Genomic DNA, 72,089 nt, shown 5'->3' on the forward strand with positions numbered 1-72,089 from the left:
CATGGACAATGGAGGGCACTTGACTCCCATCATTTTGCTCCCAATACACCTGTAAAATGCCTCAAGGTTCTCCTGTTGCTGCCATTGTTTAGGGCATTGAGTATAAAGATTGGGAAATCATGTTGCAGCTGTATTAACCTTTGCTTTGGCCACATTTGGAATATTGTGTAAAGTTCTGGTTTCCACCTTATAGGAAGGATGTGGAGGCTTTGGAGAGGGCACAGAACAGGTTCACCAGCATGATGCCTGGATTGGAGTGTATTACCTGTAAGGAGAGAATGGACCAACAAGTGTAGCAGTTGGCGTGACACTATTACAGCTTCAGGTGTTAGACTTTGGAGTTCAATTTCAGCACCATCTGTTCTCCCTGTGATTGCCTTGGTTTCCTCCAGATGCTCCAGATTTCCAACACAGTCCAACGACATAGCAGACAGTAGGTTAATTGGTCATTTAACACTATCCTGGGATTAGGCTTGTGTTAAAAAAGTGGGCTGCTGGGTGGTGTGACTCATTGATCTGGATGGGCCTGTATCATGCTGTAACTCTGAAAGTATACAAAATCAATAAATAAAGTGGAATTGTTTTCACTGGTATATCACAGAAGAGATGGGTGTGTAGTCAGAGACTTTACCCCAGGTGAAAAAGATCGGTGCAGACAACGTGGGCCAAGAGGCCTGTGTCTGTGTTCTACTGGTCTATCTTCGAGGAATGCTACTTTTTGGGTGCATATGAATTATCTTGCTGCAGTTTGATCACTATTTGTAGGGTTAATCAAGGGTCAGAAGTAATGATGTCACAAAACAGTATTTCATGCCAACTGATGTGGCATAGTTCTACAAGTAGGTACACTGGAATATCACCTCCTTCAGATTCTCCCCACCCCCATGTCAGAGGCCACCTTGACATGGGAACCCACTGCCATTGTCCATCATCACTGTGAGAACCTGCTGTGGAGGTCTGGGAGGGAATCTTCACCAGAGGATTGTAGCAGCTCAGAGAGCTGCCTGACCACCGCCTCTCAAGGCAAATTATGGGTGGGCAAAGTTGCTGGTCTTTTCAATCGGATAATTCAATAAAGTTAACAAAGAATTCAGCTTTTGACTCTCTGCCTGGATATGGGCGTTAACGAGAATTAATGCTGGAGATCTGTAGATGATTGTAAAACAATCAGCTCCCGGCATTTCCGTCTATTATCGCCTGACCGAACTTCCTCGGAGCGTTGGAGCTTCGTGAACTCACTGAGACACAGAGACGCTCTCAGTCAGTCGTGACAAACAGATTTCTCTTCGGGAGCTTTCTGACGTTTATCAAAGTCTGAGGGTTTTGACAAAACAACATATCCCGCCGGTGATTTCAGAAGCTATGAATTTCAGGCCGATTTCACTGAGCGAATCAATTTTCGTTTTCACTTTACTTTTTATCGTAACAGGTAGGTAAAATGTTTTTAAAATATTCAATATACATGTATTTACGCGGACTCACACAATATTAGATGGTAACTGTACTTAGTAACTGTGTATTTTTGCGTCGTGTGCTTTATTCTGCGGACCGTTACTCGTTTCTCGTTTTTATTCGTCGTCTCTGGCTTGGCAGAACAAAAGAAAACTTTCACATTGGCTTGTACTTCAACTGCGGATCGGCTGGAGAGAGAAAATGGGGGGAAATTGGCACCGAGTAAATATTTGCACAATTCACGGAACTGCTTTCAAATAATGTCACATTTAGAGAATTTTACACGTCATTTTGTCCGTGATGTCGGAAGCGTGACATTTTGTTTCACGGTTACTGCTCTCTCCTCCCATGTTCAGTATTGAGGACCGGACACGGGCTGATATGTTACAGACCAAGTGCCTCTTGATGATCCATTCCGACTCCCTGTTCGAGCGTAAGCCGCCAAGATCCAAATGATCCCAGAGGATCGGCAGTTTCTGAGATACTCAAACCATCCCAAATGGCACCAACAATATTTCCATAGTCAAAGTCACTTACACCACATCTCTTTCCCATTCTGTTGGCTGGTCTGAACAACCACTGAACTTCTTGCAACTCACACAAAATGCTGGAGGAACTCAACAGGCCAGGACGCATCTATATAAGCTAGTAAGCGTCAATGTTTCAGATTGAGACCCTTCATCAGGTCTGGGGAGGAAGGGGAGAAGTCAGAAGTACAAGGTGGTAGCTGATAGGTGAAACTGGGAGAGGGGGAAGGGGTGAAGTAAGGAGTTGGGAATTTGGCTGGGGAAGAGATAAAGGGCTGGGGAAGGGGGAATAGAACATAGAAATCTACAGCAGGTTACAGGCCCTTCGTTTTGCCTATCATGTAACCTCCTCTAGAAACTGCCTAGAGTTTCCCTACCGTATAGCCCTCTATTTTTCTCAGCTCCATGTACCTATTGAAGAGTCTCTTTAAAAACCCTATTGTATCCATCTCCACCACCACTGCTGGCAGTGCATTCCACACACCCACCACTCTCTGAGCAAAACTTAACCTTGGCATCCCCTCTGTACCTAATCCCAAGCACTTTGAAACTATGCTCCCTCATGTTAGACTTTTCAGCCCTGGGAAAAAGCCTCTGGCTATCCTCATGATCAATGCCCCTCATTGTCTTATACAACTCTATCAGGTTATCTCACATCCGCTGGCACTCCAAGGAGAAAAAGCCAAGGTCACTCAATCTATTCTCATAAGGCTTGCTCTGCAATCCAGGCAACATCCTTGTAAATCTCCTCTGGACTCTCTCTATAGTATCCACATCCTTCCTGTAGTGATGTGACTAGAACCAAACTCCGTACTCCGAGTGGGGTCTGACCAAGGTCTTGTATAGCTGTAACATTACCTTGCAGCTCCTGAACTCAGTCGCATGGTTGATGAATACCAACACACCATACGCCTTGTTAACAACACTGTCAACCTGTGCAGCAGCTTTAAGTGTCCCATGGACACGATCCCAAGATTCCTCTGATCCTCCACACTACCATTGAGACTATATTCTGTCTTCAAATTTGACCTACCAAAATGAACCACCTCACAGTTATCTGGGTTGAACTTCATCAGCCACTTCTCAGCCCAGTTCTGCATCCTATCAATGACCTGCTGTAATCTCTGACAACCCTCCAGACTAACCACAGCACCCCCAACTTTTGTGTCATCAGCAAACATGTTAACCCACCCTTCTACTTCTTCATCCAGGTCATTTATAAAAAATCACAAACAGAAGAGATCCTAGAAAAGATCCCTGCAGAACACCACTGGTCACTGAACTCCTTGCAGAATATGAACCATCTACAACCACTCCTTGACTTATATGGACAAGCCAATTCTGGATCCACAAAGCAAGGTCTCCTTGGATCCTGTGCCTCCATCCTTTCTGAATAAGCCTCACATGGGGAACCTTATCAAAAGCCTTACTGAAATCAATATACACTATATCTGCTGCTCTACCTTCATCAATGTGTTTTGTTACAACATCAAAAAATTCAATCATGCTCGTTAGGCAAATTCATTGGAATACTGAAGCAAAGTATTCATTAAGTACCTCTGCTACGTCCTTCAACTCCATGCACACATTTCCACTATCACACCTGATTGGTCCTATTCTCACACGTCTCATCCTCTTGCTCTTCACGTAATTGTAGAATGCCTTGAGGTTTTCATAATCCTGCTCACCAAAGCCTTCTCATGGCCCCTTCTAGCTCTCCTAATTTCATTCTTAAGCTCCTTCCTAGCAGCCATGTAATTTTCTAGAGTTCTAACCATAGCAAGTTTCTTGAACCTTTCGTAAGCTTTTTTCTCCTTAACAAGATTTTCCACACCCTTTGTACAGCATGGTTCTTTTATCCTACCATCCTTTCCTTGCCTCAATAGAACATATCTATGCAGAACACCATGCAAATGCTCCCTGAACATTTGCCACATTGCTGCCATGCATTCCCCTGAGAACATCTGCTCCCAACTTATGTTCCCAAGTTTCTGACTAATAGCTTCATATTTCCCACTACCCAAATTAAATGCTTTCCCAAATTGTCTGCTCCTATCCCTCTCCAGCACTATGGTAAAGGAAATAGAGTTGTGATCACTACCTCCAAAATGCTCTCCCACCAAGAGATCTGGAACCTCTCTATCTTCATTTCCCAATACCAGATCAAGTACAGCCTCTCCTCTTGTTGGCTTATCTCCATATTGCATCAAGAAATGTTCTTGAACACACCTAACAAACTCTACCCCATCTAAACCCCTTGCTCTTAGCAGATGCCAGTCAATATCAGGAAAGTTAAAATCTCCCATTAGGACAACCCTGTTATTATTGCACTATTCCAGAATCTGCCTCACTATCTGCTCCTTGCTATTCATGTTACAGTTGGGGGTCTGTAAAAAAACACCCAGTAGAGCTATTGCTCCTTCCAGATTCTGATCATGAAAAGGGAAAGAGGTGTCAGGCATGGACAAAGTAAATCTGAGGGCAGGGTGGAAATTGGAGGCAAAGTTGATGAAATTGACAAGCACAGCATGGGTGCAGGAAGCAGCAGCAATGCAGTCATCAATGTAGTGTCAGAAGAGTTGGGGAGCAATGCAGTGCAGGCTTGGAACATGGACTGTCCCACGTAGCCAACTAAATGGCAGGCATAGCTGGGACTCATGTGGCTGCCCACGGCTACACCTTGGGTTTGAAGGAATGGGGAGGAACCAAAGGGCAAATTGTTGAGGGTGATGACAAGTTCCACCAAATGGAGGAGATTGGTGGTGGAGGGAACTGATTAGGCCTGGTGCTCAGAAAGAAATGGAGAGCTTTAAGGCCCTCCTGATGGGGGATAGAGATGGCTTCATGGCCATGTCTGCATATTTTTATGCATTGAGTTTCTGCCACATGATTGATTAATTAGATAATTGCATTAACAAACAGGTGTCCAGGTGTGTCGAATAAAGTGGCCACTGAGTGTACGAGGGGTGATTGATAAGTTTGTGGCCTAAGGTAGAAGGAGTCAATTTCAGAAAACCTAGCACATTTGTTTTTCAACATAGTCTCCTCCTACATTTATACACTTAGTCCAGCGGTCGTGGAGCATACGGATCTTGGACCTCCAGAAAGTGTCCACAGCAGGGGTGATTGATAAGTTCGTGGCCTAAGTTAGAAAGAGATTAGTTATACAGCTCTCGTTACATGCATGTGCAGGTCAACTCTTTGAGAGATAATGCAGAAAGTTTGAAGTTAGTAACTCATCTCCTTCTACCTTAGGCCACGAACATATCTAGCACCCCAATGAGTTATCAACTGCTGAGTTATTATCTTCAAACTTTCTGCATAATCACTCAAAGAGTTGACCTGCATGTGCATGTAACGAGAGCTGTATAACTCATCTCCTTCTACCTTAGGCCACCAAACTATCAGTCACCCCTCGTATATGACCACTAACCACAATGTGTGAACAATCTCCTCTGGTACAGTAACACTCACACACTCACTTCAAAAAGACTAAATTACTGTGATGTACGTTTTACTGGCCTTCCAAAGCAATCTTTTGACAAACTTCAACTCAGTCAGAGCACCACTGTTCACAAAAACCAGGATAAGGGAGTATATCACTCCCATACTAGCAACTCTGCATTAGTTTCCTGTACAATTTAGAATTGATTCTTAAAGTCTCTTACTCATTTTTAAATGGTCTGGGAGCAGAGAACATCACAGAATCTCTTTTGTTTTATAATTTTGCCAGTCTCTTAAATTTTAACAATCTCCCTCAAAAGATAATTGGCAGATCAGCTTAAAAAAATACACTCGTAAAATGCGGAATTCAGTCCCTATATGTATAAGGGGTACAGATGCAGCTGACACTTTTAAACACCAACTCAAAACCCATTTAATGAAGCTTGCCTTTAACCAACATCTTTTTGTCTTTTATTTACATGCTTATTTTTATTTTATTTTCGTATTTGTACTTTTATCACATTGTAAAACACTTTGAACTACATAAATTGTTCTATAAGTAAATGATTTTTATTATTAACCATGTACCTAATCTGTCACTTGCTGTACCAGAACCCTGAGTGGTGTGCAGTCCTGATGAGTCTGTTGTTTCTGAAGATCGCTAGTTTTCTGATGCTGAGATACATCTGAGGATGTGTTCGGACATGTCGGGTGTTTCTCATCTTCAACATCACACACACTCACCCAGGCAACCTCGCCAGGGTGCTCAGGCCCTGGTTTGTGTCCAGCAGCATTGGTCCCCGGGTCTCACCTCTTGATCAATGGCCATCCAGAGGCCTCCATGATACCCCCGATGAATCTTTTCTTTACAACCAAACACCCCACTACCCTCCCCTGTGTAATGCCAAGGAGATGGATTTTCAACAATGTTGCTAACTGCAGAGTCTGTGGCTGCAGATTCCAGCTCTTTAGTTTTAAAGAAGAATACTTGATGATTGACATGGGAACTGCACACAAAATGTCTCTGCTCTACGTTCTGCGCTCCTGCTCTCCCTCGACCCAGGCTCTGTGTTCTCGTCTTGTCGATGTGCCTCGCCCAGCCCAGGATTACCATGCCCAGCCTGGTGCTGGGATTCCCTTGTCCTGCCCATGAGTCTCACGTCCAGTCCTGTGCTTCACCTCGTCCTGTAGCCACATCTAGTCCTTGCCTGGTTCTGGAGTCCGAGCCCAAGTAAGACCCAGGTTCTGGGTCTTTGTCCAGTCTCTGGCTGGGAGTCCAAGCCCGGGCTCCTAGTTCCTAGTTCCATGTCCTGGTTCCGCTATCCTTGTCAAGTCCTAGCCCAGGCCCGGAATCCTTCTCTCATCTGGGGCTTTTGTCATGTCTAGCATCCTTTCTTCCTCACTTCCCTTGCTTCCTTCTCATGCCTAGTCCTGTTCCTGGTAGTTCAGTGTCTGTGTCTTGTTTTCAGGTCTGCTCCCAAAGCCTCCCATATGACATGATCTTATCCTTAACAATCGATTCCAACAACTTCCGAACCACTGATGTCAGGCTAACAGTCTATACTTTCTTTTCTGCTGCCTCCCACCCTTCTTAAATAGCGGAGTAACATTTGCTATTTTCCAGTCACCCAGTACAATGCCAGAATCTATCGTTTCTTGAAAGATCATCGTTAACGCCTCTGCAATCTCTCCAACTGCTTTCTTCAGAACCCGAGGGTGCATTCCGTCAGGTCCAGGAGATTTATCCACCCTCAGACCACTAAGCTTCCTGTGCACCTTCTCAGTCGCAATTTTCACTACACAAACCTCACGTCCCTGACACTCTTGAATGTCTGGTATACTGCAGACATCTTCCACTATAAAGACTGATGCAAAATACACATTCCATTCCTCTGCCATCTCTCATTACAATATCTCTAGTATCATGTTGTATTGGTCCTATATCTATCCTCGACTCTCTTTTACCCTTTAATACTTAAAAAAAAAGCTTTTAGTATCTCCTTTGATATTAATCGCCAGCTTCCTCTCATAATTCATCTTTTCCTTCTGAATGACCACCTTAGTTTCTTTCTGCAAGTTTTAAAAAGCTCCTCAATCCTTTATCTTCCCACTAGCTCTAGCTTCCTTGTATGCCTCTCTTTTGCTTTTACTTTGGCTCTTGACTTCACTTGTCAGCCACGGTAGTATCCTTCTTTCCTTTGAAAATTTCTTCTTATTTGGAATATATCTGCCCTAATTTTTCACAGAAACTCCAGCCATTGCTGCTCTGGTGTCCTTCCTACAATTGATCCTTTCCAGTCAACTTCGGCCAGTTCCCCTCTCATGCCATTGTAATTTCCTTTATTCCACTGAAATACCAACACATTAGATTTTATTTTTTCTCTCTCAAATTTCAATGTGAACTGGATCATATTGTGATCACTGTTCCCTAAGGGCTCCTTAACCTTAAGCTCTCTTATCACCTCTGGATCATTGCACAACACCCAATCCAGCACAGTTGATCCCCTAGTGGGCTCAACAACAAGCTGTTCTAAAAAGCCATACCTCAGACATTCTACAAATTCTCTCTTGAGGTCCAGTACTGGCCTGGTTTTCCCAATCCACTTTCAAATTAAAAATCCCCAACAATGATCATGACATTGCCTTTCTGACATGCCCTTTCGATCTCCTGCTGTAATTTGTAATTCACATCCGAGCTGCTGTTTGGAGGCCTGTGTACAACTGCCATTAGGGTCCTGTTACCCTCGCCATTTCTTAACCCAACACATAGAGACTCTACACCTTCCGATCCTATGTCATCTCTTTCCAATGATTTAATATTATTTCTTATACACAGAGCCACACCACCCCCTCTGCCTACTAACCTGTCTTTCTGATTCACCGTATATCCTTGGATGTTGATTGAAGCATCGAGGAAGATTGAAACATCAAGGAAAATCTGGAGGAGAGTGAGCGGGTCTGCTTGTTTGAGTTGCTGCCATCAGAGGGGCTGTTGGTTCGTGTCACTGCCCTGGGAGGGGCCACTGGTTCGTGTCACTGCCCTGGGAGGGGCCAAAGGTTCATGTCACATGTGTTCCAGACACATTCCCCAAGAAGTGAGGCTGATCACCACTTCCACCCACTAACTCCATTAGTGCTTTATCATTTCTTGTAAGTCTCCTTTGTTTAGCCTAACATCGCTTTATGGACATACAATCAATCTGTGTATACCAGCCATCTTATGAAGTTATATTTATTGTGTTTTTAATTATTATTGTGTAGTTTTATCTGCATTGGATCCGGACTAACAATTACGTTTTTCCCCTTTACACTTGTGTACAGGAAATGATATTAAACAATCTTCAATCTAGAGTGTTGAACAACAGGTGTCCTGTGTTCTCCAAATAACTCCATGTGTCACTGATGTCTCAATTTCTACCTTGCCCTTTTTAAATATATTCAGTGACTTGACCTTTCTCTACATCTGTCTGAAGATTTTTCTCCACAGCTTGATCCCTCCATCCTGAAACTGCAATTTGGCACGTCTCTGCAAATCAGATCTTAGGGAGGAGTCAAATCAGATCCACCAATGTTAGAACAGAGTGATGTTTAATGTCTTTATTCAAAGATTCAAATTACATTTATTATCAAATGATGTACACACTATACAACCTTGAGATTCATCTCCTAACAGGCAGCCACAAAACAAGGAAACCCAAAAGAATCTGTATAAAAAGACTGTCCAGCACCCAAAGTGACATGAGAAAAAACACATTCCCATAAAAAAAGAAAATGACTGAAATTATTCCTTCTGTTTGAACACACAAAGGCCAAAATTATGCTGATAAACATTTATATTATGTGGAAATAGACAGGAAACTAACTGCATAGAATAGGTGCCCTCCACCACGGCTGTGTGAAGATTATTCTCCACACATCCCTCTGCCTCCCAAAACTGTGACCCCCTTGTTTACACTCTTCAGCCAGGGAAAGTATATCTCCTGCATCCAACCTCTCGAGATCTGTCAAAACGACATACATCTGATTCAATCTTCACCAATTCTTCCAAACCTCAATGTACGTGGACATAGTTGACACAAACTCCCTTCATATGCCAGTCCTGCCATCCCAGGAATCAGTCTGGTGAACTGTCCCCTCACTGTCTGAACAGTAAGTATATCCATTCTTAGCTGAGACTGAACTGCACACAACACTTCACTGAACAGATTCTATTTCCCTGTGTGTCTCTGGCAGATAAACTGAATGGATTTGAGGTTTCGGTCAAAACAAACCTCCCAGCGGTGGAATTTGGACACTTCCTGGAGGTGACCTGCAATACAACATGTAACAACCCAACGATGATTATAGAATATAAACCAGGGATAAATGCCAGCAGCACTTGTTGTGTTAAGTGGATTACAGTCCGATTTCCGAGTGTCCAGAAATGGGATACTACAGCACCCTGTATTGTAAAATGTCGATCTGATAACAATACAATGAAGGAGGTCAAATGGGCAGTCCCAGTGTACAGTAAGTGAAATCGCTTGTTCTGAACACATCCCATAGCAGAGTATAACATGATGAAAGGCAGCAAAATACAATTATGTATCACTTGAAAACATTACACAGAAAGATGCTGTCGTGTATCAGGTGAGGTGAGCTGGGAAATGGATTTACCCTTCACTCCCCCACAATGAGTTCACAGTCTGAAAGGGGGTTTGATATTGACATTGAACAGAGACAATTCTACAGAAATGGAGAAAGGAAGTTCAGAGAGTCTCAAATCAGGGAACGTGTGTTGATATTTCACAGTCCAAAGTGTTGGGCCAGTGAAGGAGCTGGACTTGCTTCACCTGAAGTATGGAATGTAGCAGATGATTAACCTCGTTTATATCTGACTATCTGGCAGCTCAGTGGGTAGTCCATTTTCCCAAGATGTTTATGGGTGGCACGGGAGCGTAGTGGTTAGCACAATGTGTTACATGTACATGTGACCCAGGTTCCATTCCCGTCACTGCCTGTAAGGAGTTTGTACATTCTCCCTGTGACCATGGGGATTGCCTCCGTGTGCTCTGGTTTACTCCAACAGTGCAAAGACGTACTGGTTGGTAGGTAAATTGTCCTCTGATTAAATCAGGGGACTGCTGGGCAGCCTGGCTCGAAGCAAGGCCTATTCCATGCTGGATCTGAATAAGGAAGTAAGTAAGCAAATAGTTAAATAAATATATAAATAGATATTGATTACATACTTGGTTATTATAAGCTCGCCTGACACTTGAGTCTACTGAGGAAGCATTCTCAGAGGTAAGAGTGATCAGAAGAGAAGAGTACTTCTGTTATAAAGTGTTTACCCGGGACTGTCAATGACCTGTACTATTGATTTTGTGATTGGTATTATCGATCAATCTGGATCTCCAGCTTGGATATATGTGGTAACTATCGTTGCATGTTCGTTTGTTATTGTTCTAATCTACTACTTTTAGAAGAAAAGAACCCAACTAACAGCAGAAACCAAGCCCAACAATAATGCAAAACTCTCACTGGACATCCCCAAGCACCTTCTTTAAAGAAATTTAAATCTGGAAGATAACGTACTGTCAACTACAACAATTGAGACAAAATTTAAATTGAAAATGGTAAAACAGATAAATTCCAGACCGATATTCCAATGATATTATTGAGCTGCTGAATACAGTGCTGCAACTTAATCACACTCTACCATCTCATTCCTTGAATGCTCTGCATCCGGGCCATTACACCGATTCTCACAAACATCGTGTAGCCGCTGGGCTGCTGGTATCAACACTGAAAATCTCCGAGATCCCAACTTCCCCATCCACCAACTGAACTGAACGAAGATCAAACTGAACGAAGAACAATCGACCAGAATTCATACCAGTTTTCTGTTCCACAGATACAAAGTGCTGGAGGAACACAGCTGGTCAGGAAATTAATAATTAGTAAATTAATGGAAACAGATATGAAAGGGGAGTCAATAAAGGTTGATTACCACTTATCCAAAATTACAAAATCTGAAAACATCAGAAATATGATTATTTATTTATGTGTTTGTTTTTGAATGCTGACATGACATTATAAATGGAAAACTCCACAAGACGCTGTGAATGTTCCCAAGCATCGCACAAGAGACTGCGTTTCACCAAATTCTGAGAAGTGACCTTGAATGTAATGAACAGAGTTAACAAATGTTAAAACACTGCATAAAGTGAAAAATGAAGCTCTCAAATCACCTTGAATGAGTGGATTCATCAGTGTCAGTGAACACGTGCTGCTTGACGGTATGCTGATCATGAAGCAAGCAAAGATGTATCATGTCAAACTGAAAATTGAAGGGATTTCTGAATATACAGCGATGTAATTACAGAGATTTAAGAAAAAACACAACATTATATTTTTAAAGAGTTAAAAATTTTAAGGATAAAGCATCTGCTGATCACAGAACGGCAGAAAAACTCAATTGTTAAGTTTGCCAAGGTGGTCACTAATGAAAATCTAACACCAGAACAAGTTTGCAATGGTGATTTTTTATATATCTTACATAAAACCTAAAACGAGCACAATACAAATACAGTGTACTGTAAACTTTTCATCAAACCACGGCACCATGGGTGGAGACTGAAAGCCTGTCATTGATTGTTGTTGTTCAACAGCTGATTCAGGTATTCTCCCAATGCTGCTGTGTTACCCTGCACACATTATATTAATAGTATGGAATAATTCTTAGTGTTAAGTACATATGTGTGATGAACATTTTTAAGACAAAGACTGCTCTCATAAATTCAGAGTTGGAAATGTTGCCGTTCCCAAGCTATCTCATTATATATTCCAAAATCCAAATTCCAAACTCTGAAACACTTGTGACCCCAAGCATTTCGGATAAGGGGTGGTCAACCAGTACTTCGTATTGTTGAGCAATTTTCCAGAGAGAAGGATATTCTGCTCACCAACATTCCTGCCTGTGCAGCAGATGAGAGAACATCAATGACAGGGAAATTGCCTGGAATTATTACTTTTACAAAAAATTCCTGTTCCTAACATATTTACCATTCATTGTATAATTCACAGACAACATCTTGTCACAAAACACCTAAGTGATTGGCTGCACAAATCATGAAATGCTGTCACAGGTATCACAGTCGTAAATAACATCAAGTCTCATTCACTCAATTCTCGACTAGTTTAAGAGCTTTGTATTGAGAATGATGAGCAGTTTGAACGCTTGCTGTTACACACAGAAGTCTCATGGCTCTCAAAAGGAGCCTCCTGAGATGCTTTTATGCATTTACTGAAACCATGATAAAATGCTTTGAAGCCTTGACTGCTTCATTTAGTAATCAACTCAAGAATATTCAGCATCACATTGTTTATTTGTCAGAATGACAGTATTTGCAAAGTTTTGTGAAATCGGTCTTCAATGACAAGGAAATGATATGAATCTTATCAAAGTCAAATCAGTCGTCTCCACATTTCTGTCCAAGAGTCGACCTTTCCAATTTCCGAGCCTCTCTGAGTTGGAAGAGAAAGGAAGAGTAAGAGATGATGATCTTCAAGCAAACAGTACCCACCTGGGTGAGCTGTAAAAAGAATTGTCAGAGATTTCAGGATTTTCTGTCAATCCAAATTCCAGATTGGGAAATTAATCCGTTCCTGAACACCTGAAATGAGCAATTAACTGGAAAGATGGAGGAAGAACTGATGACACTACAAAATGACTTTGAGGTGAAGCATCATATTTAGTGGACATTGTTTCAGTACAGTTGCCTATCTTCTTTCAAAGCAATGAAGCAGATTGCAAATGACTGAACGCAGAGATCTGAGGCTCCTTCTGAGTGACATTCTGCCTGATGTTGAGAAGCTGATGTCACTGCACATTAATGGATCCCTCATGGATAGAGTTGGCAGCACCGAGTTTCTGGGAGTGCACATAATGGACTGTTTCACCTGGTCCCTCAACACCACTTCTTTGGATGGGAAAGTACAGCAGCATCTCCATTTCTTGAGGAGATTGAGGCAAGCAAGGCTTTCCATTTCCCACCACCCCACCCTGTCTCTGTTGTAAATGCATTTTGTTAATTGTGGTAATATTGCTTTGTGTTGTGTGTGAGTTTACTGTGTGTGTGCTGTGTTGTGCACCTTGCTCTGGAGGGATGTTGGTTTGTTTGGTGGTATATATGTGTATGGTAAAATAACTACTGTATATGCAAGAGGTGATTGATAAGTTTGTGGCCTAAGGTAGAAGGAGTCAATTTTAGAAAACCTAGCACATTCATTTTTCAACATAGTCCCCTCCTACATTTACACACTTAGTCCAGCAGTCGTGGAGCATACATAGCAAAAGGATTTGAGTACAGGAGCAGGGGGGTTCTACTGCAGTTGTACAAGGTCTTGGTGAGACCGCACCTAGAGTATTGTGTGCAGTTTTGGTCCCCTAATCTGAGCAAAGACATTCTTGCCATAGAGGGAGTACAAAGAAGGTTCACCAGATTGATTCCTGGGATGGCAGGACTTTCATATGAAGAAAGACTGGATTGACTAGGCTTATACTCACTAGAATTTAGAAGATTGAGGGGGGATCTTATTGAAACGTATAAAATTCTAAAGGGATTGGACAGGCTAGATGCAGGAAGATTGTTTCCGATGTTGGGGAAGTCCAGAACGAGGGGTCACAGTTTAAGGATAAAGGGGAAGCCTTTTAGGACCAAGATGAGGAAAAACTTCTTCACACAGAGAGTGGTGAATCTGTGGAATTCTCTGCTACAGAAAACAGTTGAGGCCAGTTCATTGGCTATATTTAAGAGGAAGTTAGATATGGCCCTTGTGGCTAAAGGGATCGGGGGTATGGAGAGAAAGCAGGTACAGGGTTCTGAGTTGGATGATCAGCCATGATCATACTGAATGGCGGTGCAGGCTCGAAGGGCCGAATGGCCTACTCCTGCACCTATTTTCTATGTTTCTATACGGATCCCTTCTTTGTAGAAGTCAACGTCTTGGACCTCCAGAAATGGTCTACAGCAGGGGTGATTGATAAGTTTGTGTCCTAATGTAGAAGGAGATGAGTTATTAACTTCAAACTTTCTGCATAATTACTCAAAGGATTGAACTGTACGTGCATGTAACAGAAGCTGTATAACTCAACTCCTTCTACCCCAGGCCACGAACTTGTCAATCACCCCCTGCTGTGGACATTTCCTGGAGGTCCAAGATCCGCATGCTCCACGACAGCTGGACTAAGTGTGTAAATGTAGGAGGGAACTATGTTGAAAAATAAATGTACTAGGTTTTCTAAAATCGACTCCTTCTACCTTAGGGCATGAACTTATCAATCACCCCTCGTACTTGAGCGCCACTTGTTAGGGACATTCATGAAAGTTTGAGACACTTTTAAAGATGGTAGACTTAATATAAGGAGTATTTCAAAGTTCTGAAGTCACCTGAAATGATAGTGAATGGAAAGAAAGGTGGGCAAGTACAAAATGCTGGAGGAACTCAGCAGGACAGGCAGCATCTGTGGAAAAGAGTAAACATTCAACATTTTGGGCTGAGACCCTTCTTCAGGACAGAGGGAAGGAGAGAAGTCAGAATGAGAAGTTGGGTGAGGGAAGAAGGAAGTACAAGGTGGCAGATGATGGGTGAAACTGGGCAGGCAAGGAGATCAGATGAAACAAATATTGTCTGGGTAACCTTCAACGTGATGGCATAACAGTGAATTGCCCCCTCCTCATCTTCACCATTTCCCCTTTCCTGTTTCTCTCTCTCTCTCTCTCACCTCATCTCCCTACCTGCCCATCACCTCCCTGTGGTGCTCCTCCCCCTCCCCTTTCTTCCCTCATCTTCAGTCCTCTCCTGTCAGATTCCACCTTCCCCAGCCCTTTACTATATCCCTTTCTCCAATCAACTTCCTTGCTCTTAACTTCACCCCTCCCCCCCTCCCGGTTTCCCCTATCACTCACTATCTTGTACACCTTTCTCCCCTCCTCCTACCTTCTTGTTCAGACTTCACTCCTTCTTTTACCAAACGTGATGAAGGGTCTCGACTCGAAGCATCGACTGTTTACTCTTTTCCATAGATGCTGCCTGGCCTGCTGAGTTCCTCCAGCATTTTCTGTGTGTTGCTGCAGATTTCCAGCCTCTGCAGATTTTCTTGTGTTTGACACAAGTACAATCTAGATTTGTAATCTGAATGAATTTTGTTAACATGATTCTCCTTTGACAGATCGAAACTTAAGCATTGTTCCACTTCCTGAAGTGCTGGGAGTTAACAAACCATATCAGCTGGAGTGCACTGGCCCGAAGGTCTATCCAAAGAACAGACTCGTACTCACCTGGCTCAGAGGGAGTGAGGTTGTTCAACGTAATTCCACAGAAGACCCAGGTTTTCCGGAAGATGGTCCATTGAAGAATGTCCTGAATTTCATTGCAAGTATTTCTGACGATGGAATGGTGTACACCTGCTTGGCAGAGTTGATCTTGGACTCTTACGCGACCAGACAGATCGCAAATGCCTCTGTGACTCTGCAAATGTATTGTGAGTTCCATTTTGAAATCGATCTGCCCCCCTCACTCCCCACATTTAATTCTTGGAATACATGCATTTCTTAAGTGTTTTATATGCATGGAAAGGTAAAATATATACTATATACTGAGACAAACGTTTGGCTAACTGATGCTAAATAATACCGGATGTACTTGTTCCGACTTACATACAAATCTGACTTAAAGACGGACTCAGGAATGGAACTCGTACATAACCTGGGGACTGCCTGTATCCTAACTTCTCTTAAGTGTTGAAATCAAGCTCAATGCACCACTTGACTGGCAGCTCATTCCACATTCTCACAACCATTTGAATGAAGTAGATTCCCCTCGTGTTCCCCTTAAACTTTTCACCTTTCACCCTTAACCCATCACCTCTGGTTGTAGTCCCACCCAACCTCAGTGCAAAAAGCCTGCTAGCATTTACCCTATCTATACCCCTCATAATTTTGTATCACTCTATGAAATTTCCTCTCAATCTTCTACATTCCAAGAAATAAAGTCCAAACCTATTCATTCTTTCCTCATACCGCAGGTCATGCAGTCCAGGGCAAAATCCTTGTAAATTTTATCTGCACTTTTCCAACCTTATTTACATCTTTCCAATAGGTAGGTGACCAGAACTGCACACAATACTCCAAATTAGGGCTCACCAATGCCTTACGAAACTTCAACATAACATCCCATCTCCTGTATGCAATACTTTGATTTCCAAAAGCTTTCTTTATGACCCTTCTTTAGGGATCAGCCCTTCTCTTGGGCCAGTATGGGTGGAACAAAATAGATTGAAAGACTACAACACGGAATAGGCCCTCCTGGCCCTTTGAATCACGCTCCCCCCCCCCCCCCCCCCCACAATCCACCATTTTAACCCGAGCCTAATCGCTGGACAATTTACAATGACCAGTTAACGCACCAACCAGTACATCTTTGGACTGTGGGAGGAAACCCACAAGGTCACAGGGAAAACGTATAAACTCCTTACAGGTAGCATCGGGAATTGAACATGGATCGCCTGCACTGTAAAGCGTTGTGCTAACCACTACACCACCGTGCCGCCCCAAACTAGCCGCTCGTTGAGATCACACTCTTGATAAGTCAGTGAGAGTTTGCTCCTGTATCACTGCCCACAGGAGGAGCAAAGAGTTAGATCTTTGGGATGCCTGAAGAGCTGGAAGAGTTCAGAGAAAGGGCAAAGTGTGGAAACTGCTGATACTGATGTGGGTTTGATGAACTCCCAGTTGTGTACAGAGGCTTGTAAAGGTTTAGTCAGTTTTGCATCATTCCATCAGTATCTGAAACATGCCAAGGCAAACCAATGTGCAGTGAATTTCTTGTGTGTATTGTAGCTTTTCCAGAGCCTCCAAGGATCCTCAACAGAGACCCTGTAGAAGTAAATCAGGAGACCACATTGACATGTGAGGTCTCAGACATCTATCCTGCCGAGAAGGTGAGATTAAGGTGGTTTCAGGATGGTAAGGAATGGAATTCAGTTGCCAGTAGATCAAATTCCACCACAGTCCAGGCAACAGCTACATGGACACCACGAGAGATCGGTGTGACTGAACTCAACTGCATGGCAGATTTAGAGGACTATCCATCAGTTTCATCAAAGAATGATAGAATCACCATTGACATGTACGGTAAGTATGCTGGATAATCGAGCACTTTGACTTGACAGTTATCTTTCAGAGTTTCCCCCCTGCTCCTAAACAGTTAACAGGCAGCAACACAGAGCAGATTTCTTTTTTGTGTGGGGAGGGGTGGGTGGGTGGGAGGTGGTCAATGTCTTTTCTTTCAACAATATCCACAGTTTTTCTGAATGTCATGGCTATCTGGAGAAGATGAATATGAGAGTTATATTCTGCAAGTACACTTCAACTATAAAATGAACCTTTGAAACCTTGAAGCATATGTAGTTATTTAGCCGTGGGTTTATTAATGGAGCGGGTTCAATGGAGCATGTGACTAAGCCTGGCCATTAATCAGAATCCTGTTCAATACCATTGGCATATGTCATGAAATTTATTGTTTTGCAACAGCAGTACAATGTCATGTAGAATAATGAGAACAAATTATAAATTACAAAAAGATATACATATCTGTATAGTATTGCAAAAGAGAGCAGAAACTCAAATACTGAGGTAGTGTTCATCCATTCAGAAATCTGTGTACCAGGATAAGATCCTGTTGCAGAAGCAGCGACCGGCAATTGAATTTGTCAGAGATAGAAACTGAACGTGGGGTCAAAGTCTGCCAGCAAACGGATCCTTAGATAGAAAGGAGACAGAAGTTTGCAGCAAAGTTAAATCAGAATCAGGTTTATTATTATTGACATGTGTTGTGAAATTTGTTGATTTGTGGCAGCAATTAGATGTGTGTGCGTGTGCGTGTGCGTGTGCGTGTGTGTGTGTGTGTGTGTGTGTGTGTGTGTGTGTGTGTGTGTGTGTGTGGGCGTGCGTGTGTGTGTGTGTGTGTGTGTGTGTGGGCGTGCGTGTGTGTGTGTGTGTGTGTACCAAACTACTTCAGACCCAAGGAATTAATTCTGTGGATTATTTACCATTGCTTTGAAGCAAAGTGCCATCTGAAATGACTGAGAAACCACTGACTGGTTACTAGCCAAGCCAACCCTCTTGTGGTGGTGAATGACAGCTTTACCAGGATTGCTCAGACTTAAAGACATTGTAGATAAATCTGTGTGTATGTGTGTGTGTTTACATCTGTGTATGTGTGTATGTTTACGTGTGTCTATATGTGTGTGTTTACGTCTGTGTATGTGTGTATGTTTACGTGTGTGTATATGTGTGTATGTTTACGTGTGTATATGTGTGTGTATGTTTACGTGTGTATATGAGTGTGTGCTGCAAAGTTCCACTCAGCAGGATGCACTGAAGCAATGTGTCATTTGCTTTGATGAGATTGGGTCAGGAGTGAATGACGCTGGGGACTGTGGGAGGGGATTTTGATAATTCCGGCAGCACCTTCTTTAGCCACTGGACACACAGTGAGGTAGGTGGGTGCTGTACCACAGACAGACTTCAACAGAGTCGCATTTGCTACCTCAGTCTAGTGGCGCAGAAGGGCTGCAGAACTCACTTTGAGAAAGTTTCTAACGATGTTTTCTGTTGTTACAGTTTTCTCCAACCCTGAATTCCACATCCCGAACACCACTGAGGGTATTCCAGTGAATATTACCTGCAGTGTGTTTAACATCTCAGGGGAACTTCAACTCAGACTGAAGAAGGGAAGTGAGATATTAGTGAGCAGGTCAGCCAGTACTGGGCTGACTATCTACCACACTGAGAATCCACAAGCAGAGCTGAATGGACAGCAGTTCACCTGCGAGGCCGAGCTGACATTTGACCATCACTCTAGCACCATTGTTAAAGGACAGTCCACCGCTCTCACTGTCCAGAGTAAGTGATCTGATTATTGACACTAAAGGCTGTTGAGTTATTTATTTCAAATGCAGATGAATGAACAACCAGCTCTCCTCTCACTCCATGCAGAACTCCTCAAACTATGGGAGAGTCCTGCAGTCTTCCCCCTTCCTTTCCGGTGCTGAAGAAGGGTCTCGGCCTGAAATGTCATTTCCATAGATGCTGCCTGACCTGCTGAGTCCCTCCAGCATTGTGTGTGTGTTGCTTTGGGAGTGTTTGACTGGATCAATCATCTCCCCTATTTTGATGTATCAGTACTGTGGAGACTCATGGAGCCATTGTACGTTAGTGTCCTGTTGTACAATCAGGAACAGTATTCTCTGTCCACACACAGCACGGTCCCAATGCTGACATGACTGTTTGTGGGATGGAGGATAGGGTGAATGGCAGAGTGAAGACTTTAAGGTGTGCAAGGTCACTTTTTGTTACATAGAGAGTGGTAGCTTCCTGGAATGTGCTCACAGAAGCAGATATGATTTAACTTTTAATAATATTTAGACAGGCAGTGAATAGAGGGACACAGACCTTGTGCAGGCTGTCAGTATGGTATCATGGTCAGTGTGCACAAGATGGGCTGAAGGGCTGTACTGAGTTATATTTCATTTTTATTTTGTACTGTGTTATATTTATTTTTATCTATTGAGATATAGCACAGAATAGGCCGTTCTGGCCCTTTGAGCCGCTCGGCTGCATCATCTCCTGATTTAACCCTAGCCTAATCATGAGACAGTTTACAACGACCAATTAACCTCCCAACCGGTACGTCTTTGGACTGTGGGAGGAAACCAGGGCACCCAGAGGAAACCCATGCGGTGACAGGGAGAATGTACAGACTCCTTACAGACTGTAGCAGGAATTGATCCCTGTTCGCCTGTACTGTAGAGCGTTGTGCTAACCGTTCTGTCCTGTGTTAAATTAGCTCAGGGTCATTAGAAGGAAATATTAAAGGAATTTATACAATTTGGGTTAATATGACAAATAATAAGGGAACACATCCGACATCAGTGTTGGGATGGGAATCTGGGGTTTGGATGGACAAGGTATGATTTCGGAGAATCAGTAGGGCTCTGAGTAGCAAATCTTGTCTGACAAATCGGTTAGAGTTTTTTGAAGAGGGGACCATGAGGATGATGGTCAGGAGGGACAGGGCAGAGATGGTTAACTGGATTCACAAATGGTTTGCCAGTGGGAGGCAGAGGGGAATGGTGGAAACCTGTTTCTTGGGCTGAAGGCCTGTGATTAATGATATCCCGCAGAGACTGCTACTGGCAGCTTTGTTGTTCGTTATTTTCAAGTCAAGTCAAGTCAACTTTTATTGTCATTTCGACCATAACTGCTGGTACAGTGCATAGTAAAAATGTGATAACGTTTTTCAGCACCATGGTTTACATGACACAGTACAAAAACTAGACTGAACTACGTGATAATAAAAAAAACCAGAAAGCTATACTAGACTACAGACCTACACTAGACTGCATAAAGTGCACAAAACAGTGCAGGTATTACAATAAATAATAAACAGGACAGTAGGGCAAGGTGTCAGTCCAGGCTTTGGGTATTGAGGAGTATGATAGCTTGGGGGAAGAAACTATTACATAGTCTGGTCGTGAGAGCCCGAATGCTTTGGAGCCTTTTCCCAGACGGCAGGAGGGAGAAGAGTTTGTATGAGGAGTGCGTGGGGTCCTTCATAATGCTGTTTCCTTTTCCGATGCAGCGTGTAGTGTAAACATCCGTGATGGCGGGAAGAGAGACCCCGATGATCTTCTCAGCTGACCTCACTATTTATGCAAGTAGAAACTATTTGGGTGTGAATGTACCAGGCCTGAGTTTGCAGATGGTACCAATGATATTGTAGGCAGTAAATACAGTTATCAGTAACTACAGTGGCATCCTGGTTATCGAAGTGCGGGCCGAGGGCTGGTCAATGGTGTTCAATCCTGATCCGTTTGAGGGTGGGACTCACACAGTGAATGGAACCACCCTGGTGAGTGTAGTGGAACAAGTATTGAACAGGCAGGGACTGCCAAAGAGTCACCTTCATAGACACAGATACGTAGTCATATGTGTGTAATTGGGTGGTGCTAGTTCATAGACCCCAAATGGCCTGTAACCGTACTATATCTCTAAATAAAATAAAAATTATATCCTTGAATCGTTACAATGAGGCCACTCAGCCCATCAAGACCTTCCCTGCTCTTTTCAAATTAATCCATTTAGCCCCATTGCCATTGCACCCTACGTTCCCTCGAGCCCATCCTTCAGCCCGATTGATTCCATTCCCCTCACCCTTCAGGAAGAGAGTTCCACATCAGAAACACTCCACATGAACGAGTTCCGCTCAGCTCCCCACGGTTGCCTGGGACTCTGACTCGAAGGACTTTGAACCATCCACTGACAGGGTCACCTGATCACTATTTGTTCCGTCTAAACCCAAACCAAGTGAAATCTTCTTCAGTTCAATTCAAGTTTAATTGTCATTCGACCATAGATGAATACAGGCAAAGGAGAGAGCGTTAATAATGGGGTCAAGGTGCTAAAACATATTACAGACAGTCACACACAAGAACACATTCACGGAATAAGAGAGTCCAGGTTTGCTTCCTGCACCCCCACCCGGAAACACCACGACTTGATGCCCAGTTCTTGCACGTTCAAATCAATAAACCCATATAGATCATCAGTAAGTTACAACGACACAGATTATGCACGTATATAGTCCAGACCCCCAGTCACTGTGATCATCTCTCGACTGGCCCCGATGCCCAATGTCTGCTAGGCGATACCGTAGCTTAGAGGCCCAGTCCTCACAAATACAGGAATATAATGAATAGTAATAAAGACACAAGCAGACAAATCTAAATGCATATAGTCCAGACCCCTCGGTTCAAATGGATTCTTCAATCAACCACTACAGCGCTATGCTGCCCCCGGTAGAGCACGACGGCTCAGACGCCTCACCCCCAGTGGCTGAAAAGCAAGTGAACCCGCGGCTTGAGTCCCAAGTCTATTCAGTGCCCCCTCTGCCTCCTAGTGCCCTCTCTGAACCCCCTCCCATGCCCCCGTCTGACCCTTCCTCATGGGACCCCTCTCTGCCCCCCTCCTGTGCTCCTCTCTGCCTCCCAATGCCCTCTCTGTCCCTTCCTGAGATCCCAGTTTAAACCCCCAGACTCCCTTCTGCGCCCCTCTCTGCCTCCCCGTACACTTTATGACACCCCTCTTGCGACCTCTGTCCAAAACCCCTCCTGCGACCCCTGTCTATACACCAATCCCGCGACTCCTGTCTGAACCCCCTTCCCCCATTTCCCACGCCCCCTCTCTGCTCCCCATCCTGTTCCCCCTCTGTAACCCCCAACTCCAATGACTCCATTTCCTGATTCCCCCTCCCCCTCACCCTTCCCAATGAAAATGTTGTATATTTTGTTTTGCTGATTCGTTTCTTTGGAGCCAGGCAACACTGACATGGCCAATTTCTGTTACCTGTTTCTGATTTCCCTTACGGCACTGCTAAGCTGTCCTCGTGAACTAATGCCGTCGGTCTGGGGAAGGTGATTGTGCAAAGCGTTTGGTGACTCAGTAACCGGTGAACAACTGGAATAAACAGTATTCCCACATCAGGGAGCAAACACCAAATGATTGTGTTGGCTTTGTTCTGCTCTTTGTGGGTGGAGCATACCGGGACAGCTTTCCACGTTGTGATCCTGTAACTCACTGAAACATTTTGTCTCGAGGTTTCCTGTCACCTGGCCAGCCTGTTAACAAAGGTCAACATAACTCTGTCCTTCGTAGGTTCCCTTTTGAACCCCACGTTCCCCACTTCTGTGACAACTGGTTTTGTAACGTCACAAACTAGAGAGACGCGTCTCATGTTCCTACTCATCTCAGACATGTGCCCTCGTGTTCAAAGTAAATTTACTGTCAGAGTTCATACACGTCACCACATAGAACCCTGAGGTTCATTTGCCTCTGGGCATCCTCAGCAAATCCACAGAATAATCACTAGAACAGGATCAATGAGAGATCAGAAGGCAATAAACTGCAAATACAAATTGAAATAAATAGCAATAAATAACCAGAACATGAGATGACCAAGTTCAAGTTCAAAGTACATTTATTAACAAAGAATGTATAAATTATACAACCTCGAGATTGGTTTGTTCACAGGCAGCCACACAGCAAGAAATCCGAAAGAGCCCAATTAAAGAAAATAAAAATAAAAGTCCAGCACCTAACGTGCAAGAGAAAGGGGGAGAGGGGGGACACAATAGAAGCAAGCAACAACATTTCCAACCAAATTGAGTCCTTAGACACGAACCCTGGAGTAGGCTGGAGTGAGCCCAAAGCCTCGCTTATCAGAAACATAATGAGATAAACAGTCCTTAAAGTGAGATCACTGGTTGTGGGAACATCTCAATGGATGGGCAAATGAGTTTAGTTATCCCCTTGGTAGGTATTCCTCAACTCTGGGGGGAGGAGATTGAGTACATTTACCCAGCCTATGCCCCTTATGATTTTATACACCTTTATAAGATCAGTCTCACACACTCCAGATAATACAGTCTGAGCCTGTCCGACATGTCCCTGTGACCCAGCTCAACAGGACTTTTCAAGGAGTAAACGAAGAGGTGGGGAAGCACTGGGACAATTCAGAAACAAAAACACAATGTTGGCAACACACAAGTCGGGCCAAGTTAACACTTCAGATCTCTAACTCTTCGTCAGGCACTTTTGGGGATCTCAGGTTGGCTAATGCTGGATGTTCCAGAGAGTATGGAGTGGGGAGAGGGGAGAGGTTTGGGGAATAAGAGATCCTGAATCCAGTCCGAGATGGGTTCTGATACCTGCCCAAAACTTCTAGAAGGTGGTATCTGATTTCTAAATGACATTGAACCCATGAACACCACCTCACAACTTTTTATTCTGCACTACTTATTTTAATTTGACTATTTAATAGACACATATTTATACTTGGTGTAATTCAGCTTTCTTTATATTTAACGAATCGTCATTGAGCTATACTGGTGATATTAAATCTGATTCTGATCTGTAACTTGTCATCTTTCCTTTCTGTTGCTATTTCCAAGGTGGAGTATTGGAATTATACAATTTCCACCAATATTGAAATAACAATGCTCATTGTCTCTCCTTTGAGGATCTCAGGGAAGGATTGGGCTCAGTGCAGGGAGGGTTAAAAGAGTTGAGGCTCAATATTAAAATGCATGATGCACTGCCACCCTGTGGAATTGCTATGAACTGCAGGCTTCCTCAGCTCTCAAAAGCAGGATGTTCAACAGGCATTCATAGTGTAACGCACATCTTTCACTGTTCTAAATGCGAATCCCTGCCAACTACAGGCATGAAGCTTACTGCTGTTAACCCCTGACAGAGTTTAGCAAATTACTCAGTAGATGACAAAGAGACACAATGGTGTCAAGGAAACAACCTCTCCCTCAATGTCACAAAAACAAAGAAGCCAATCGCAAACTACAAAAGGAATGGAGACCAGCTAATGCCTATAGACATCAATGGATCTGGGGTCGAGAGGGTGAAGAGCTTTAAGTTCCTCCACATAAACAGCACAGAGGATCTCACATGGTCTGTGTACACCGGCTATGTGGTGAGAAAGACACAAAAGCACCTCCTTCAGCTCAGATGGTCGAAGAAATTTGGTGTGGACACCCAAATCGTACAAACTTTCAATAGGGATACAACTGAGAGAATCCTGACTCTCTGCATCACTACCTGGTTTAAGCTGAGAGGGGGGAGATGCAATAGTAACCTGAGGGGCAACTTTTTCACTGAGTGGGTATATGGAATGGCTACCAGACAAAAAAGATTCAAAGGTTCATTTATTATCACAGTATGTACGCAGTATATAACTGTGAGATTCATCTTCTCCGGATAGCCAGGAAGCAAAGAAAAATATGGAAGCTGTTCAAGCCAATCCCCCACAGAAACAAATTTATAAATCATCGCAAATTTCAATGGCAATGGCAATGAGCAACAAATCTTCTGTCTTTGTGGAATAGACCATAAGACATAGGAGCATATTAAGTTGCTTTATTCCCTGCTTGTACAATATCATCACAGAGTCAGATCAAAAACAGAAACAAAATATGCCCAGGGCACAAGGGTGAATTCTGTTCCTCTTCAGATTGGCAGCTCTGCAAAATGGACCTTCAGTTTAATGTCTGAGTTAAAGGACAGCACTGGGCCAGTGTAGGACCTCCTCAGAACCCCACTGTAAAGTCAGCCTAAATGAGGGGAAGAAAGAGAGGGGGAAAATAGGACAGGAGGGTGGAGAATCTCTAAACCCATCGGAATCCTTTGGACAGATGTGGGATGTTTAATGTGAGGGGGCTTTTCAGTCGCTGAAGGAGCTGCTGATCCAGAAGCCAGTGCGGGCTTTTGCGGACCCACGATTGCCATATGTACTGCACGCAGGTGCCAGCCGAGAGGGTTTAGGGGGCGTCCTGTATCAGGATCAGGGCACCGGGTTGAGGCCTGTGGCATTTGTGATCTGAAGTTTGTCGCTCTCCGAGAGAAACTATCTCACGCACATTGGAATTCCTGGCGTTGAGATGGGCAGTGGTGGATAAGCTGAGAGACTATCCCTATGGAGCCAAGTTTGAGGTGCGGATGGACAACAACCCCCAGACCGACCTCGCCGTTGCCAGCTGGTTCTGCCCAAGAAGTATTGGAGGATTGCATTGAAGTTACTACATGATGATTCTGGACATTTGGGGGTGGAAAAGACCTATGGATTGTTCAGAGCCCGGTTTTTCTGGCCCCGAATGAAGTCAGAGGTTGAAGAATACTGCAAGTCGTGCATTCGCTGCATACGGTGGAAGACACTGCCTACGCGGGCAGCTCCTTTGTCCCACTTGCAGAGTGCAGGGCCCCTGGACCTGGTGTGTTTAGATTTCCTGTCCATAGAACCCGATGCCTGCAACACGGCGAATGTCTTGGTCATCATGGACCACTACACCAGATATGCTCCTCATCTGCAATCTAAAAGGACATCCCTCTATTCCGTGGCTGTGTCCTTTGGCCGTGGACTCTGCCACTCTCCTCTCCAAATTCCACCCTATTGAGGCCTATCAACACTTGATAGGTGTCAATGAGATTCCCCTCATTCTTTTGAATTCCAGTGTACAGAGACCCAGAGCTGTCAAACGCTCGTCATATGACAAGCCTTTCAATGCGTGAATCATTTCCATGAACCTCCTTTGAACCTTCTCCAGTTTCAGTACATCCTTTCTTGGATAAGGGACCTAAAATACTCCAAGTGAGGCCTCACCAGTGCTTCATAAAATCTTAAAGGTAAGGCTTAAAAGGGATTAAAAGTAACATTAGCAAATTTGCAGATGACACAAAGCTGGGTGACAGTGTGAAATATGAGGAGGATGTTAGGAGAATGCAGGGTGACTTGAACAGGTTGGGTGAGTGGGCAGATGCATGGCAGATGCAGTTTAATATGGATAAATGTGAGGTTATTCACTTTGGTGGCAAGAACAGGAAGGCAGATTACTATCTGAATGGTGTCAAGTTAGGAAAAGGGGAAGTACAACGAGATCTAGGTGTCCTTGTTCATCAGTCACTGAAAGTAAGCCTGCAGGTACAGCAGGCAGTGAAGAAAGCTAATGGCATGTTGGCCTTCATAACAAGGAGAGTTGAGTATAGGAGCAAAGAGGTCTTTCTCTCTACTCATGTCCTCTTGTTTGAATCTTCCCTACTCTCAATGGAAAAAGCCTATCCATGTCAACTTGATCTATCCCATTCATAATTTTAAATCCCTCTATCAAGTCCCCCCTCAACCTTCTACGCTCCAAAGAATAAAGACCTAATTTGTTCAGTCTTTCCCTGTAACTTAGGCGCTGAAACCCAGGTAACATTCTAGTAAATCTTCTCTGTACTCTCTCTTTTTTGTTGACAACTTTCCTATAATTCAGTGACCAGAACTGTACACGATGCTCCAAATTCGGCCTCACCAATGCCTTGTACAATTTTAACATTACATCCCAACTCCTATACTCAATGCTCTGATTTATAAAGGCCAACAGACCAAAAGCTTTCTTCACCACCCTACCACCCTATCCACATGAGATTCCACCTTCAGGGAACTATGCACCATTATTCCTAGATCACTCTGTTCTACATTCTTCAATGCCCTACCATTTACCATGTATGTCCATTTTGGATTATTCCTACCAAAATGTAGCACCTCACACTTATCAGCATTAAACTCCATCAGCCATCATTCAGCCCACTCTTCTAACTGGCCTAAATCTCTCTGCAAACTTTGAAAACCTACTTCATTATCCACAATGCCACCTATCTTAGTATCATCTGCATACTTACTAATCCAATTTACCACCCCATCATCCAGATCATTAATGTATATGACAAACAACATTGAATCCAGTACAGATCCCTGAGGCACACCACTAGTCACCAGCCTCCAACCTGACAAACAGTTATCCACCACTACTCTCTGGTATCTCCCATCCAGCCACTGTTGAATCCATTTTACTACTTCAATATTGATACCCAACAATTGAACCTTCCTAACTAACCTTCCGTATGGAACCTTGTCAAAGGCCTTACGGAAGTCCATATAGACAATATCCACTGCTTTACCCTCATCAACTTTCCTCGTAACCTCTCCAAAAAATTCAATAAGATTTGTCAAACATGACCTTCCACGCCCAAATCCATGCTGACTGTTCCTAATCAGACCCTGTCTATCCAGATAAATATATATACCATCTCTAAGAATACTTTCCATTAATTTACCCACCATTGATGTCAAACTGACAGGCCTACAGTTGCTAGGTTTACTGTTAGAACCCTTTTTAAACAATGGAACCACATGAGCAATACGCCAATCCTCCAGCACCATCCCCATTTCTAATGACATTTGAAATATTCCTGTCAGAGCCCCTGCTATTTCTACACTAACTTCCCTCAAAGTCCTAGGGAATATCCTGTCAGGGTCCAGAGATTTATCCACTTTTATATTCCTTAAAAGCGCCAGTACTTCCTCCTCTTTAATTTTTATAGTTTCTATAACTTCCCTACTTGTTTCCCTTACCTTACCCAATTCAATATCCTTCTCCTTAGTGAATACCAAAGAAAAGAAATTGTTCAAAATCTCCCCCATCTCTTTCGGCTACACACGTAGCTGTCCAAACCGACAAAGAGAAAAGAACAGGCACGGCCTGGTCCTGCTGGGGCGTAAACAGGGAATGGCTGGATGATCGATCTTCTCCGCATCAGTCTGTATGGAGGCTCATCGGGTCCTCCCCCACTTACTTCAGCAAAAAAAAATCAGCACCCTCCACCCACCAAGCAAGCAATGGCAAAGCCCCCAGGGCAGACCTTCATCTGCAGTACAACAAAAGCTAATCATTCACCCGACAATGCGACATCCCATAGGCATTCTCCCCCTAACGAAGGGACAGAAAGGTGTCTCACAGTGTGAGTGGAGACTATTTCAGACACTCGAGCACAGAAAACCTGACTGTCTCTCCACAGTGTCATGGCATGGAAACAGGCCATTCAGCCCATCTGCTGATGACAACCTAGATTCCCATCTAAGCTTGTCCCATTTGCTTGTGCTTAATCTATCCCTTTACTCCAGTTGTTCACAACCTGGTGTCCACAGACCCCTGGTTAATGATAAGGCTGTATGTATTCCTACCCATTCTGCTGCTGGTGTTTTGGGCAGCAATGAAGGTCCTCTATCTCTGGCAATGTTCAGGGCTTCCTACGTCATGTCAGTAGCTTCTCTTGGTTTTCACTACTGTCAGTCTTGCAATTCCTGGCTGGAGACTCAGGAATACTGTCACATTCAGATGTAGAAGGATTCTCCTTTGCTGTTTCCGTAGCAATTTAGTTTTTACCAGTCAGGGTTGTTAGCCCGGAACTGTATCCCAAACTGGTGGACGACTGTTAGTCCATCCTCAAACTTTTGACCAGTTTGTCATGAGTGACCTCACCAAGAGCCAAAGCATAAAGCCCTGACTCCAGCCAACAGAGCTCTCCAGATCATTGAGGCACACAAGCCTCAAAATCCAACAATAGGGTTGTGGTCCTCTTGGAGGAATGATCAGGTTCAGTGGCATAAAAAGGTTCGGGACCCCCGCTTTAAACCTCTCTTATCCATGTCCCTGTCCAAGTGCGTTTAAATGTTCTTAATCTGCCTCCTTCAACCACTTCATCTGGTGGCTCATTCATTTATAGATTATCTTCTGGCTGAGGAAGTTACCCCTGAGGTTCCTATGAAATCTCTCCCCTTAACCTTATGTGTGACTTGAAGCTCTTGATTCCCAACCTGGGATAATGGCTGTGCACGTTCACCTATCTCTGCCCTTCCTGAATTTGAATACCTCTATAAGATCACCCCCACATTCTCCTATGCCCCCTTGAATAAAGTCCGAGCCTACTCAATCTGTCCCTCTAACACACTCTTTCAGTTCCAAGGTTGCTGGGAAAAGCTGGACAGTCGGTGTTTCAGTCTTTCTTCAGGACCGAAAGGGAAGGGGGAAGACACCAGACTAAAACTATGGGTGGAGGATAGGGACAGCTAGAAGGTGATAGGTGAAGCTAGGTGGATGGGAAAAATGAAGGACTGGAGAGGGACAAATCCGATAGAAGATGGTGGACCACAGGAGAAATGAAAAGAGGAGGGGATCCAGGGGGAGCTGATAGGCACGTGAGAAGAGGTAACAGCCCTCAGGAGGGAATAGCAAAAGAGGAAAGTGGGAGGGAATTTTTTTGAACTAGAAGGAGAAATCAAGATTTATGCCATCAGGTTGGAGGCTACCCAGGGGGAATACAAGGTGATGTTTCTTCACCCTGAGGGTGGCCTCATCTTGGCACAAAGGAGACCATGGATCAACATGAATCGAAATCAGAATTAAATTGTTTTGGTAGATGGAGCGGAGGTGCTCGACAAAGCTGTCCCCTGATGAACGGTGGATCTCATCAATGTAGAAGAGGCCACATTGGGAGCACTGGACACAATAGACAACCCAGTAGATTCACAGGGGACGTGTTGCCTCACCTGGAAGGACTATCTGGGGCCCTGAACGGACGTGAGGGAGGATGTGAATGGGCAGCTGTAGCACTTTGGCCACTTTCAGGGATACGTGCCAGGAGAAAGTTTAATGAGGAGGGAAAAATGAAGGAATTACTGAGGGAGTGATCTCTGCAGAGAGAGTGAGGAGGTAAAGATATGTTTAGTGGTAGAATCCTTTGAGATGGTGGACATCGATGAGAATGATGTGTTGGATGCAGAGGCTCACGGGGTTGTAGGTAAGGACAAGAGGACCTCGATCACTGTTAAGGTGGTGGGACGATGGAGTGAGCACGGATGGTCGGAAAATGCAGGAGATGTGGGTGAGGGTGGCAACATCTTTCGTACGAAAGGACAAGCAGAAGGGAACACTATTCCAAATGTGGCCCCACTGACATCCTGTACAGCTGCTACCCTCGACGCTCTGACTGAAGAAACCTTTGTCCCCATACCGTCTGCCTGTGACACCACTTTAACAGAACTGAGATCTCTGGATCTCTCTGTTCCACAGCACACCCCAGGACTCTGCCATTCACTGTGAAAAGTCCTACACTGATTTCACTTTCCAAAATGCAACACCTGGCACTGATTGATCGATTGAGTTCCAGCACGGGACAGTCCTTTCCGGCCCTTCGAGCTGCGGCGCCTAGCAACCCCCGATTTAACCCGAGCCCAATCACGGGACAGTTTGCAATGACCAATTAACCTACCAGCTGGTGCGTCTTTGGACTGTGGGAGGAACTCCATGCAATCTCCATAGAGACAGTTGAACCTGGGTCGTTGAACCTGGGTCGCTGGTCCTGTAAAGCTGTGCTAACCACTATCTTACCTTGCCACCATATCAGAATTAAACTCCATTTGCTATTCCTCTGTTTACTTACGTAGCTGATCAAGATTTCTCTGCAATTCCTGATTACCATCTTCACTGTCCATGATGCCAGCTGTGCCTCTTGTCATCTGCAAACTTTCTAAACATGTCCCTGTGTGTTCTCGACCAAATAGCAATGGGCCTCACTCTGAACCCTGGGCACACAGCTCATCACGGGCTTCCAACCCGAGGGAGCACTCTCTGAGGTGCTGCCTTTCAGCCGAGGAATTAAACAGCCTGCTTTTTTTTGCTGGGGGGGGGAGGGGGATCGTTGCTTGCTGCCACTGACGCGCAGGAGGTGGAGCTGGGATGTAGGACTTTGGGGTTCTCACGTTTAACTGTCATTCATTCTTTGGGGCACTTCTCTGTTTTCATGGATGTTTGCGAAGAAAAAGCACTTCAGATAGTATATTGCATGCATTTCTCTGACATTAAATTGGGCCTTTGGACCTTTGAAACTTTGCAAACAAAATGACAAACTCCAAGAAGAGCAGATGCATTCCAGTGGGATCCTGGTCACTGTTTGCTCCTCAATCAGCGTTATTAAAGCAGATTATGGCATTGCCTTGTGTTTGTTTCTGGGACTTGCTGGGTGAAATTTGGCAAGAATGATTGTGATATCAAAATGTTTGTTGTGTAGTATGTGTTTTTTAGAAAATGAGAAAGCATGGGAGATAAACCAGTAAGGTCCATGAAATGTACAAAATTCCAGGATTTTGAAAAGGATCAGTGGTTGTACAATTGATGTATTTGCCTGAGACGGTTAATGATTGTGTAATGGCTTTTGTGCATGTTCCCCAGGTGATCATCAGAAGATGCTGAGGTTGCTGAAAATCTTGTTACCCATCCTAACGTTGTTACTCCTGCTGATAGTCGCCTGGATCCTAATAAACAGGACTCGGAAAAAAGGGCATTGCTGTACAAGGTCATGAATGCAGTACCCCTCAAAAATCAGGAAATCCCTTCTGGGAATGATCAGGAATCTTTTCCTTTAAAAGAAGTGAATTCAGACAAAGTTCTAAACAATAACCACTCACAAACTAATAGACATGATGTTACACCGATCAATTCTGCACAGATAAAACAGTAATTTAATGACTACTGTTACTGAGGGACACTGCTGATTCCAATACTACAGTCTACCAGCAACATATACAATGCTAAATGCAAGGACACTTCATTCCCAAAAGTGTTGAATTCCAGGCTGTTTTGAATCAATTCATCAAAAAGTTGATTTGGATTTCTACAAAGACGGAGTCACCGCCTGAACATGGCCATCGGGGCTACTTCAGCAGTAAGAGCATTTGAGCCCGGCAACTTTCCGTCCCCCTCATGGAAATTACCGTTGGATCACAGACTTGTTCACGTGTTGCAAACATCTACTTCCGTGGTAACTATTTGCATAAATGACACAAATATTGTCTTTATATTCTGTTACAAGTGGATAAAATGTGAGGCAACACCTTTGGCATCATTCTCATACTCTTGTTTAAATAGTCGATATCCGATCGCTTTCTATCCCTGTAATCTCCTCCGGTGACACAACTCCCCGAGGACTTTCTGGCTGTCCATTGCTGATTCATCCCTGCACTAGGGGGAGCTGTGCTTGCAGCTGCCTTCAGTGTTAAACTCTGCAGTTCCCGGCCCCGACCACACGGTGTCTCTCTCTTGTTTTTAAGCATCCCCTGGTGTCCATTGGCATTCTGTCCGAGTGCACTCCTGAAATACAATATAGAGGGCTATGGGTAAGCCTAGTTATGTCTAAGGTTGGGACTTGTTCGGCACATCTTTGTGCTGTAGGTTTTCTATGTTTTTAAATAAATTTGTCTTCTAATCCTACCTGGACCCAATTCCATTGAATATATTTAGTGATGGCGCATCCACAACCTGTGCATGAAGAATTCCGTCAATTTACAGCTGGAGAGAAGAAATTCCTCCCTAATTCAGTCCCGAGTGACCACCCACTCACCCCGAAACTTTGCCTCTCGTTGCACAGACTTCCACTTTCAGAAAGAGTAGCCATCCTGATTCCTGAGATGGGTTCTTCTAACATGTAGGTTGGAGGTACACCACCTGTTTGTCGAGAGGTGCATTTATAATCAACACAAATTAACTTTTTTTCTTTTGTCTGAATCATCCAAATCATTCAGAAAAATATGCAAATAAATGGTTAGTTTCTCCAGAAAGTCTAGCTGTACACAATTCTCAGGGCTAACATTTCTCATTTCACACAGTTGACAAGCAAGGATATATCGTAAGTAAAACAGAAAAATTTAGGAGGAACACAGCAAGTCTGGCAGCACCTCTGGAAATGAATAAACACTGGACGTTTCAGGTTGAGATTCTTCATCAGGACTGGAAAGGAAGGGGGAAGACAACAGCATTAAATGGTAGGGTGAGGGGAAGCAGGATAGCCTGAAAATGAGATGTGAAGGCAGGTGGGAAAGGTAAAGGGCTGGAGAGTGGATCAGAGGAGAAAGGGAAAGAGGAGGAGCAGGTGAGAAGAACTAAGGAGTCAGAGGGGGGAACAGAAGAAGAGGGGGTGGGGGGTGGAGGGAAAATTCCTTTTACCTGAAGGACAAATTGATATCCATTATAAAGAAATATTATAATAAAGAGAGAATCAATTTTATTTGTCATATACAATTAGGAATTTGCTGTGGTGTGTTGGTGTGACAAGCAACTAAAGGCTAATATAAAAATAAAGTTCAAAGTAGAGAGATGGTGTCAAATGTGCATAAATATTGGCATATATTTGTCCAGCCTTCTTAAACACTTGACTACCATTCATGCTCTGCATCTAGAACAAGGTCAGATCTGGGAGGGAGAGTACTTCAAATAGTCTTGCAGCCAGAATAGTTCTGAGTGTCCATTGAAATTGTGGTTACTGCCAGAGGCCTCGTGCTCTGGAACTGGAATTGGAATGAGGGCAGTATCGTATGTAGAGAGATAGTGAAAAGCTTGTCTTGCTGACTGTGCGTACAGATCAATTCACCACACGATGCACTGAGGTAGTACAAGGGAAAACTATATCAGAATGCAGAGTAACGTGTAACAGTGACAGTGGGTGTAGTGCAGGCAGAAAATAAGGTACAAGAGCATAACGAGGCAGGTTGTGAGGTCAAGAGTCTATTGTACTTATAACAGCAGTCCCTGAGCCTGCTGCTCTGTGCTTTCAGACTCTTGTATCTCCGGCCCATACGGAGAGGAGTGAAGAGAGAATGTCCGGGGTGTGAGGGGTCTTTGATGATGCCAGTTGCTTTCTTCAGGGAGGGGGACGTGTAGACAGAGTCTCTGAAAGGGAGGCTGGTTTCCATGCTGAGCTGTGTCCACACTCTCTGCAGTTTCTTGTGTTGACGGGCAGAGCAGTTGTCGTACCAAGCCGAGAGAGGCTGCTTCCCATGATGCATCAATTAAAAATCGGTCAGTGTCAACGGGGACATATCTACTTTGTTTAGCCTCGGGGGAAGTAGAGGCATTGGTGACATTTCCTGGCCATGGGATCTGTGAGGATGGGCAAGGAGAGGCTCATCCACACTGCGAGTAACTTGAAGTTCTCTCCACCACAGTTTGTGCAGACAGGTGTGAGTGCACCGCACCACCCACCACCCCTCAACCCCCACCCAGACCTCCTAAAAGTCAATGAGCAGCTCTTTGGTGTTTCCTGCGCTGGGAAGGGTTGTTGCCTATCTGTCCCTTTCCTGCATACTGACTCAGTTTTTTGTCTATCTGTCTCCTTCCTGTACACTGACTCAGTGAGATACAGCCCGCTACGCAACCTATCAGTCAGGTGTTCCCAACCTTTTTGATGCCATGGACCCCTACCATTAACTGAGGGGTCCGTGAACCCCAGGGTGGGAGCCAGTGGTATGAGTGGAGTTAGAGCAGAATCTGGCAGAGTGTGGAATGTTATATACCAGTGTTAAACAGTGACAAACACATCCCCACCAGTACTGTACCCAGTGTTACACAATTACAGACCATAGCCCATCATTACCGTACCCCAGTATTACACAATTACAGACCCTAGCCCATCATTACCGTACCCCAGTGTTACACAATTACAGACCCTAGCCCATCATTACCGTACCCCAGTGTTACAGAATTAGACCTGTCCCCACCAGTACTGTACCCAGTGTTACACAATTATAAACCTGTCCCCACCAGTACTGTACCCCAATGTGATAAATTAACTCAGATGTCCATTTTATTCCTGTAACTCCTAATTTTTGCTAAATTACTTTTCACATTACATTCTGCCTCAGTTTTGGACTCATCCAGTTCCGTTTCTGAAATCTAAATAATCAGGCTCAGTACTTTTCACTGCCTTGAGCTTTCTGACATTACGTAACTACATTGTGGACTCAATCGAATTGCAAATGCTTTATACTGTATTCTAAACTGTTTCTGTTACAGTATATCAGTACGTGTTTCACTGTCATATTTTTAAGCTTTTGTTGCAGCCGCTGACTGATATTTACTGTGTGTTATATTACATAGACACCCATAAACCATGTCTTGTGCAGACAATATTTCAGCACTGGTATTCATGTTCCTACCGCTCAGCAACATTGTCGATACTGACATAAAATGGTGTTTCTAGTCAACACGTTTGTATAAGTAAATTTTAATAAAGTGAATGTATATTTTGAAAAAATATATTTTGTCAGTGAAGCACGATTAAACATCAATGTGGGTGAGAAGAATCTTTTCACACAGTGCCTGGTGTTGGAAGCAACTGAAGCCATGTCTCACTCCGGTGTGCTCGATCGCACATCAGGCACAATGTCCAACATCCACAGGGTTCTGCAGACGTTTCTCACCGTTTATTTTTGATTTATTGAGATACAGAACGGGACAGGACCTTCTGGCCTTTTCAGCCACATCACCCAGCAACCCCCCCCCCCCACCCCCGATTTAACCCACTGATGGATGGCCCAAGGCCAAAAGACGTGTCATGGTTCCGGTCCTTTTTAGGATTTGTAAGCGACTATAACAGGTTCCTGCCAAACCTGCTCCACCTCTTGAACTCATTCCTATAGATCGAGAAGAAATGGCAATGGACAAAGCAGTGTGAGGTGGCTTTCAAAAAGGTAAGGGAAATGGTGACATCAGATGCTGTACTCACACACTATGATCCCATCCTCATCACCATCGTTAAGTTTTGTAGCTTCAGAACATTAAACTAATTCAAAGAAGTTGCAAGTGTCCGGGAATATGTGTGTAACTTCGCATTTCCCTTAAGCAAAGGACACACTTATCACATGGTAGAGTGATGACAAGTGTGATTGACGTAATTATACACACAACTTGTAATTAATTATTTAATGAACAAGAATCCCTAATTAAACAACATATATACATAATTACTCAAATATCATTGAAATATCACATACACAACAGAAGTTAGTTGAAAACTTTGTTGACAGGAGCACAGCAGGGGTGTGAGGAAACACCAGAGTTTCAACCATGGCTGCAATCTGGAACCTGCAGACAGGAGACAAGGAGCAACACACTGTTGGTGCGGAAGAGCATTGTTGAAACTGTAGAAATACTGTGTGTAAATTGTGAACAAGGACTATTGTGTCAATTGTGCAAGATGTTCAGAAGGGGAGGCTGCATCTTGTGGTCTTTCAGTTTCTGTTTGCTGGTTGGGAGGATCGGGATTTTTAGCCAATAATATGGTGAGACTGTGCTTTATTCCGAGACATGAGCACTGTGACTGAAATAGTTTTCCTGACAAGGAGTGTGATGCTTAGTTTGTTTGTATACAGGCAGATTTGCACTGGGGCTGATAGTAAGTAGTTTTCTGATGGGAAATTCCAAGCTGTAATGTATTTTGGACTTTATTGTGATTGTAGGGACCTCCTCTGCTCTGAACTGCATATATGCACAACTGGACAATGAATGAACTGTTACGTACCCGTGACACGTGACAGTGGTACCCTTGTCACGTGACTGGGGTTGAAGTTATACTGGACATGAGGTAATGGTGGAGTGATGTCATTTTCCCGCCAGTAGAGGTCATGTGACAGGTTTTTTCTACAGGGTATAAAAGGAAGACCCACCCTGTCAGGTGGGGCAGTTCGTGGCTGGATTTGCCAAGATGACTTCATGTTGCTGTGTGATTTAATGTGATGACGCAGTTTAGTTAAAAATGAAGTTTTATATAATGCCTAAAGTTTAAAAGGTCAGAGCCAACGGTTTCTTTGCTAATGGAGAGTGAAGTTTGGAGATCAAGAAGAATCGATTTTCAATGGATTGACTTCGACCTTGTGTGATCCTCATTCGGAAGGATTTCGTTGACTATTCTCGCTGTTGACCCCTGGGATGACCAGAAAGGGTTTGAGAATATTTTGGAAGGAAGGTCAGTCACTTTAAGTTGTTATATTTAATAAGATTCGACGTGGGAGTTCGACGCTGGGAATCGAAGGACATCGACGTGGAAGAGAATTTAAATCGTTTTAAAAAGTCTCTCCTTTTAAAAGTACCGTGAGCTTTTGAACTGTCGGCATATCGTTTTAAAATACTGCTTTCATTCGGCATATCGCTTTGGAGAACTGGTTTTTTCAATACTACTTTAAAGACTGTTTGAGACTGCAAAGCTATTAAGAACTGTTTGATTCAGCTGCCAGCAGCTGAGCTCGGACCATTGTTTGGGTTTGTTTACATTTGAAGGGGGTTTGTTATCAGTGTTTAATAAACGTGTTGTTCGTTATAAAACCCCTTGCCTAACTCATCTATATTATTGTTGCCCGAATACGTAACATAAATATGGGGGTACGTCCGGAATTGAATTGTTTGAGTTTAGTAAGCTTTTTGAATTTTGAATCGGTGTTTTGGTAACGGGGATTGCTCGATTTTTTTTTGTTTGATTGGCTTGTGAGTGGTATTCGGCAACGATGAATATTGATGAGTTTCTGGATTCGCCAGACGCGGACTTGTTAGCGAAGGCGAAAAAGACTGAAGTCTCTGAAATTGCTATTCGGTTGCATCTTAAAGGGATTTTGCCAACTACATCAAAAGCTGTAATACAGAGAAAGATCGCATCACATTTTGTGGCTTCGGGTCATTTTGAAGAATCGATTTTAGAATCGTTTCCAATAAGTAATCTGGAGATGCAGTTGCAAATTGAACAAATGAGGTTGGAACAAAGTAAAGCAGAGTTAGAGAGGTGTAAATTGGAATCTGAGCAGAGGAAAAGGGAATTTGAATATGCAATGGTGAATTTAAGGTCTGAGAATCAGTCTTCTGATTCTAGAAAACCGTTTGTTGCTAGCCAAGAAATTAAATTGGTCCCTCCATTTAGTGAAACAGAAGTGGAGAGATATTTTCAACATTTTGAAACTATTGCTCGGATGTTAGAGTGGCCGAAAGATAAATGGTCAGTGTTATTACAGAGTGTAATCAAAGGAAAGGCAAGACACGTTTACACAGCTTTAACTGCTGTGCAAGCATTAGATTATGATATTGTGAAAGAAAATATTCTCAAATCGTATGAGTTGGTCCCAGAAGAGTATAGGGAAAGATTCAGGAGTTTGAAAAAGTCTGTGGAAAAGACTTATGTGGAATTTGCCTATGATAAAGCTATGTGTTTTGAGAGATGGGTTTCTTCTAAAAATGTAAATGGGGACTATGATACATTGAAGGAGCTGATTTTAATGGAGGAATTTAAAAGAAGCATTCCTGTTGAAGTAAGGACCTACTTAAATGAGAGGGATACTGATAAATTGCAGGACTGTGCTAGATTAGCTGATGAGTATGTTTTAATCCATAAGAATAAATTTTCGCAGGGTAGAATTTTTAAGAGGAAAAATAATATGGAGACTCCAGGTAAATCAGAAATTAAATTAGAGGTTAATGAGAGAGGTAAGGAGGAAGGAAAACCTGTGAAGGAAAGACAGTTTGGTCTTATTTGTAACTATTGTAAGAAGCCTGGCCATGTAATAGCTAACTGTTTCAAATTGAAAAAGAAAGAGAAGGAAGCAGTTCCGGATGCTTGTGTGCAACATACTAAAGCACCTGTAAAGTTACAGGGTTTGGTAAACACAAATGAGGATTTGTTAGAGTCTGACAAAGTTAGAAAGGGATATGATCATTTTATAACTGAAGGGTTTGTATCCTTGAAAGAAGGATCTACTCTGGTGCCAATAAAGATTCTTAGGGATACTGGAGCTTCTCAATCACTGATGTTAGATAGTGTGTTGAAGTTTAATGAAGAGAGTGATACTGGTGAGGTAAATTACATAAGAGGTGTTGGAAGTGATTTTATGCCTGTACGTTTACATGAAGTAAATTTAAAGTCAGGGTTAGTTACAGGATTTGTTAAGGTAGGATTACAGCATAGCTTACCTGTGAAGGGTATTTCTTTATTGTTAGGTAATGACTTGGCAGGTGGACAAGTTTTTCCTGAAGTGCATTTGACAATGGAATCAGAGGAACCAGAGGTGAATTCTAATACAGATTTTTCTTGTGTTGTGACTAGAGCTATGGCTAAAAAGATTGATGTGCAGAATGAGGTTGTTACTCATGACTGTTCAACTCAGGATTCGAGTTTTGAGGGTGTGTCAGAAACTTTCTTACCTTCGTTGTTTGAACAAGATTCTGGGAGTAAGTCTGACTATGAAGATTTATCTTTGTCTCGGAAGGAGATGATAGCAGAGCAGAATAGAGATCCTGAGATTATAAAATTAAGGGAACAAGCTTTACTAGGTAGTGAAATTGAGAAGGTGTCAGTAGGATATTACTTGGAAAAAGGAGTGTTGATGAGGAAGTGGAGGTCGCCTACAATTCCTGCAAGTGAGGAATGGAATGTTGTTTATCAGGTAGTTGTTCCTAAAGTTTATCGGAATGAGATTTTGACTTTAGCTCATGGTGTGCCTTTAGGTGGACATCAAGGGGTAAGGAAAACTGTGGACAAGATTTTAAAACATTTTTACTGGCCTGGTTTAAGAAAAGATGTGGCGATGTTTTGTAAGACGTGCCATACTTGTCAAATTGTGGGTAAACCAAATCAGGTTACACCAGTAGCTCCATTACAACCTATTCCAGCATTCGGTGAACCGTTTTCTAAAGTTATTGTAGATTGTGTTGGTCCATTACCAAAGACAAAAACTGGTTATCAGTATTTGTTGACTATCATGTGTACTTCGTCTAGGTTTCCAGAGGCAGTACCACTTAGGAATATAAAAGCTAAAACTGTGACGAAGGCTCTTATAAAATTCTTTACTTATTTTGGATTGCCTAAGGAAATACAAACTGATCAAGGTAGTAATTTTATGTCTGGATTGTTTCAACAGATAGTTTATAAATTGGGAGCTAAGCAAATTACTTCGTCTGCATACCATCCAGAATCGCAAGGTGCTTTGGAGAGGTTTCATTCTACTCTCAAGAATATGATTAGGACATATTGTGTGGAGAATGAAAGTGACTGGGATGAGAGTATAAACTTAGTTTTATTTGCAGTAAGGGAATCGGTACAGGAATCTTTAGGGTTTAGTCCATTTGAACTTGTGTTTGGGCATAGAGTTAGAGGACCTTTAGCTTTATTGAAGGAACAGTGGATTAGTAAGGAAGTGCATACTAATTTGTTGGACTATGTTTTGAAATTTAAGGACAGGTTACATAAATCTTGTAGTTTAGCCAAGGAAAATTTGAAGTTGGCTCAGGAGAAAATGAAAACTTGGTATGATAAGGAAGCTAGGATGAGGATGTTTAAGCCTGGAGATAAGGTGTTGGTTTTTTTCCCAGTGCAGACAAATCCTTTACAAGCTAGATTTCATGGACCTTATGAAATTGTGTCTAGAGTTAATGATGTGGATTATGTAATAAAAACTCCAGATCGTAGAAGGTCAACACAACTTTGCCACATAAATATGATTAAACCATATTTTGAGAAACAATCTGATACTGTGACTGTTGTGGTTAGTGAGAATAAGTTGGATTTAACTGGGAACATGATAGATGATTCATCTGACTTTCATTCTAAATCTAACATTGTTTCTGTTAGGTTACCTAATTCGACTATTTTGGAAAATATGGATGAGAAATTAGCACATTTACAGCTAGAACAGAAACAACAGATGAAGGAATTGATTTTTAAGTATAAGGATTTGTTTCCAGATGTTCCGAGAAGGACTACTATAGCTTCACATGATGTAGATGTTGGAGATGCCAAACCTATTAAACAACATCCATATAGGATGAACAGGGAAAAATGTGAACTTGCTGAGAAGGAAATTGAATACATGTTAGAGAATGATATTATTAGACATTCTAACTCGAATTGGAGTTCGCCATGTGTTATGGTGCCAAAACCTGATGGTAGTATTAGGTTTTGTACGGACTATAGGAAGGTGAATGCTGTAACGAAGACAGATGCATATCCAATTCCTAGAGTAGATGATTGTGTAGATAAGGTTGGAAAAGCAAAGTTCCTTACAAAGATTGATTTATTGAAAGGGTATTGGTGTGTTCCATTAACGGACAGAGGTAGAGAAATTTCTGCATTTGTAACTCCATCTGGGTTATATGAGTATAATGTTCTTCCATTTGGGATGAAGAATGCGCCAGGTACTTTCCAGAGGATGATTAATTCTGTGATTCAGGGATTGAAAGATACTGATGCTTATATTGATGATTTAGTGACAGGAAATGATACTTGGGAAGCACACATTATTGCGGTGGAGAAATTGTTTGAAAAGCTTTCAAAAGCTAACTTGACTATTGATTTAGCCAAGAGTGAATTTGGACATGCTACTGTGACTTACCTTGGTTATGTTGTGGGTCAAGGTAAGGTAGCTCCTGTTCAGGCAAAAGTTCAGGCAATTTTGGAAATTCCCACTCCAACGGGGAAAAAAACTCTCAGAAGGTTTTTGGGAATGGTAGGATATTATCGAAAATTTTGTAAGAATTTTGCTAATGTTGCCCTTCCATTAACTAATCTTCTGCAGAAGAATGTAAAGTTTGTATGGACAGTGTTTTGTCAGGAAGCATTTGAAAAATTGAAAACAATGATATGTGAACAACCTGTGCTTAAGGCACCTGACTTTGAAAAACCTTTTTCATTAGCTGTAGATGCTAGTGATGAAGCTGCGGGAGCAGTATTGATGCAAAGGAATGAGGGTGATGAGGTTGATCATCCGGTAGCATACTTTTCTAAGAAATTTAATAAGCATCAAAGAAACTATTCAACAATAGAGAAAGAATTGTTATCTCTTGTTTTGGCTTTGGAATATTTTGAGGTATATGTTGGTACAACTCAAAAACCACTTATTGTTTACACTGATCATAATCCGTTAGTTTTTCTGAGTAAGATGAAAAACAAAAACAGAAGATTGTTAAATTGGAGTTTGATGTTACAAGAGTACAATATTGTTATAACTCATATTAAAGGTAAAGATAATGTGGTTGCTGATTGTCTATCTCGATGTTGAATGTACAATGTAATATTTTTTTTTCTGGAGTGGTTTTTTTTATTGTAACACTCCTACTGTATTGTATATTGTGTATGTTATATGATTTATACATTTGTTTTTTTTTTTGTAAGTAATTGTTAAAAATTTTTGTTCTTGATAGACCAAAAATGTTTTTTTTTGGAGGGAGGTGTTACGTACCCGTGACACGTGACAGTGGTACCCTTGTCACGTGACTGGGGTTGAAGTTATACTGGACATGAGGTAATGGTGGAGTGATGTCATTTTCCCGCCAGTAGAGGTCATGTGACAGGTTTTTTCTACAGGGTATAAAAGGAAGACCCACCCTGTCAGGTGGGGCAGTTCGTGGCTGGATTTGCCAAGATGACTTCATGTTGCTGTGTGATTTAATGTGATGACGCAGTTTAGTTAAAAATGAAGTTTTATATAATGCCTAAAGTTTAAAAGGTCAGAGCCAACGGTTTCTTTGCTAATGGAGAGTGAAGTTTGGAGATCAAGAAGAATCGATTTTCAATGGATTGACTTCGACCTTGTGTGATCCTCATTCGGAAGGATTTCGTTGACTATTCTCGCTGTTGACCCCTGGGATGACCAGAAAGGGTTTGAGAATATTTTGGAAGGAAGGTCAGTCACTTTAAGTTGTTATATTTAATAAGATTCGACGTGGGAGTTCGACGCTGGGAATCGAAGGACATCGACGTGGAAGAGAATTTAAATCGTTTTAAAAAGTCTCTCCTTTTAAAAGTACCGTGAGCTTTTGAACTGTCGGCATATCGTTTTAAAATACTGCTTTCATTCGGCATATCGCTTTGGAGAACTGGTTTTTTCAATACTACTTTAAAGACTGTTTGAGACTGCAAAGCTATTAAGAACTGTTTGATTCAGCTGCCAGCAGCTGAGCTCGGACCATTGTTTGGGTTTGTTTACATTTGAAGGGGGTTTGTTATCAGTGTTTAATAAACGTGTTGTTCGTTATAAAACCCCTTGCCTAACTCATCTATATTATTGTTGCCCGAATACGTAACAGAACCCATGAACAACATCCCACTTTTTTTGCTCTCTTTTTGCTCTAAATTCATCTTTTTTACATATACAACTATTTCTTATTGTGTTGGTGCATGGCCAAGTGGTTAAGGCATTCGTCTAGTGATCTGAAGGTTGTTAGTTCGAGCCCTGGATGAGATTGCGTGTGTCCTTGAGCAAGGCAATTAACCACACATTGCTCTGCAACGACACCAGTGCCAAGCTCTATGGGTCCTAATGCCCTTCCCTTGGACAACATTGGTGGTGTGGAGAGGGGAGACTTGGGAGAGGGAAGAGGGCAGCTTGGGCAACTGTCGGTCTTCCATAAAAAAGCTTTGCCCAGGCTTACGCCCTGGAAACTTTCCAAGGTGCAAATCCATGGTCTATCGAGACTAACGGAGGGCTACACATTGTAATTTATGTATTTTTATTTATTGCCACAAACACGAAATTTCATGACGTTCTATATGGCAGTGATATTAAATTCTGATTCTGATTCTAAAGAGAGAGATCAGAATACAGTATGTGATTGAGTTTGGGCTTCTTTCATGGGAGACACTGTTTAATGTCATCCTTTGCCAAATACACAACAAAACATAACTACATGGTAAATACAGAAAGTGGATTTGACTTTCCAGGACTTTGTGCATTAGAGTGAAATGGTCTCAATCAAGGCGTTCATCTGTCAAGAATTCTCCCAATTTCCCTTCGCTAAAAACTTGGATGAAAGCAAAAATGCACGATTATGCACTGTGGGAGAGAGAAAGGTTAGATTGTTCAGGGAGTAGGTTACAAGTTGGCACAACACTATGGGCCAAAGGGCCTGTATTGGGCTGTACTGTTCTATGTTCTAAGTTTCCTGAGCAACATCAGAACATAAAGGAGCTGATAATCATGGTGCTGGAAACAGACATTGAACTGATGAGAAGGAAGTGGAAATTCAGGATTAAATGTCAGCTACTTTATTTTATTCACAATTCACATTAGGGGATACAGTACTCCTGAGAGCTGTGTTGTTTTATAAAGTTATATTAACTTTAAACCCTTTCTAACACTTCTTTCTAACCCTGTTCCACTCCACGTGACTGAATACCAAATAGCTTGACCTTGGAAACGTCAAGAGAAATGAGAGACTCAACGACCTCTAGAGTTGTAAGAAAAGAGATGAACGATTACTTTCCTAGAATTAGAAGCAAAATACGAAGTGAATCAATAGAGGGGAGGCCTCTGATCATGTGATCTGCTGATGCTGAAAGGAAAAAGTAGGAAATAGTTGACGACAAATAGCCATTGAGCAGTACAGCACAGAATGAGGGTCTTTGGCCCTTCCAGTACATGTTGGCTTGATTTGGTGCCTTATCCCATCTACCCCCACCAACTCATAGCCCTCCACAGCCCTCCACAGCCCTCCAATACCTATCTAAACTTCTCTGCAACTTTGCAATTCAACCTGCATCTATTATTTCCACTGGCAGCTTGTTCTACATTCCATACCCTCTGAGTGAAGAAGTTCTCCCTCAGGTGGATCTCTCACTCTTTGACATGGGTTCCCAATTTTTTTCTTGCCATGGACCAATACCATAAGGCAAGGAGTCTGTGGACCCTAGGTTGTGAACCCCTGATGTATGACTTCCAGTCTTAGAAAAAGTCTGTATGCATTTGAGAACTGATTATTTTATAGTTGATCTCTGATTTTTGTCCAAAGCACAGAATTGTGAATATGATGCTATCATTCTCTCGAATCATGTGCCTTTAAGCTTAGCTTTTGAATTGAATGATGTTGTTATCATAAATTTGCCTTGGTGTTTTCCAGAAAATTTATTACGAAGTTCGGACTTTGTCAAATTTATTGAGACACAGATAAAAGATTTTTTTCTTTTTAATAATACGGGAGATGTGTTGAAATTGATTATATGGGATACATTTAAAGGTATTTTTGCGCAGTCAGATAATCTCCTTAAGAGATAATCTAAGCTTAAGAAGCAGACAAAAACAGAGTTAGATAAGATTTCAAAACAAATTAAAGACTTGGATAATATTTATGCAATCTCTCCTAACATTGATTTTTTCAAACAACCATTGAACTCCAATCACAATATAATTTATTATTAACATCCTATTGATAGAAATTTGCTTAAATTGAAAAGTCAATTTTAAGTGTTTGCTGATAAAAATAATAAGCTATTAGCATCTCAATGAAAAGCAGCTAGAGCTAAAAGACAAATTTCATAAATTCATAAGGGAGATGGTAGTTTAGCATGTAATTATGAAGATATGAATAAAATTTTTCAAGACTTTTACATTGAACTTTAGAAATCTGTTTCCAGTTGATTCTTCTGAAATGAATGCCTTTTTACAAAAGATCAATTTTCCTCAAATTTCTGTTGACGATCTACAAACTCTTGATGCTCCTATTACTGAAAATGAAATTCAGAAAGCCAATTTTTCAATGCAATCCAGTAAAGCTCATGGACTGGATGGTTGTTATGTCAGATTTTATTAAAAAATTTTGAAAAATTGCTTTCTCCATATATGTTGGAAATGCTTGAAGATTCTTTTTTGATAGAAGAGTTAGCTCCCACATTTCATGAAGCTTCTATTTCTTTAATTCTTAAGAAAGATAAAGACCCTACTGACTGTGCTTCATATAGACATATTTCATCATTAAATGTAGATGCTAAAATTCTTTCAAAAATAATGGCTAATCGGCTGGAGAATTTTCCTGCTAAAATTATCTCGCAAGACTAAACAGATTTTGTAAAGGGCCGTTATTCCTTCTCTAATATTCAGAGACTGTTAAATGTTATATATTCATCCTCTTAGTTTATCAATGCATACAAACAAGCTGGATGAACTCAGCAGGTCGGGCAGCATCCGTTGAAATGAGCAGTCAACGTTTCGGGCCGAGACCCTTCGCAGGGTCCGAGGATCTGACAAAGGGTCTCAGCCCAAAATGTTGACTGCTCATTTCAACGGATGCTGCCCGACCCGCTGAATTCATCCAGCTTGTTAGTATGTGTTGATTTGACCACAGTTTCTGCAGTGTACTTTGTGTTTACTAATCTCTTTGTTTATATTTTGAATCCTGAAGAATCCATTCCTAGTTTATTGAAACTATTTAATGAATTTGGAAAGTTTTTGGAATTTGAACTAAACCTTCATAAAAGTGATTTCCCCTAAATGATTCTGCTTCTATATATGATGACATTACTTTTAGAGTTATGGACTCTTTTAATTATTTAGGTATTATTATTACTAAAATTCATAAAGACCTTTATAAAGCTAATTTGCTTCCTTTAGTGGATTTTATGAAGCAATTATATTGAAGATGGAATCTACTTACACTTTCATTAGCCAGCAGAATTCAGGCAATTAAAATGATGATTTTACCAAAATATTTATATGTATTTCAAAATATTCCTATTTTTTTAACTAAGAAGTTTTTTGATCAGTTTGACTCTATTATTTCATCTTTTGTTTGCAATAATAAAAGACCAAGAATTGGTAAATAGCATTTACAAAAATTAAAAAAGGATGGAGGTCTTGCTTTGCCTAATTTAAGAATGTATTACTGGGCTATTAATATACGTTATATGTGTTTTTGGTTATATTGGACTTATAAAAAGCAACGACCACCTTGGGCTGATTTGGAATTGAATGCTGTGAAACTGATTCACTTAACCTTGTAATTAGGAGCTTCTTTACCTGTACAACTGGCCAAAATTAATTATTTAAATTTATACCCTGCGATTAAGCAGTCATTCTGAATTTGGTTCCAGTTCCGTAATTTTATCAATCTTAAAAGATCTAAACTTTTTAGTTTAATTTATCCAAAATATTCATTTAAATCTTCATTAAGTGATCCTACCTTTCTTCTTTGGAGGAATAAAGGAGTTTATTCCTTCATGGATATGTTCCAAGATGGCTCATTGATGTCTTTTGAGAAATTAGTAACTAAATACTCTCTCTTATATTCACATTTCCTGCAATATCTTCAGGTCAGACACTTCTTACAAGAATATTTAAGTAATTTACCATATAAACAGGATTCTGACCTGTTAGATATTATTTTTTAAATAAACCATTTAGTGAAAGGTTTTATTGGGAAAATTTGTAATTTATTGTTACAACAGCACAATTACCCTTCACTTAAGATTAAGCAAGATTGGGGGAGAGAGCTTAACATGACCTTGATAACAGAGGATTTGTTGCTAATTTTGAAGTCGGTTCACTCTTCTTCAATCTGTGCTAGTCACTTTTTAATTCAATTTAAAATTGTACATCATTATTACTTGACAAAGGAGAGTGTCTAAAATATTTCCTAATGTTGATAGTCAGTGTGTTAGATGTAAAACTGACACAGCCATATTGACACACATGTTTTGGTCGTGTTCCGAATTGAAACATTTTTTGAAATCTATTTTCTCTACAATTTCTAAAGTTTTAAAAATTAATTTACAACCTAACAATTTGACAGTTCTGTTTGGTATAATCCCTCAATATATTCATGGTATTTCTCTATCAGACCAACATGTAATTGCATTCATTATATTATTGGCCAGAAGGACTATTTTGTTGAAATGGAAAGATGCTTCTGCTCCTACTTCGATTCAATGGTTTTCTATTGCCATTGAGCACTACAGCACAGAATGAGGCCCTTTGGCCCTTCAAGTCCATGTTGGCTTGATCTGGTGCCTTATTCCATCTACCCCCAGCCAGATCATAGCAGTCCACACCCCTCCAATACATATCTAAACTTCTCTTAAACTTTGCAATTGAACCTGCATCTACTATTTCCACTGACAGCTTTTTCTACATTCCCAACACCCTCTGAGTGAAGAAGTTCTCCCTCAGGTTGATCTTTCACCCTGTGACACGGGTTCCCAACCTTTTTCATGCCATGGACCAATACTGTAAGGCATTCCAAAAGATGAAGTCCAAACCTATTCAACCTTTCCCTATAAATCAGGTCCTCAAATCCTGGCAACGTCCTTGAAAATTTTCTCTGCACTCTTTCAAGATTATTGCTGTGACAAGATCTGAAGGTTTATTCTAAATTGGACTTTTCCTTTAAAAAGAGAGAGAGAGGGAGCAAACAGCATGTGTGCTATTTCAGCAACAGAGAGAGTGAAAGTCGGAGTTGCCTTGGAAACTGAAAGGCGGAGCTATATGATGGACAGCTAGTAGTCAGCGCTTGTGATATATATACAAGGTCGACTGGATTTGTAATCAGACACACCAGACACCAAGCAAGACACTGCTTGAGCTTTGTGTGCCCACGACAAGGGTGGGGTTTTTGCTCACAGTGTGGACAAAGGAGTGACTGATGGGGAGCTATCGGTGTGTTTAACCCTCACCTGTGTTGATAGCTTACTGTGAAAAACTAGCATTTCTCTTTTGATGATCACAAGTCGGTGACTTTGATAAGTTCCAGGAGCAAGATGATGACGTGGACAATCGAAGGTATCGGCACTGGGAAGACAAAACAACTCTCTGTCTCTCTTTCCAATTCTACTCAAATCATTTCCAGCACTGAACTGATTACTTACCATACCATCGTAAGACTGTATCATCTAATCACCTGAGCTGGGAGAAGCTTGGGAACTTTATTTAATCACTTACATACATGCATGTACTTTGCTAACCTGTTTACTTTATCTTGTTTTATATTACTTTATCACGTAGTTGTTAATAAAATAGAGTTCATAACGTAAGACTCAGACTCCAGGTGTGTCCATTTCTGCTGGTTCTTTTTAACCCGTTATGGGGTACATTACAAAATTGGGAGCTCGTCCGGGATATGAACAAAAATTGGTGGGAGCCATTCTAAAACTTGTTGGGGGCTTGATTGACTAGTTGATTTGATTGGGGAAATTCCTTTTTGATTTGTGTGCGTGGATTATCAGCAAAAGTGGAGTTTGAGGTTAGTCAGTTTGTGGTAGACCAACCCCAGAAGCTTTGGATGATGCTAAGAAGGATGTGCTGTTGGGAATTGCTCGTAAGTTAAAAGTTAAGGTGACCACTCGAATGAAGAAGGCTCATATATAGCTGTTAATAGCAGAGCATTTTGTAGCTGAAGGGAAATTCGAAGAGGAGGAGTTGGAAATGTTCACTGAAGGTAAAGTACTTACCAAGGCTGAGGTTCAGCTTCAGTTAACAAAATTCAAGTATGAGTATGAGTTGCAGTTAAAACAGCTAGAGGCTGATGAAGCAGAAAGGCAGAGGCAGCATAAGGCTATGGAGGCAGAAAAGTAGAGAAAGTTTGAAAGGAAGAAATGTATGTACTTCAATCACTGGTATACCTAGTAAGGGGTAACTGAGGGTTTGGACAGCTTGAAAGAGCTGGTCTTGATTGAAGACTTTAAGAAGTCTGTTCCCGATGATGTAAGGGCATGCCGCTACCTAGTGGGAGTCTACAAGGTTAGCAGACAAGGTTGTTTTAACCCAAATGTTGAGTTTACTCCAGATGAGAGTTTCCCAGAGAGTAGCTGGGAAATCCAGGGGAATCTGGAATTTGAAACTGGGACTGGTATTGAAAGCCTAGAAGAGACAACTGTCCCGATTGCCTGTGATCAGTTTGTTGAAGTACCTGTGAATTCCCAGGGTGTTGAACCTTGTGTTGAAACTCAGTTTAAGGTCTGAGGTGTCTCACTCGGTTGAAAAAGAATGCAGTCCTTTTGTGTCATATGCACTTGGTTCAGTGAATAAAGGGTTAAACTTGGTACCAGTGGAAACTGAGGATTCTCAGTCACTTGTGTTAGACGGTGCTCTAAAAGCTGGTGAGTTAAATGTAATTGAAAGTATTGAGAAAGGTGCTGGTTCTGGATTTTTGAATAAAGAACTTGTGAAGTGCGGACTGGTTTCACAACCTTTGACCCTGCATTCAGGACAATGGCCTGTTGAAGTATGACTAGTTTGCTGAATTTTGTTTTAACATTTGGATGTTAACACCTTCAAGGTTATGGAGTTGCTTTTCACGATTGTGATGTGGAGGAAAATGATTGTTTTGGTTTTGAGAGTCTGGGTTACTATGGAGACGAATCCAGCTAAAGATCGTAGGAATAGGATAATGGATTGTTTGGAAATTTTCATAATGTACACTTGGTCTTTGCAAGTTTAGTGATGGTACTGAGTTTGGCAAACATTGGAGATAGGTTGGCACCTATCCAAGGTAAAATTTATTCAGCAGTACAGCTAGCAAGCAAGCCTGTGGCTGATGACCCACACAGGGATACTGATATTTACCCTGCGTGCACAGTATCCCGAAGCATGTCTGAAAAGCCTGCTGATGCAGATAGCAAAGACAGGGGTTTCACTTATGAGAATATGTCAGAGACTTTTCTACCTTCCATGTTACGTCAGGATTTGGGTAGTAAGGAGTACGAGGAAGGTTTGTCCTTGTCCAGGGTTGAATTTATAGAGGAGCAAAGTTGAGTTTCTGAAATTGCTGCATTAAAGGAGACAGCTCTCATAGAAGAGGAGGTTCAGAAAGAGTCAGTAGGATGTTATCTTAATGATGGGGTGTTAATGAGGAAGTGGAGATCACCTACTGTGCCTGCAAATGAGGATTAAGCCATTGGACATCAGTTCGTGGTCTCGAAAGTTTACAGGGCTGAGATTTTAAACATGGCTCATAGTATACCTTTAGGTGAACACTTTGGAGTGGGAAAGACAGTGAATAGGATTATGAAGGAATTCTACTGGCTTAATTTAAGAAAGGATGTTGTGAATTTTTACAAGACTTGCCATATCTGTCAAGTTGTGGGAAAACCTAATCAGGTGATTCCAGTAGCACTACTTAAACCAATACCTGCTTTTGGTGAACCTTTTTCAGGTCATAGAGGATTGTGTTGGCCAATTGCCAAAGACTGCAGTTGGTTATGAGTATCTGTTAACAATTATGTGTGTTGCGTCTGGGTTCCATGAAGCAGTGCCTCTCCGAAACATCAAGGCCAAGACTGTGGTAAAAGCTCTTATAAAATTTTTCACACTAATAGGTGTTAAATAAATCCTATCTGACCAGGGTAGTAACTTTACTTCGAAAACATTCCAGGGGATAGTTAAAGAGTACTTTGAACGCACTGACTGGCACATGTTCAGGGAGGCTGCAACCGATGGCAACTCTACCAACTTAGAGGAGTACACAGCATCAGTGACCAGCTACATCAGCAAGTGCATTGATGATGTTACTCTGTCCAAGACCATCACCATACGCGCTAACCAGAAGCCATGGATGACCGCGGAGGTGCGTGCACTGCTGAGGACCCGTGACTCCGACTTCAGAGCAGGAGACAAGGCAGCTCTAACAACAGCAAGGGCCAAACTGTCCCGAGCCATCAGAAGGGCAAAGCGTGCACACGCCCAGCTAATCCGCAGCCACTTCCAGGGCAGCGGCGTCACGCGGCGCATGTGGAAGTGCATCCAGGATATCACCGATTACAGGACAACACCTGACTGTGCAGGTGATGCCTCCCTTCAAGATGCGCTGAATAACTTCTATGCCCGGTTTGAGGTGGAAAATGATGTGGCACCGAAGGAGTCCACCCCTCCTATAAATGGCCAGGTGTTGTGTCTCACCATGACCGATGTGAGAAGAACCCTCTGCAGGGTCAACCCACGGAAGGCTGCTGGACCAGGCAACATTCCTGGTAGAGTGTTCAGAGGATGTGCAGACCAGCTAGCAGATGTTCTCACTGACATCTTCAGCATCTCCCTGAGCAGCACCACCGTTCCAATGTGCTTCAAGCCCGCCACCATCACCCCATGCCAAAGAAGTCTTCAGTGTCCTGCCTAAATGACTACCGTCCCATTGCACCTATATCCATCATCATGAACTGTTTCGAGAGGCTCGTCATGAGGGATATCAAGACCCTGCTGCCCCCTCACTGGACCTCCTGCAGTATGCGTACCGTCCCAACTGCTCAACAGATGATGCCATTGCCACCACCCTCCACCTGGCCCTAACCCACCTGGGCAAAAAAGACCCATACGTTCGGACGCTGTTCATAGACTTCAGTTCAGCATTCAACACAATCATCCTTCAGAAACTGATTGGAAAGCTGAGCCTGCTGGGCCCAAGCACCTCTCTCTGCAACTGGATCCTAGACTTCCTAACTGGGAGACCTCAGTCAGTCCAGATCGATAGCAGCATCTCCAAACCATCACACTGAGCACGGGCACCCCCAGGGCTGTGTGCTCAGTCCACTGCTGTTCACTCTGCTGACCCATGACTGTGCTGCAGCACACAGCTTGAACCACATCATCAAGTTCGCCAATGACACGACTGTGGTGGGTCTCATCAGCGAGAACAACGAGTCAGCTTACAGAAAGGAGATGCAGCATCTAACGGACTGGTGCGGAACCAACAACCTGTCTCTGAATGTGAACAAAACAAAAGAGATGGCTGTTGACTTCAGGAAGGCACAGAATGGCCTCTCCCTGCTGAACATTGATGGCTCCTCAGTAGAGATCATTAACAGAACCAAATTTCTTGGTGTTCACCTGGCGGAGAATCTCACCTGGTCCCTCAAGACCAGCTCCATAGCAAAGAAAGCCCAGCAGTGTCTCTACTTTCTGCGAAGGCTGAGGAAAGTCTTTCTCCCACCCCCCATTCTCATCACATTCTGCAGGGTTTGAATTGAGAGCCCCCTGAGCAGCTGCATCACGGCCTAGTTCGGAAATTGCACCATCTCGGATCGCAAGACCCTGCAGCAGATAGTGAGGTCAGCTGAGAAGATCATCAGGGTCTCTCTTCCCACCATCACGGGCATTTTCACTACACACTGCATCTGCAAAGGAAACAACATTATGAAGGACACCATGTACCCCTCATACAATCTCTTCTCCCTCCTGCTGTCTGAGAAAAGGCTCCAAAGCATTCGGGCAGACACAACCAGACTATGTAACAGTTTCTTCCCCCAAGCTATCAGACTCCTCAATACCCTGAGCCTGGACTGACACCTTGCCCTATTGTCCTGATTATTATTTATTGTAATGCCTGCACTATTTTTGTGCACTTTACGCAGTCCTGTGTAGGTCTGTAGTCTAGTGTAGTTTTCTCTGTGTTGTTTTTTTACATAGTTCAGTCTAGTTTTTGTACTGTGTCATGTAACACCATGGGCCTGAAAAACGTTGTCTCATTTTTACTATGTACTGTACTAGCAGTTATGGTCAAAATGACAATAAAAAGTGACTTGACTTGACTTGACTTGACTTGAGTTGGGAGCTAAGCACATTGTGTCATCTGCATATCACCCAGAGTCCCAGGAGTCTTTGGAGCGGTTTCACTCCACTCTTAAGACAATGATTAAAATATACTGTGTGGAAAATTCAAGAAACTGGGTTGAAGGGGTTCCCCTACTTCTATTCGCTGTTAGAGATTCGATTCAAGAGTCTTTGGGGTTCAGACCGTTTGAACTTGTTTTTGGTCACAAAGCTAGGGGATATTTGACCCTATTCAGAGAGCAATGGTCAGATCCGAATGCGTGTATGAGTGTGTCTAGTTATGTTTTGGAACACAGAGACAGACTTAACAAGGCTTGTGACCTTGCGAAGCAGAATTTACAGCATTCTCAGATAAACATGAAACAGTGGTATGACAGGAAAGCGAGGGAGCAGAGATATCGTGTTGGAGAAAGGGTCTTGGTGTTGTTCCTCCTCCTTACCAACCCCCTTCAAGCGAGATTTAGTGGACCACATGAAATAATGAAGAAAATTGATTCTTTGAATTATGTTATTAGAACTCCTGACCGGAGGAAGGCTGCACAAATCATGCACGTAAATATGATCAAACATTATCATGACCCCAAAACAGCACCTGTAAGTACTGTTATGACAACAGAGGAAATTGTAGCGCCTGGTACTGGGATACCAGATAATTTTAATGAGCTCAAAGTAGTTTCCACCAGACTCAGAAATGCTAAAGTTTTGAAAAATATAGACAGAAAGATTCATCATTTGTAGCCAAGGCAGCAAAGACAACTGAAGAGCTTAATTAACAAGTATAAAGAGTTATTCCCTGACATTCCAAAACCGTGCACAGTTGTGGTGCATGACATAATTGTAGACGGAGTTGATCACATTAAGCAACACTCTTACAGAATGAACCAAGACAAAAATAAAATGGTTGAACAAGAAATTGAATACATGCTAACAGCCGGCATAATTAGGCCATCCACCTCAGACTGGGTGTCATCTTGCGTGATTGTCCCTAAGCCGGATGGGAGCATGAGATTCTGCACTGACTACAGGAAAGTTAATGCGGTAACTAAGACAGATGCTTATCCTATCCCAAGTGTGGATGACTGTATTGACAGTGTGGGGAAGGCTAAATACCTTACAAATCTGTTGAAAGGTTACTGGTGTGTTCCTTTAACAGAAAGGGCTAAAGAAATATCACCATCTGGACTCTATGAGTACAATGTTTTACCCTTTGGGATTAAAAATGCTCCAGGGACGTTCTAAAGGATGATGAATTCAGTGATTCAAGGTTTAGGAAATACAGGGGCTTATATTGATGATTTGGTTGTATGGAACGACACTTGGGAAGGGCATATCTCAGCAGTAGAGAAACTGTTTGAAAGGTTGTCCAAGGCAAATCTCACTGTAAACCTTGCTAAAAGTGAATTTGGCCACGCCACTGTCACGTATCTTGGCTATGTGGTAGGCCAGGGCCAACTGGCACCTGTGCAGGCCAAGGTTCAGGCTGTTGCTGAGGTTCCCGCTCCGACGGTCAAGAAAGCATTAAGAAGTTTTTTAGGAATGGTTGGGTATTACCGTAAGTTTTGTAACAACTTTGCAGACATCGCTCTCCCCCTAATGAAACTCCTAGGGAAGAGTTAAAGATTTGTGTGGACTGACCTTTGCAACATTTCGATGTCTACATATGTCCTGCGCAGAAACTACTTGTGGTTTACATGGACCATAACCCATTAGTGTTTCTGAGTAAATCAAAGGATAAGAATAGAAGGTTACTTAACTGGAGCCTGATCTTGCAAGAGTATGACATGGAAATAAAACCTGTGAAAGGTACTGACAATATTATAGCAGACTGTTTATCTAGATGTTAAGTTTGAGTTTGTATTGCTTTTCTATGTTACTTGATAATTACACATGTATTGCTTTAAGCTGTATAACCAATAGTTAAGACAAAAAATTTGCTGTTTCATCAAAATTATTCTTAAAAAGAGGTTGTGACAAGATCTGAAGGATTATTCTAAAGTGGACTGTTCCTTTAAAAAGAGAGAGAGGGAGCGAACAGCGTGTGTGCTATTTCAGCAACAGAGGGAGAGAAAGTCTGTGAGTTGCCTTGGAAATGGAAAGGCGGAGCTATATGATGGACAGCTAGCAGTCAGCCCTTGTGATATATATACAAGGTTGACTAGATCTGTAGTCAGACACATGAGACACGCCAGACACCAAGGAAGACAGTGGTTGAGCTTTGTATGCCCACGACAAGGGTGGGGTTTTTGCTTACAGTGTGGTAAAGGAGTGACCGATGGGGAGCTCTTGGAGTGTTTAACCCTCACTGGGTTGACAGCTTACTGTGGAAAACCAGTATTTCTCTTTTTGTGGTCACAAGTCGGTGACTTTGATAAATTTCGGGAGCAGGAGGATGACGTGGAGGATGGACGGCATCGGCACTGGGAAGTAGAGTCTCCATCTCTACTCAAATATTTCCAGAACTGAACTGACTGCTTACCATACCATCGTAAGACTGTATCACCTAATCACCTGAGCTGGGAGAAGCTTGGGAACTTTATTTACTCACTTACAGGTCATACTTTGCTGACCTGTTTACCTTATCTTGTTTTATATTACTTTATCACGTAGTTATTAATAAAATAGAGTTTATAACAGAAGACTCAGACTCCAGGTGTGTCCATTTCTGCTGGTTCTTTTTAACCTGTTACTGGGTACGTAACAATTGCTGTCTTTCCATAGCTGGTGACCAGAACTGCATACAATACTCCAAATTTGGCCTCACCAAAATCTTGATGAAGGTAGAGCAGTGGATGTCATATATATGGATTTCAGTAAGGCATTTGATAAGGTTCCCCATGAGAGGTTCATTCAGAAAGTAAGGAGGCATGGGATCCAAGGAGACCTCACTTTGTGGATCAAGAGTTGGCTTGCCCATAGAAGGCAAAGAGTGGTTGTAGATGGTTCGTATTCTGCATGAAGGTCAGTGATCAGAGGTGGTTTGCTGGGATCTGTTCTGGGGCCCCTCCTCTTTGTGATTTTTATAAATGACCTGGATGAGGAAGTAGAAGGGTGTGTTAGTAAGGTTGCTGATGACACAAAGGTTGGTGTGTTGTGCATAGTCTGGAGGGTTGTCAGAGGTAACAGTGGGACATCAGTAGAATGCAGAACTTGGCTGAAAGGTGGCAGATGGAGTTCAACCCTGATAAGTGTGAAGTGATTCATTTTGTAAGGTCAAATTTGAAGACAGAATATAATATTAATGGTAATACTCTTGGCATTGTAGAGGATCAGCGAGACCTTGGGATCTGTGTCCATAGAACAATCAAAGCTGCTGCACTGGTTGACAGTGTTGTTAAGAAAGCATATGGTATATTGGCCTTCATCGACCAAGAGCTGTGAGGTAATGTTGCCGTTATATAGGACCTTAATTAGACCCCGCTTGGAGTATTGTGTTCAGTACTGGTCACCTCACTTCAGGAAGAATGAGGATACTATAGAGAAAGGTCAGAGGAAATTTACAAGGATGATGCCTGGATTGGAGAGCATCCCTTATGAAAATAGTTTGAATTAACTTGGCCTTTTCTCCTTGGAGCGAGAGGATGAGAGGTGACCTGATAGAGATGTATAAGATGAAGAGAGACATTGATCTTGTGGATACCTAGATGCTTTTTCCCAGGGCTGAAATGACTAACAGGAAGGGGTGTGGTTTCAAGGTGCTTGGAAGTAGGTACAGAGGGGAAATCAGAGGCAAATTTTTCACACCGAGAGTGGTGGGTGCATGGAATGCACTGCCAGTGGCAGTGATGGACGTGGATATAATAGGGTCTTTTAAGAGACTCTTAAATAGGTATGTGGAGCTTAGAAAAGTAGAGGGCTTTGTGATTTGAAATTCTAGGCAGTTCCTAAACTAGGTTACATGGTTGGCACAACATTGTGGGCCAAAAGGCCTGTGGTGTGTTGTAGATTTCTATGTCTATGTTCTATGTTCTTCTACAACTTTAATATTACATCCCAACTGCCGTACTCAGTGCTCTGATCTACGAAGGCCATTAAGCCAAAAGCTCACTTCACAACCCCATGTACTTGTGATGCCACTTTCAAGGAATTATCAATCTGGTAATTCACTGATCCCTTTGTTCTACACTCCTCAATGTGTAAGTCCTATTCTGGTTTGACCTCCTACCTCACACTTATCTATATTACATTCCATCTGCCACTTTTTAGTCCATTTTTCAAACTGGTCCAGATCACACTGCATACTTTGATGTCCTGTGTCTTGGTGTCATCCACAAATTTGCTGATCTACTTTACCACATTATCATCTAAATATTTAATATGTATCAATGGTAGGGAGGGCTCCGTGATGTACAGGGATGTATCGACTACTTTGTGGAGGAATCTCGTTTAAGGGCATTCATGTTTCCATACCAGGCTGTGATGCAGCCAGTCACCACTCTCCATTACACATTTACAGACGTTTGTCAAATCTTGCTGATGTTCAGCCCAGTCTACCAACCTCTTGCTCTTATCCACCTGAGGAAGGTGTTTGCGTGTGGCAGTCTCCCTCTTTCACCCTCGATGCTGTCGGAGAATGGTGCCGGAGTTCCGGTTTATAGATTGGACTCTGTAGTTTAACGTTATGATGTGTTTCCAGTTTCTGGTCACTACATTTTGTTCTTGCTATTTTGGGCACTTTTAAATTGGGGCAGCCTGTAGCTAGCCAACACAGCTGACCTGAAGATAGAAAAATAGAAAAACTACAGCACAATACAGGCCGTTTGACACACAATGCTGTGCCAAACATGTACTTACTTTATAAATTATCTAGAGTTACCTGTAGCCCTCTATTTTTCTAAGCTCTATGTACTTATCCAGGACTCTCCACCACCATCGCTGGCAGCCCACTCTCTGTCACTCTCTGTGTTTTTAAAAATAAATAAATTACCCCTGACTTCTCCTCTGGACTTACTTCCAAGCACCTTAAAACTATGCAATCTCGTGTCAGCCATTTCAGCCCTGGGAAAAAGCCTCTGACTATCCGCATGACCAATGCCTTTCATCATCTTATACACCTCTATCAGGTCACCTCTCATCCTCTGTCACTCCAAGGAGAAAAGGCCGAATTCACTCAACCTATTCTCATAAGGCATGCTCCCCAATCCAGCTAATGTCCTTTTAAATCTCCTCTACAGCCTTTCTATAGTTTCTACATCCTTCCTGTAGTGAGGTGACGAGAACTGAGCACAGGACTCCAAGTGGGGTCTGACCAGGTTCCTATGTAGCTGTAACTTTACCTCTCGGCTCTTAAACTCAATCCCATGATTGATGAAGGCTAATGCACCATATGCCTTCTTAACCACAGATTCAACCTGCAGCAATTTTGGGTGTCCTATGGACTTGGACCCCAAGATCCCTCTGATCCTCCATACTGCCAAGAGTCTTACCATTAATACTATATTCTGCCATGATATTTGACCTACCAAAATGAACCACCTCACACATATCTGGGTTGAACTCCATCTGCCACTTCTCTGCCCTGTTTTGCATCCTATCAATGTCCCGTTGTAACCTCTGACAGTCATCCAGACTATCCACAACATCCTCATCCTTTGTGTCATCAGAAAAGTTACTAACCCATCCTTCCACTTCCTATTCCAGTTCATTTATAAAAATCACGAAGAGAAAGGGTCCTAATACAGATCCCTGAGGCACACCACTGATCACCGACCTCCGTAGAGAATATGACCCGTCTACAACCACTCTTTGCCTTCTGTGGGCAAGCCAGTTCTCAATCCACAAAGCAAGATCCCTTTGGATTCCTTACTTTCTCAATAAACTTTGCATGGGGTTCCTTATCAAATGCCTTGCTAAAATCCATATACACTACATCTACTGCTCTACCTTCATCATCGTGTTTAGTCACATCCTCAAAAATTTCAATCAGGCTCTTAAGACACAACCTGCTTTTGACAAAGCCGTGCTGACTATTCCTAATCATATTATGCTTCTCCAAATGTTCATAAATCCTGCCTGTCAGGATCTTTTTCATCAACTTACTAACCACTGAAGTTAGCCTCAGTGGTGTATAATTTCCTGGGCTATCTCTACTCCGTTTCTTGAATAAGCGAACAACATCCGCAACCCTCCGATCCTCTGGAACTTCTCCCGTCCCAATTGATGATGCAAAGATCATCGCCAGAGGCTCAGCAATCTCCTCCCTCACCTCCCACAGAAGCCTGGGGTAGATCTCGTCCAGTCCCGGAGACTTATCCAACTTGATGCTTTCCAAAAGCTCCAGTACATCCTCTTTCTTAATGCCTACATGCTCAAGCAAACTGCTGTAATTCATCCCTACAATCGCCAAGATCCTTTTCCGTATGGCTGGACTCTTAATTGTGCGCTTCATTTTCTGGGGGGTTTTCCCGCTCTTTTATTTCTTGCGTTTGTGCAATTTGGTTATTTTTGCTCGTGAGGCGGGGGTGAGAGATTGATGTTTTTTCTTTGAACGGGTTCCTCGGTTTTCTTTATTTCGTGGCTGTCTGTGCGGAAGATGAATCTCAGAGTTGTACACTGCATACGTACTTTGATAATAAAAGTACTTTGAATCTTTGAATCCACCCAGGAAGAGAAGTCCGTCTGAGCTCCCCGGGTACCTCGTACTGACCGTGAGAAATTAACTCTGTCCCACCATCACGGATGCTGATTGATCGCCTGAGCGGATGTGTTTGACATGGACAGCCGCGGATCACAAGCACAAGGTCTGAAACCTCGTCAACTCCGGATCACGCCCTCTTTGACAGGCACTCATTATGGATTACACGCCGATTTCCGCGGGCGGTTATGTTTTATTTCTCACAGCACTTCCCATCATAACAGGTAGGTGAAATACCTCCAAACGTAATAAATGTCCATTCATCTGTTTGAGCTCCCAGAATCAGATGCTGAATGTTCATAATTGTATGCTTCTGCGAGACAGTTAGAGTATCTATCTGTGCATCTCATGAACAGGTCTTCAACCTGCCACAGTTGATGAATGTGTCCCTTTATTGTGCATAACTTGTCAAGGGCGTTTCAGACCATTTCTTGGATACTCGTTTCTTATTTTCACTTCACTGTTTTACGTTAGGCAAAAGCTGACCGGTCGCAGACTCGGCGCTTCATTGGGCTCCTTTTCTGTTCTCTGTGTTAGATTCGGCCAACATTGATCCGGATAAATTCCTAGAGGATTGCAATGGGCTGGGTACTGTGCGCTGGAAGCAGTGGGGCGACATTCAATGGTGCGAGAAAGTTTGTGAACCCTATAGAATTTTCTCTATTTCTGCATAAATGATCTAAAATGTGATCAGATCTTCACCTAGGTCCTTAAAATAGATAAAGGGAACCCAATTAAATAAATAACACAAAACATTATACTTGTTCATTTATTTATTGAGAAAAATGATCCAATATTACATGTATTTCTTGGAAAAAGTATCTGAACTTTTGTTTTCAGGAGCTGGTGTGACCCCCCCTTGTACAGCAATAGCTTCAACCAAACGTTTCAGTCCAGCACATCGGCTTGGAGGAATTTTGGGGCATTACTCCTTACAAAACTGCTTCATCTCTGGGATGCTGGTGGGCTTTCTTGCATGAACTGATTTCTTCAGGTCCTTCCACAACATTTCTATAGGATTAAGGTCAGGACTTTGACTCAGCCATTCCAAACCACCAATTCTCTTTTTCAGTCATTCTGCTATTGGTTTACTCTTGCGTTTGGGATCATTGTCTTATTGCATTATCCAACTTCTATTAAGCATCTGGTGACAGACTGTTAACCTGACATTCTCCTGTAAAATGTTTTGATACAATTTTGACTTCATTGTTCCCTCAGCAATTGCAAACAGTCCAGGCCCCGAGGCGGCACAGCAGCCCCAAACCCTATCCTCCTTCCACAATGCTTCACATTTGGGATGCGATGTTGGTGTTGGTGTGCAGTGCCATTTTTCCTCCACACAGTTTCAACTTTTGTTTCATCTGTCCACAGAACATTGTTCCAGAAGTGTGGTAAAACATCCAGGTGGCCTTTTGCAAACTTGAGACATACAGCAATGTTTTGGTTTGGAGAGCAGTGATTTCCTCCATGGTTCCAGGAACACCATTCTTGTTTTTCTTATAGTGGACACACGTACAGAGACTTCAGCGAGTTCTAGAGATTTCTGCAGATCTTTTGCTGTTACCCTTGGGTTCTTTTTCATCTCCTTCAACCTTGCACTTTAAGCTCTTGGTGTGATCTTTGCAGGCGCCCATCCCCAGGGACAGTAGCAACAGTTTCCTCCATTTGGAGACAATTTCTCTTACTGTCGACTGATAAACACTTAGGTCTTTAGAAATGCTCTTGTAGCCTTTTCCAGCTTCATGCATTTCTACAATTCTTCTTCTAAGGTTCTCTGAAAGTTGTTTTGATTGAGGCATGGTGCACATAAACAGACCTTTCATGAGAAGAGCAGGCTCTGTCAGTAACCTGACTTTGACTTTTTTAATAGGGGAGGGCACCTCTACAACCCACTCCTCCAACCTCATCTCATTGATTGGAACATTCGCATTACCCCAGAGGTTCACATACTTTTCCCAGCAAATACATGTAATATTGGGTCATTTTTCTCAATAAATAAATAAACAAGTATAATGCTTTTGGTGTTACTTACTTAATTGGGCTCTCATCATCTGGTTTTATGATTTGCATGAAGATCTGATCATATTTTAGGTTGTATTCATGCAGAAATAGAGAACTTTCTACAGGGTTTACAAACTTACCAGCACCACTGTGTTTTATAAGATGGGCAGTTGCCGGCTTCCTATCTCATTTTTTGGCTTCACTTTATGAAAACTGGCAGAATATTTTCATTACTTTATATTGTAAAGTTGGTCAGTTCCATCATGGGTAGTAGGCTCCGTAGTATCCAAGACATCTTCAAGGACTTGTGCTTCAGAAAGGCAGCGTCCAGCATTATGCACACACATCACACAGGACATCCCTTCTTCTCATTGTTACCATCAGGGACAAGGTACAGAAGCCTGAAGGCACACACACAGATTCAGGAATAGCTTCTTCCTCTCTGCCTTTCGAGTCCTAAATGGACATTGACCCATGAACTCTACCTCAGTACTTATTATTATTTCTGATTTTGCACTTTATTTTAATTTAACGATATCTTTACTGTAATATAATTGTGTTTTATATTTATCATGTATTTCATTGTGCAGCTGCCACCAAGTTAACAAATCTTACAACATATGATGTTGATATTTAACTTTAATCTGGTAATTTATGCTGAATGATGCTTGGTAAGATAGAGCTTAATTATCTCAAGGCAAAACTTTTGCAGAATTCGGTGATGGACCATAATACTGTTTGACATCAGATCCACCCATTTTAGAACAGTAGTATTTAATGTTTGTGACTGAAAATATTCCTTCAGTTTGGATGTGCAAGGATCAGAATTATGCTGACAAAATCATCCTGTCTGAAATGTCGATGTGTTGCAATGGACAGTAGTTTGTGATGGACTCTAGACATTGGTCTCTGGGGGTTTTGCTTTTGCTTGCATGGTGGGTGGTGGGAGCGAGGGTTGATGTGTTTGCTGGAGCAAGTGGAGTCAGAGGGATGGGGAGACTGATGCTTTGGTTGCTTGTGCATGGGAGGAGAGGGGCTTTGGGGTTAAAATGTTTTCTGTTATTCATTCTTCGGGTTTTCTCCTTCTGTTTCATGGATATCTGTGAAGAACAAGAATTTCAGGTTGTATACTATATACATTATCTGATATTAAATGGAACCATTGAACCAAACATTTATTTTGTGTGGAACAGATGGAAATGAAGTTTGTTCAAACTGTTGCACTGAAGAGGTGTCCGTGTTCTCTATGTAAGTGCTACTAGTGTCTTGAAGTCTGTCTTCCTTTTTAAATACGCTTACTGATTTGGTCTTCACTACATCTGTGTGAAGATTTTTCTCCACCGCTCGATCTCTCTGTCCTGAAACTGCTAGCCCTTGTTGATGAAGTTTTAAGGGTATTGGGGACGTAAGAAATGATTCTTGGACTCTTGTAAATAACGGGTTAAAATTAAGGGCCAATGAGTGTTCTGTTCTGGATAGTGTACAAATTTCCATTTGTCCTTCACTGAGGAATCTGTCTGCAGCTTGTTTAGATTAATGACTCATAGATGTCTCTTGAGAATGATATGGGGGCTGGGTTCACACAGGTCGCACACACCATGCCTTATGGTTTCACACCACTTTTTCCTTGTTTGTTTCAGGGAAAAAGGGAGGACTCACTGATAAGGACATGAATGAACATCTGTCTGTAGTTAAAACCTTGATTTAGTGGACTCTTTTATCTAAACAATTAAGTTTTGCTCCAACTGACTTGGTGGAAATACCTGTTGAACTCAGTGCTCTTTGTCTCGCTAGTTCTATAAATTGTAACATTTCTGCATGTTACACAGAGGTCCGTTAAGAGCTCCTAGAGGGAGAGGAATACTGTCCCTCTGGTATGCAGCTCCAAGCCTTCCGCTGGCTGGGTTTGAACAAATAAACTGGTGAAAACGATAACATAAAGAACTGTTTGTGGTGTGGTTTTTGGGCAAATTTAAGCTTACATTTGGTGTTGTGAATCGGATTCCAACATAGGGAATGTCTATTCCAGCTGAATAAGTGATGGGGGATTCCGGGTGAGTGTAAACGGGTGGTAGGGCGCCCTGGTGTTTTACCTCTGACCGTCCATTCCACTCATTCGAAAAACTCCTGCCCCTCGCCCCGAGGATCCTGTACCTTGACAGGATCCAATGAACAACCCAGACCTGGAGAATAATGCAAGCAGTTGTTTTTGTGAGTATTAAAGGAGAATAATGCAAGCAGTTATGATTGTGAGTATTAAAGGAGAATAATGCAAGCAGTTATGATTGTGAGTATTAAAGGAGAATAATGCAAGCAGTTATGATTGTGAGTATTAAAGGAGAATAATGCAAGCAGTTATGATTGTCAGTATTAAAGTCTGTGGGTACTGAAGAATTGGGCAGTGGATCAGTGGCAGTGATCTATTACATTTTTCTTTTGGGGTTGGTCGCAGTGATTGGGCAGCAGATTAGGGGCAGTAACCTATTACATTTTGGGGCTGGTGGCAGAAACCCAGTAATTAGATAAGTGGGGTAACCGACCTGGTCTATTCTAATTGAACCGGCGGGCCAGTGGCTGTGGCCTGGTAAATTGAAGTAACTAATTGGGCAACAGATAGTTGACCCGGTAAATTGACCAGCACAGATTGGGACAGACGTTTATTCAAACAGAGGGGAAAGGGTCTCCCCTGCAGTCTATCCGGATGCTAAGTGCAGCGCTAACAAAGAAATTGGGAAATGGTGTGTGGCCACTGGGGGAACATGTGATATAACCTCCATGAACAAGCTGTAAATTTAATTTGGATAAAGAATTGCAGTAAAAAGTGGAAATTATTGATTAAAGAATGGAAAGATAAAGCTGATACCACATGGAATAGTACTTTACTAGCCAGTTGGAGGAACAATGCATGTGATAAAGGTGTGTAGAAGTATCTACATCAGAAGGAAATCCCAAGAGTTGGGAAATGTTAAAGGCAGACTGCGAATGGGTAGATGGGAGAAGAAAAAGAGAACGAGAGAAACAAAGAAAACAGACAAAGGCAGATGTGGACAGACAGGAAGGTTTAGATCGCCAGTGCTGCGTGCGAGATCCAGGGCCAATACGGGATCCCGAACCCACGTCTGGCATCCGACCCTGTTTGAGGACAGTGACCATGATGAGGATTGGCCACCCACCGTATCCCCCAACTTAACCAGGGCCGAGTGCACCCAGTGCTCCCGAACCCCAGTGCTCCCAGTACTCGGACATGGTGACCGCTTGGGTAAAAGAGCGGCAGCAGGGAAGGGGAGGCTCTGTATACCCTGGGATCCAGGCTGACTATCACCAATGAGTCCATTCATTACCCAATCAGCATACTCCCCCTTAATCTTGCCATCATCTATGATCTTCTCTCTGGTGAACACCAAAGCAAAGTTCTCATTAAGGGCCTCACACACTTCCTCTGCCTTTGTGACTAAATGCCCTCTATTGTCCAGAATTGGACCTATACTTTTGATTCACAATGCACCTATAAAATACCCTGAGATTCTCCTTAATCCTACTTGGCAAGGATATTTCTTCACCCTTTGTAATTCTCCAAATTTCCGGTCAAATTTCTTTCCTGCTTCCTTTATATTCTCGAGGGCTTTGTCTGATTTCAGCTTCCTAGAACTTACTTATGCTCCCTTTATTTTTCATTGTACAATTAATAACTCTTGTCACTCAAGCTCACCAATGCCTCACATGCTTTACATTTCACCCATACAAGGTCATGCACACCCTTGAACTCTAATCAACCGGCCTATTAAACACACTCATCTCTGGACAGAAACTTAATAAAATACTCCTGTTTGCATGAGAACAGGAAAAGATTCACATTATTTTAATATAGCAGCATTTTTTAATGTCACAGTAAAGACAATATGTAATACAGAGTAACCAACTTCTGCATCAAATATTTTCAACTTTTGTAAGTTCCTCAGAGAAGCTTCTCAAAAAGCACAGATGTCCCAAGAAATCTATAAGCCTGAGGACTGGAAGCAGCTTAGGAAGCAGGGATATTGACCAAGAAAAGATAAACGAGGGAGTATTTAAAACAGGAATAAAAAGAGAAAGAAGAAAGTAAAATAATAACAGCCTGCATCAGACATTCAACCAGCAGAAAGCTGCAGGGTGTTCAAGCAGTGTCAGTGGGAGAAAAGGGAATGGTGTTGCTTTGAGTGAAGCCCTTCATCGTGACAGAGTGGGAGGAGTGAGATGCTCCCTCAGGAGGAGTGGTGAGACAGACCAAAGTGATTAGTGAGGTGACAAGGAGTAAGACGATAGATCGTTGTACCAGGTCGAGGAGGAAATGGCTTTGAGTGGAGTTAGGAGACAATGGTGGTGGATTAGACAAAGGCAGAAAAAGAGAGGGGGAAAATGAGAGGCTGATGGAGCAAGACATGAGGAGGGGAGTGTTAAGTCTGGAGACGGGTACAGCAGGTAGATAAGCAGGAACACAAAGGGACACCAGTGCTGGTATCTGATAAGCAAGGAGCTGAGATTGGGATCTATTAGTTGGGAGCAAAATGGCAACTGCTTAAAGAAAGATTTGCATTTATTGGTTACAGTGTTTGAGAGGCACATTGCACAGTCAGAAACAGAATGAAAAGGTCTCAGCATGCTGAGTACAATCTGAAGTCAAGCAGAGTCAGAGGATAAGCAATGTCTAGAGGTGGAAGGTAGCTTACAAAGCACCTGAAAACAGGATTAACTACATGTTGGGAGAGAGAGGCCAGCAAGTGCATTTAAACACAGAAGGGGCAGTATAAATCTGGCATTTTGGCCAGTGTTAATGAACTACGTGAATGAGTTCTGAGCTGTGCTGTTTGAGCCTTACCTCATTTCCCTGATGTAGAAATTCCAACTGAACTTAGAAAGAGAATCATTGTGGGAGAAGCACCTACGTACCAAGTATCACCTTCAATGAATCTCCAAATTTTAGAGCAGAGAGTTTGAACCAATCCAAAACTTTAATCCATCCATCTTCAACAAAAGCCAGACTTGAAGGATTCAGAATGCAAGTTGAAGGAAGTTCTGGAGAAATGGACGGGCACGTGTAAGATTCAATGTACTGCATTACAGAGAGATAATGCAGATGTGCATGGAGAAAGATGGAATGAGAATGGGACTTGCCCATGGCATCCAGGTGTAATGTCCTGCTTCACATCTTTACTGTTATGCTGTAGGGATTTCATTTAGCAGCTCTGTTCTGCTTTCTACCTGTTTGGGTTATTGTTGAAGATAAAGGATGATGTGGAATGTGTGCCTTCCAGTTAGCAAGATGCTTTCTGGGTGAGGGACGATAAGGTTGGTCTTGGGTTCTGTTTCAGCAGCAGATGAAGAGAGAAGACACTAGAGAGAACTGGTCGTAGCATACAATCGGTGGGAGACCTGGATGCTCAAAATGGATTGTGAGCGACGTTTGGAAGATGGTGTGGGCATTCACGCAGACTGTAGGCCCAGCGTGTGAGTGACAGAGAAGTTCAAGAAGAGCCCCAATTTGTGTACATTTGACTGTTTAATTAAAATGGGGCCTAATGCTTTTTGTTATTCTTTACTAACCCTTTAGTTAAGATTCATAAATATAATTCCTTTGATTGTATGCAGTGTACTGTCTGTTATTTCGTGGCACTAATTTGTAACAGGGTAGCAAATTACCCAGCATCCACATAAACCGGGGTTTGGGGTGGGTCGAGCCATCTCAATCTCACAAGTTTCTGGGACTTGAGAGTGTCTTCCCTCGACTTACGCAGCCAAGGAAACTAGGGAGTTTCACAGGGAAAACTGGCATATTAGATGCTGAATGGGCACGTGTGGGTGATGAAGTGTTTGGTTTTGTGGTTGGAAGCTTGTGAGCTGTGGTGTACCACAGGGATCACCGCTGATATTCCTACCTTCTGCAAAAAGTATGAACTTGGGTGTAAATGCAGTTGGTTAGTTTGCAGATGAGACAGACATTGACTGCTTTGTTGACCGGAGTGTTATCGGCTGCCGGATGATATTGATGAGTTGGTAATGTGGGCAGAGTCATGACTGATGGAATTTAATCTCAGTCGGCATGAACACAGTGGCCAATGGGAACATTTCTCTGCTGTATCACTCTGTGTGACCAACTTACTACTGAACAGGACAGGGCTCGTCAATACTTATAAGGCGATCCTGGAGTAACAGATTTTAACTGGAGGAAGTGATTCAGCAAAGAACTTAATGTGGCTGAGCTGATTAAGACCAAAGACTGGTGATGAGAAAGTCTGATGAGGGTAGGGCAGTGGATGTTGTCTACATGGATTTTAGTAAGGTGTTTGACAAAGTTCTTCTTGGGAGGCTAATCCAGACGCATGGGGTCCACGACGAATTCGCTATTTGGATTCAGAACTGGCTTGCCCAAATGAGACAGAGGGTAGAGGTTGAAGGGACTCATTCGAGCTGGAGGTCTGTAATTAGTGGGGTTCCGCATGGATCTCTGCAGGTACCCCTACTGTTTGTGATGATCTGGACAAAAATGTAGATGGGGGGGTGGGGGTTGTAAGTTTGTGGATGATACCAAGATTGGTGGAGTTGTACTGAGTGTAGACTACTGGCAAAGAATACAGCACTATGTAGATCAGTTAGAGATAGGAGCAGATAAATGGCAGATGGAGTTCAACCCAGATATATGTGAAGTGCTGCACTTTAGTAGGGCAAATACAAGGAGACAGTACACCGTTAAGGTCAAGATCCTTAAGTGTTGCTGAGTAGAAAGATCTTGGGATCCAAGTTCAGTCCCTTGGAACTGGCTACACAGGCTGATAAGGTGGTTAAGGTTTATGGAATCTTTGCTTATATTACTCGAGGCATTGAATTCTGAAAAGTCAGGAGAATATGTTGCAACTTTATAAAACTCTGATTAGGCCACATCTGGAGTATTACATACTGTTCTGGTTGCCTCACCATACGAAGGATGTTGAAGCTTTGGAGAGGATGCAGAAGAGGTTTACCAGGATGCTGTCTGGTTCAGAGGACATGTGCTATCAAGACAGGCTGGAGAACCTTCGGTTGATTTCTCTGGATCACTGAGGGGTGATCTGATAGAGAATTACAAGAGAGGCAGACGTAGGGTGGACAAAGCGTATCTGTTTCCTGGGGTTGAAACATCTAGTACCAGAGGGGTGGCATTGAATGTGAGAGGGAACAGGTTCTAGGTGGATGTAAGGGGTCAGTTTTTTTTGTTTTTTGTTGTTTTTTTACACAGAGTGGTGAATGCCAGGAATGCACTGCCTGGTGTAGTGGTAGATGCAAATACATTAGAGGCATTTAAGAGATACTTAGATAGGCATATGGCTATAAGGAAGATGGAGGGATATGGACACGGTGTAGATGGGAGGGATGGCTGTTTGGGTGTTTTTGATTTGCTCGTTAGCTGGTTCGGGCCAAATGGCCACTTCTTGTGCTGTCGCTTCTATGTTCTATGAAGCACTGGGTGGCTGGTTCTGTTGCAGTCTCGAGGGCACCACAGTGGCATAGCGGTTAGCACAACGCTATTATAGATTGGGGCATCAGGAGTTCAGTCCTAACGTAAGGCGTTAAGGCGTCGGTACATCCTCCCTGTGGAATGCGTGCGTTTTCCCCCAGTTCTCCGGTTTTCTCCCACAGTCCAAACACGTACTGGTTCTGAGGTTAATTGGTCTTTGTAAACTGTCCTGTGATGAGCAAACACGAGGAACTCTGCAGATGCTGGAAATTCAAACAACAACACACACAAAATGCTGGTGGAACACAGCAGGCCAGGCAGCATCTACAAGGAGAAGCACTGTCGACGTTTCGGGCCGAGGCACTTCATCAGGACTAACAAAGGAAAGATAGTAAGAGATTTGAAAGTAGTGGGGGGAGGGGGAAATGCGAAATGATAGGAGAAGACCGGAGGGGGTGGGATGAAGCTAAGAGCTGGAAAGGTGATTGGTGAAAGTGATACAGAGCTGGAGAAGGGAAAAGATCATGGGACGGGAGGCCTCGGGAGAAAGAAAGTGGGGGGGGGGGAGGGTAGAAGCACCAGAGGGAGATGGAGAACAGGCAAACAACTAAATATGTCAGGGATGAGGTAAGAAGGGGAGGAGGGGCATTAACGGAAGTTAGAGAAGTCAATGTTCATGCTATCAGGTTGGAGGCTACCCAGCCAGTATACAAGGTGTTGTTCCTCCAACCTGAGTTTGGATTCATTTTGACAGTAGAGGAGGCCACGGATAGACATATCAGAATGGGAATCGGACGTGGAATTAAAATGTGTGGCCACTGGGAGATCCTGCTTTCTCTGGTGGACCGAGCGTAGGTGTTCAGCGAAACGGTCTCCCAGTCTGCGTCGGGTCTCACCAATATATAAAAGGCCACACCGGGAGCACCGGACACAGTATACCACACCAGCCGACTCACAGGTGAACTGTCGCCTCACCTGGAAGGACTGTCTGGGGCCCTGAATGATGGTGAGGGAGCAAGTGTAAGGGCAGGTGTAGCACTTGTTCCGCTTACAAGGATAAGTGCCAGGAGGGAGATCGGTGGGAAGGGATGGGGGGGATGAGTGGACAAGACAATGTGATGAGGCTAGGATTAAAATCGGTGAGTTGCTGGGTGATGTGGCTCAAAGGGTCAGAAGGGCCTGTCCTGTTCTGCATCTCAATAAATGAAAAATAGACGGTGAGAAACGTCTGCAGGACCCTGTGGGTGTTGGACATTGTGCCTGACGTGTGATCAAGCACAGTGGACTGAGACATGGCTTCAGTTGCTTCCAACACCAGGCACTGTGTGAAAAGATTCTTCTTACCAACATTGATGTTTAATCGTGCTTCACTGACAAAATATATTTTTTCAAAATATACATTCACTTCATTAAAATTTACTTATATAAACATGTTGACTAGAAACACCATTTTATATCAGTATCGACAATGTTGCTGAGCGGTAGGAACACGAATACCAGTGCTGAAAATATTGTCTGCTCAAGACATGGTTTATGGGTATCTATGTAATATAACACACAGTAAATATCAGTCAGCGGCTGCAACAAAAGCTTAAAAATATGACAGTGAAACGCGTACTGATATACTTGTAATGCTGTAACAGAAACAGTTTATAATACAGTATAAAGTATTTGCAATTCGATTGAGTCCACAATGTAGTTACGTGACATCAGAAAGCTCAAGGCAGTGAAAAGTACTGAGCCTGATTATTTAGATTTCAGAAACACAACTGGGTGAGTCCAAAACTGAGGCAGAAATGAGATGAGTAATTTAGCAAAAATTAGGAGTTACAGGAATAAAATGGACATCAGACAGTTGATGCATCACACTGGGGTACAGTAATAGTGGGGACAGGTCTGTATTTGCAACTCTGGGGAAAAGTACTGGTGGGGATAGGTCTATAATTGTGTAATGCTGGGGTACAGA

General features: G+C 42.6%; 1 protein-coding gene across 2 annotated transcripts; it reads left to right on the forward strand.

The window, feature by feature from the left end:
• Positions 1-1,208: 1,208 nt before the first annotated feature.
• LOC140740264 (intercellular adhesion molecule 5-like) lies at positions 1,209-32,808 on the forward strand. 2 transcript variants are annotated; one of them, XM_073069384.1, is made up of 6 exons: positions 1,209-1,429; positions 9,657-9,932; positions 15,637-15,948; positions 17,306-17,599; positions 19,091-19,372; positions 32,143-32,808. In XM_073069384.1, the coding sequence occupies exons 1-6, from the start codon at positions 1,363-1,365 to the stop codon at positions 32,271-32,273; spliced, it is 1,362 nt and encodes a 453-aa protein (XP_072925485.1). In that variant the 5' UTR covers positions 1,209-1,362; the 3' UTR covers positions 32,274-32,808. The 2 variants fall into 2 exon arrangements, with proteins under 2 accessions (XP_072925485.1, XP_072925486.1); XM_073069385.1 differs by lacking the exon at positions 9,657-9,932.
• Positions 32,809-72,089: the final 39,281 nt, after the last annotated feature.

The sequence above is a fragment of the Hemitrygon akajei genome, chromosome 16, assembly GCF_048418815.1.
Source record: "Hemitrygon akajei chromosome 16, sHemAka1.3, whole genome shotgun sequence".
Taxonomy (NCBI): domain Eukaryota; kingdom Metazoa; phylum Chordata; class Chondrichthyes; order Myliobatiformes; family Dasyatidae; genus Hemitrygon; species Hemitrygon akajei.

Coding starts and splice junctions, on each gene's coding strand:
- LOC140740264 (XM_073069384.1), top strand. CDS start 1,363: ATGAATTTCAGGCCGATTTCACTGAGCGAATCAATTTTCGTTTTCACT. Junction 9,933..15,636: donor ATGGGCAGTCCCAGTGTACA/GTAAGTGAAATC, acceptor CTCCTTTGACAG/ATCGAAACTTAAGCATTGTT. Junction 19,373..32,142: donor CACCGCTCTCACTGTCCAGA/GTAAGTGATCTG, acceptor CATGTTCCCCAG/GTGATCATCAGAAGATGCTG.